The sequence below is a fragment of the Morus notabilis genome, unplaced genomic scaffold (genome assembly GCF_000414095.1).
Source record: "Morus notabilis unplaced genomic scaffold, ASM41409v2 Scaffold985, whole genome shotgun sequence".
NCBI lineage: Eukaryota > Viridiplantae > Streptophyta > Magnoliopsida > Rosales > Moraceae > Morus > Morus notabilis.
Window position 1 is genome coordinate 1 of NW_010356679.1, and position 69184 is coordinate 69184.

Consider the following 69184-nt stretch of genomic DNA (forward strand, 5'->3'; position numbering starts at 1 on the left):
TTATTTTTGTTCCGTTTCCCTGAGAAATAGTTCAAGTCTTATTGTTAATATAGGGCCCGTTTAGATAAGGAAAAAAGAGAAAAATAGATCAAGATTTGAGATGAATTAAAATTAATAGGCCAATAGTTTACATAAGTTAATAAATAGGCTAAATTACTATTTTCGTCCATAACTTGTTTGGTTATGAACCATAACTTGACAAGTTATTGTCCATAACTGTCCATAACTTATCTGGTTATGAACTATAACTTGATAAGTTTGTCCATAACTTATCTGATTATGAACCATAACTTGACAAGTTATGACTTATTAATCTCTATAATTAAAAATTGGCCTATATATTTTCTTAAGCTTTTCATATTGACATATTTTCTACTATTTTCCTTTAAATTATGATTTGGGTTTTGAGTTAAATTCTTTGTGAGAGAATTATTGATGAGAAATGTTTGATTCAAATTTTTTATGAGAGAAAAATATGATAATAACATCATAGTTTGAGTTTTGAGTATATGTACAACTCCTTAGTTTTACTTTATTTTGTCCCTTAGATTCACTTTATTTTGTCCCTACATTTGAAATATTTATAAATTACTATCAGAGTTGTGGAAGGAACTGAGAAGAATCAACTAACAAACGAACCAAAGAATTGGATCTAGACGGACATATGACAGAAAATTAGGGCCTGTTTGGGCACGACTTAAAAACAGTTTTCTATTTATTATTTAAATAAAAAATGAGATAATAAAATTCACGTGTTAAATAGTAAATATAAAAAATGAAAAAAAGAGTGATAAAAAAGTGACGTTAGCATTTCTCTTTGTCAAAATACTATTCAATATAATTATTGTGATTCAAATATTAATTTTTATATTCAAACAAACAATAAAACTAACAATATATTCATATTATCATTCCATTATATTCCAACAACTTATTACATTTCATCAAACTAAAAACTAAGCATAGCTTAAAAAACCATTTTAAAAACGTGATATACGTTTATTTTCGAGACTTTTTCTAGTACAGTCTCTCTAACAGAGTATTAATTTTTAACTGTTGAATTTATTTAAAATCATATCAGACTAAAAAAATACACATAATATATAATTTTTGATATAAATTTAAGGTTAAAAATAAAAAATTATTGATAATACATTTATTTGTGTCCTGTCAGACAAAGTTTTAAGTATCAGAAATGAGAAATAGAAAACTTTAACAAATGAAAGCACACATATGCACGTGTCTTCACCTCCAACTACCATTTTCTTTCTTTTATACTTTTTTTTAATATAGTGATCTAACTAATTATTACAATTAATTACAAAATATTACTTTCATATATATATCCACTCAAAGTATGACCTTTTTTGAAAGTGTCACCCCTCATTTGGATTTTTCAATATCATTCAAAATACTTTCTAATATGTAAATATCTATTTTAAAATACTCACTCAATCCACTTTCGTCTATTATAATTCTAGCAAACGATAACGACAGTAATATCTTTATGAGCATAGTTCAATGAACTCTGACTCATCAGATTATAGCTCTCACTATAACGGGTCCCCTTAGCTGAAAAGGAAGGCTCCGGCTGTCACCTTTTGCAGAAGTCACAAGATCTTATCCTGAGATCTTATCTTGTAATAAGTTTATTTGTTTTGTGTGCTTAGTCAAAAGTTTAATAGTATGTCTGTCACTTTGTCAAAAGTGATTTTGTCCTTTGTTCAAATTAGTCAAAAGTGAAATAGTGTGTGATCCACTTTATCAAAAGTCATTTTGTCCTTTGTAAAATAAATCTAAAGTTATACAATGTAAATCTTATCTTGTCGGATAAGATCAGAGTCTTAAGTGTTTAATTTGTAAAATCTTTGTAACAAAAATTAATTATTAGGAGATTCAAATTATAAACACCTATTTGAAAATGCTCAATATTAAATAAATGATAGCGGCTCATCACCACCATATCTAGGGTGCACAGGCGGGCAATTTGGTGGTTTTTGAGCAGTGTGGTTTTGCAATAAGGCAGTTTGAAAAAAACCCAAAACAAGACCGCCTATTTTAAATGGTGGGTGGGGCGGTTTGAGGCGGGTGGTTTGGGCAATTTGAACGTTATTAGATATTTGTTGAAAAATGTTAAAAATAAAAGAATAAAAATAACAAATGTAGAACAAATCTATTTTGTAAGTTTTTTACTACGTTTTAAAGACAACTATTATCAATTTACTATATTTTAAAGCTATAAAAAAGATCATCAACATTAAAACAATCATCACCATGATTAATATTTCATAATTGACGTTTAATAGTAATTATGGGGCGGTTTTAAACCGTGGTTTGGTGGGATGGTGCGGTTTTGATAACTCGCGGTTTGGAAAAACTCAAACCGGAATCGCCCGTTATTTCACGGCAGGACGTGCGGTTTAAAACTGCAGTTTGACGGTTTGATGACGTGACACATATATGGTGATGAGGGGTGGTATGAGCAGGTCAGTTTGGCGGTTTTTTTTTTTTTTTTTTGTGTGTGCGCACCCCTAAGTCTGGATCTTCAAAGCAGCCCTATTAATAATCTCGAAAAATTGCATCCAAAATGTTCTTTTTCATAGACAGCCCCAATCCAATAGGATGACAATGTCAACCCATCCCGCGACAACAACGACGACCCACTCCATGGCGACAAACAGCGCTTGGATACAATTGTTTTGAGATTTATTTAGATTGCTTGTACAATCAGAAGGTGACGAGTTGGTATCAATTGTTAAATCTGTATTTCCAAGATTTTCTATGCAAATCATCTTTCTGTTCTTCTTTAGCACCCTAAATTACATGGGAATTCAAGAGCTAATCAATGATCGTATAACCCGCATCCTCACCGTCAAGTGTACAACATTCAACTGGTCAGGCAGGGCCCTATTTTAAAGTTATACAAATCGCAAAAATCCATTTAGAAAACTCTAATGATCAGGTTTTGTTGCAATAACCCTCATCTCCGCAAGAGCAGATGCCATCTTTAAAATGGTGGAACTCTTCAACATCTCTCACCGAAATCTCCCTCCGCACAACCGTAGAGATAAATTTCACCGTGTCATGACAGCTTTGGCACATGTATAGATTCTTCGTTACCCAAATAGGTGTCCCTGGGGCGGTATTTATAAGGCCAAAAGCAATCGCCAGCCTCTCACTATGCCCACAAAAAATATCGGCTTTTGAAGCTTCGACGTTGTCAGTTGGACCTCTTTCTGCTCCTCCAAAACCCGCTCCTTTCATTCTCGCATAAAATCCCTCCAACACTGCACATATTTCCTTTACCTGAGGATGGAAACTGTCACCACTTAGGAACGCATGAACTTTTCCTTTTACTTCTACCCAACTGCATCCGGGATCTACAATTACACCTCTCTCTCTCATCTTCCGCCTTACTGTCGCAACTTCATCCCATCTGTCACTGTCAGAATATAGTTTAGACAAGAGAATGTAGTATCCCACACTCTCCTCATCCATTTCAAAAATATGTTGCGCCGCGAGTTCCCCAAGGTCAACCCGCCTGTGAAGCCTACAAGCATTCAACAAAGCGCCCCATATGGCTGCATCTGGATTTATAGGCATTTTGCGTATGAACTCATGGGCATCATCCAAGCGTCCAGCACGGCCAAGTAGATCGACAACACACGCGTAGTGCTTCAGATTAGGAGTGATATAGTAATAAGGCATCATGCTACTAAAATACTCTAAACCTTCAGTGACCATACCAGATCTACTACAAGCACATAGTAGCAAAATGAAGGTTATTTCATCTGGAGTCACCTGGGAATCTACCATTCTGTGAAATAACTCCACAGCAAGCCTTCCTTGCCTTCGCTGGGCATGTCCTGTTAGCAGAATATTCCACGCTGCAACGTCTTTTTCGTTTGAGTTGAACTGATTCCAAGCAGGACCCATCCTTCCACACCGTACATACATATCCAAGAGGGCGTTGGGTAAAAAGCCCTCAAAAGCTACACCAGTCCTTAAAACATGAGCATGAATCTCCTTTCCAGCCATCAAAGCTCCTATTCTAGCACATGCAGATAGGACAGAAACCAAAGTAACTGAATTTGGTTTTACCAACTGTTTCATTTTCCGAAAATAAATCAAAGCGTCAAAGCACCGATTGTTAATCCTAAGTCCAAGAATAATCGACGTCCATGATATGATATTCTTTTCTGGGATACGATGGAACACTTCCAAAGCCTTATCAACGCATTTACACTTGGAATACATATCAATGAGAGTATTTGCGACAATAACATATGAGATAAGCCTAGTCCTGATAGCAAGCTCGTGAAGTTTGAGACCCATGTCTAAATGGCCTAAACAAGCACAAGCGGTTAGAACACTAGCTATAGTAATTTCATCCGGTATAACACCCTGGAGCTCCATCGTTTTGTAAGTTTCAACAGCCTTATCAGGAAGCTCATTGTGATCATAACCCGAAACCATCGCTGTCCATGACATAACGTCTTTACTCTCCATTCTCGAGAAAACCTTTTCCGCTTCCTCCAAATACCCAATACTTGAGTACATCTGAACCAGACTGTTATCCACCGAAACATCGTCACCGAAATCTGTTTTGATCACATAACCATGGATTGCTTTGCCTAATCTATCGTCACCGAGTAGCTCACAAGCAGATATCAAACTCGTCATGGTCATCAAATCCGGAACTATTGAAAACCTCTGCATCATTAAGAACAACCTAAATCCTTCTAAACATTCTTCATTCTCAAAATAGCCGGCTATCATAGCATTCCACGAGATCCTATCTCTCCTTGGCATTCTATCAAACACCAACCGGGCATTACCAATATCACCACATTTCGTGTACATTGTGATCAAAGCATTGAGAACATCGACATCCGACTCGAACCCAAATCTTACAACATGAACGTGAATCTCCCTACCCCTTGCCAGGTCAGGTACACCCCCACAAGTCCTCAAAACACAAGGAAAAGTATAAACATCAGGCCTAATTCCAACCCACAACATTCTATGGTACAAATTTAAAGCCTCGTCAAAGAAGCCGGCTTTTGCATACCCGCCAAGCAACACATTCCAAGAAAACACATTCCTTTCCTCCATTCTCCCAAACACATACCAAGCATCAACCAAGTTTCCAAACCTCACAAACATACTCAAAAGTGCGTTTCCGAGCCGAACGCTCAAATGGGTTATGGACTTGGAAACGTAAGAATGCACGCGAGCCCCTTCTTCGCGCGCTCTCTTCCACTCACAGAGCCTCAACAGAGCAATATACGAGTCTTCTTCCACGGAAATATCAAGTTCCTCTATAGATTCCAAGAGCTTCAAAGCCTTTTCTAGATTCCCGTGAAGGCAAAGCTTTTGCAAATCATCATTCGGGTTCTTCTGGGTGTTGATGGATGAACAAGTGGCGAGGAGTGATGATGATGTTTCTTGAGTTTTTGTGAAGGAGAGCTGGCGAGTTTGGAGATTGGAAGACAAGTTAAGGTTTTTGGGCTTGTGGGTTTTTGGGGATTGAGAGTCGGGAAGGTCTGAGGAGTTGGGAGGAATTTGAGAGGCTTTAGCAGCTGAAAGTGAAACCGCCATTTTCATTTTTGGAGGTACAGAGCATTGTTATTGTTGTGTTTTAATTTTTCAGAGGGTTTTGGGGGTGAGGTTTAACCAACGGCTATAGAAATGGATAAAATGGTCTTGGAAAAACACGGGCGTGTTAAAAAAAATTTTGAACTCATATTACAATTTTATTTAGACACCGTTCATTTCGCTGATTTGAGTTTAGAATTCGAGTTTTTCTACAGTAAAAAGCTCTTACAAACAATCACGTCTAACTTTTTTGCTACAGTAAAAAGCTCTCACATAAAATCACATCTTAACTCGAATTCTAAACTCGAATCAGCGAAGTGAACGAGGAAGTTATATTTATTTGTAAAATTTGAGTTTGAATTTAAATTTTAACTCGAGTTTTAACTTGAGTTTATGACTAAAATTAGAATTTGTTTTTTTACAATAAAACTAAGAATAAGTTTGAACTCGAGTTATAACTTTATTTAGGCCCCGTTCACTTCGCTGATTCGAGTTTAGAATTCGAGTTTTTCTACATTAAAAAGCTCTCACAAACAATCACATCTAACTTTTTTGCTACAGTAAAAAGCTCTCACATAAAATCACATCTCAACTCGAATTCTAAACTCGAATCAGCGAAGTGAACGAGGCCTTAAGTTTATGTTTCTTTATAAAATTTGAGTTTGAACTCGAGTTTGAGGTTAAACTTGAGTCTAAGTTTTTCCTTCAACTCAAATTCATAAACTTAAGCTTAAGTTAATGAATAATATTTTTTCTATTATTAAAAATGAAATAACTTTTTCGTTTTAATTCTGATTGAGATGATTTTTTTTTCTATGTATTCACAATGAAAAAACGAATAAAACATCACCTATATACCCTATTAAAATTTTTCATCACCATTGAGTTTTTATTAAAATACTATCTAAATACAAATTTAAGTTTTAACCCACCCAAACACAAACTCAAAAAGATTCTCAATTCAAATCATAACTCAAATGTGCACATCCAAACACAAACTCAAGTTACAACTTCAACTCAAGTTATAACTCAAACTCAACTCAAGATCATCACTCAAGTCACCCTAACTCAAAAATGCAAAAGAATAACCCCTAAGTTTAAGTTTCCCCTTCAACTCAATTTAATGAACATTATTTTTTTTATTCTTAAAAATGTCATAATTTTTTCGTTTTAATTCCGATTGAAATGATTTTTTCTATGCATTCACAGTGAAGAGACAAATAAAACTTCACCCATATACCCTATTAAAACTTCACTCAAATGTGCACATCCAAACACAAACTCAAGTTACAACTGCAACTCAAATTATAACTTAAATTCAACTTAAGATCTATACTAAAGTCACAATAACTCAAAAATACAACCGAACAAGCCTCACATCTTTCCCAAGATGAGTTGTTTATATATAATATTATCTTTATTTTTACATCGCCACCAACTAACAGTTAGCTTATCTTTAATTTTACCACCTAATCCAAATTACTTGTTTTTTTAATTAACTAGTTGAGGGGATAATTCTCTAGATTTCATCCTTGTATTAAAATTTAATTATTGTGTTATTATTATTATTTTTAAATAATAGAGATCTTATTTAGTTGTTGAATATCTTTTAAAATAATAAGAATTACACAAAAATAAGGTACTAAAGAGACAAATAAAAAAAAGGAAGGGGCCTAAAAACGAATAAAAGGAAGAGGAACAAGAAAAATAAAAATAAAAACAAAAACGAGGGACTAAAATGATAAGATAAAATAAGAGTAAGAGGTAAAAAAAAAAAAGACTAAAAAACAAGTAAATAAGGAAGGAGGACAAAAAAAAAAACAAATGAAAGAAAGAGAGGCAAAAAAAAAGTTAGGGAAATAAAGGTATAAAAGAGACTACAATGATAATAAAATAAAATAAGGGGGAGGGTGACGAAACGTTTCATCACCATCCCCTCACATTAAAAAGGGAACGAAACTACGGAAAGCGGCTTCATTTGATTTGTATTGGGTCGTTTCTTTTAACACTCCTACTTATACGAGTCTCTCCCTCGTTAGATTTCTAAACTATGAAGATTGATGGAGAAAATCTCATGAAAGCTCTTGAATCATGAATAGAATTTCAAGATATTATATTTGGAGCTTGAAAATGGAAATCTACAAAAAAAAAATGTCTATATAGGTTAAAATCATATAATAATCTTGTATTAATATTTTGCAAAAAAGCAAAAAAAAAAAAAAAACAAAGGTTTACAAAAGGTTTTCTAAAGTTCTGACGAGTACTTTTGACACAAAATGTGATCTTACATTTTATTAAAACAATATATTGAAAATAGATTTTGAAAGTGTCAAAAATTGGACAAAAATTGTGCTAACAACGTCTGGTAATCCAGTGGGATACTTCAGTCAATTCAATGGGCTATTGTTTCATGGCTAGTATAGAGGCGTTCGGGTAATCTACAAAACGGATAGTTAAAACTAGACATTAGAAGAGACAAAATGGCTCTGTTTCGAAGGTATTGACTATTTAAGAGGCTTTTCAGTTCATTAAATGGTTAAGAAACATATCTAAGAATTCCCAACTTGTATCCAACCTCTTTTGATGTTTAATTCCACATATTTATCGTAAAAAGACCTTTGAGTACACATCTTCGGCAGCCTGACTTGTATTTAACAAAGTTGAGGGATATTAAGTGATTAAACTTTCATGTCCTTCACTAAATAAGAGTGATTGGTAGCCAATCCCTTTGTTAATTTGTTGCGGAAAGATAGTCAATATTTTAAGTTAAGAAGAATTGCATTTTATAAGATATTGAGTTTCTATCTTAAAAGGTTGGCATATTTAAGTAAGGTGGTCTAATATCCTTAAATGGTTGTACTTCGTAAATCCCAGCATACTCCTAGTTGTGATGGGTAAGCCCACCACTTCACTTTCACTTAGGCTCGAGCCATGATTCTTATTCAACCAAGTTGAAGCTTGCAACATGTCGATTACACACCGGAAGTTGGTAAGAAATGAGAGACAAGTGATTTTAGGGAAACTTATTCTAGAGCATAGTCCTCCTGAAATCAATAGCATTTCATCATAATGCATCCTGTCTTTTCACCTTAATATATAGTTATAGCTAGTCTCGTATTTTTACCCATACCCTGTAAGATGGTATTCTATTATGAGTTACTAATCTTATATATTAATAGATTGATCCAGTTCGTTTGAACTGATACCATATTAGAGTTGAGAAGAAAAGTGAGAAAGAATTTTTTTTTTTTTTTTTTTTTTTTTTTAAGGAAAAGAGGGAAAGTTGAGTAAACTGGGCCCCGTTCATTTCGCTGATTCGAGTTTAGAATTCGAGTTTTTCTACAGTAAAAAACTCTCACAAACAATCACATCTAACTTTTTTACTACAGTAAAAAGCTCTCACATAAAGTCACATCTCAACTCAAATTAAAAACTCGAATCAGCGAACTAAACATGCCCTATTAATTACTCTTGATCTGCTGAGAAAACTGTGACAGTCAGCAATATTGCCAAGTGTTTACTAAAAGACATTTGAGTTTTTGCAGGAACCCTAAATGCCTATTAGTTGTAGCACCATATAATATACGTACCTATCTATCTAGTTTTCACATATTGCTAATGTAGGCTAGAAACCTAGCTACTCTCTTGAAGAAGAAATGCTACTTTGCCTCTGCTCTCCAACAATAAGAAAGAAAGAATGCAAAAAATCACGTCCAACAACAAGACAACCTACTTTCAACCACATTAATATTGCACGTCACGTATAATGCATGCAATAATATTATATCAACTTTCTAACATATCAAACCCTACCCAAAAAACTAAGCTCTTCTCTTGCCATTATTAACACCTCAATTAAACGACATACAACTTTTATGATTAAACTTCATTTTCACCTTGGCCTCTTTCTCTGATCTCCAATTACCCTCGCAATGGAGAAGAAAATCCCACTCAAAGATGAAGCCTTTTTGCAGCATCCAATTCTGTTTGTCCTAGTTCTGGTTTCGGCCTTGGTTATAATGGATCCTTTAAAGATGGGTCCTCTCGGAGGCCGCGAGTATAGGCCGGTGAAGCACAGCATTGCACCGTACAAGCAAGTCATGGAGAGTTGGCCAAGAGACAACCAAAGCAGGCTCGGACGTCTTGGGAAGTTGGAGTTTGTAGGAGAAGTTTTTGGCCCTGAATCTTTGGAGTTTGATAATCGCGGCTGCGGACCCTACACCGGGTTGGCCGACGGCCGCATTGTCCGGTGGATGGGAAAAGATGTGGGATGGGAGACATTTGCTCTTGTCACAAAAAATTGGTGTGTTTTTTATTTTTTATTTTTTTTAATTTTTTTCTTTTAAATTTGGATATGGTTTCATCAATGCCTAAAAGGTTGTTTTTAGTACAAGGGAGAAAAAATAGTTAGGAAGAAAAATTATGGGTGCGTTTGGAACTCGTTCTAAAATGAAAATGAAAACGTTTTCAATTTCAGACATAAATTATTTTTCTTGAAAAACGTGAAAATAAAAACGGGATCAATTCCAAGCACAGATATAACCTAAGTGTGAAAAATGGAGAGGAAAGGAAGGAGTGTTCTTTTATTGTGTTCGGTATGAATTTCCTTCTATGACGCTTCTATATCTTTCATATGGAGAGAGATTAAAGTTAGGCTTTTTTTTTAATTTTACTTTTATTTTTATTTTTAAAGGAATCCTCCCATACTTCCTCTTTTCTGTTCTCTCAAACAACCATGGGTCCTAAAATCCCTCCACTAATCCCCTCACCTTTCTCTGGCCTTCCACTTTTTATGATACCAAACAACTCTAAGAGTCATTTTATGGGTTCATCTCAAGGTCTGCAACTCAATTAATTCAAAATATTTGCGAGGAAAGAAAATTATGACTTAATTTGCACTAGGATTGTACTATTTTTCAGGACCAACATGGCAGTTTTAGCCCTTTTCCTAGTATAATTCTTCATGTGTTACACAATGATGTGAGGTTTTCAAATGCCCTTAAATTATTTTAAAGGCTTAAGAATATTTTAGATTTTCTATGTTCACAATGTGAATTTATATGATATCTCAATTTAGTGAACGTTTGGTTCATAGATTTAGAATCATGATTCAGAACCATTATCGTTTTACGTGTGTTTTTTATGAGAGAAAAACACTGTAGAGAATCATAAATTATGATTCATAATCAAGAATGAATATAGGAAACAAACATCCTCTTAAAGATTTTACCTAAGTTGATTCATATATAATGTATTGAAGGAAAAAAAAATGATGACTCTGCGCTAGGATTTTTTCTCTTTCCATTAATAACATGGGAATGCCCAACTAGTCATTAATTAGGTAGTTAAACAAATTATGTGGATAAAATAATGAAAGTTTAACAGAAAATTGAAGGTAATATTAAGAAGAAGAAGAAGAAGATGCTTTCTAAGCTTATTTCATTAATATTCTTAATTTATATATGCTAATTATACTGAATGTGGTATAAAAGGTCAGAGAAGCTTTGTGCTAAAGGCACTGACTCAACTACAACCAAGCAATGGAAAGTTGAGATGAAATGTGGTCGTCCTCTGGGCCTAAGGTTTGACAAAGAGAGTGGAGATTTGTACATTGCTGATGCATATTATGGGCTTCTGGTCGTTGGGCCTGAAGGAGGAATTGCCAATCCCTTGGCAGCCCATGTGGATGGGAAGCCCATACTCTTTGCAAATGACCTTGACATTCACTCCAATGGGTCCATTTTCTTCACTGACACTAGCCAGAGATACAACAGAGTGTAAGTACATGATATATATTTTTTTATTTCACACTTATTTGTGAAATGACTTTTTAAAAATTTGTAAGGACTCTCTAGTAAGCCGTCTAATCGGTAAGATCAATTTTTTGACCGTTAAATCTGTTTAAAATTAAATGAGATTAAAAAAATATGCATAACATACAGGGTGTGTTTGGAACTCGTTCTAAAATAATTTTATTTTTTATATGAAAATGAAAATGAAAATAAAAATGTTTTCAATCTCAAACAGAAATCATTTTTGAAAATGCATTTGATAGTTTTATCAAGAGATTATTTTCAGTATAAAAAAATTCATTAATGTCTCTCTCTCTTTCTCTGTACTTGAGAGAGGAGAAAACAGAAACAAAAAATGAAAAACGACTAAAAGTCATTTTTCATTTCTCTTTCAATTTACACTAAACAAAAAAAATCGTTTTCATTTCCGTTTTTTGTCTTTAATTGTGCCAAACGCCGTTTCTTTCCATTTTCGTTTTTTCTTTCTCAAAAAACGTGAAAAATAGAAACAAAAATAACTCCAAACAAAATTACAGTTTTTGATACAGATATGATGGTTGAAAATGACTGAAAAAAATACAACTATCAGTAATTTTATTTTTCTGATCTTACAGGAGTAACTCCTAAATTTTAATTTGTAAAATGACTACCCCTTGTACGTGTTCTACTTTTCACATCGCTTTATTAAGGTCCTCGGTATAAAAATGAAAGATTATTTTGGTAATTTTATTTTTTAGAGTTGTCATCGTAGCAAAATTTCTCTTAGGAACTTAGGCTATGTTCACTTCACTGATTCGAGTTTAAAATTTGAATTTTGCTACAGTAAAAAGTTCTTAGAAACAATCACATCTAATTTTTTTGTTACAATAAAAAGTTTTCACATAAAATCACATCTCAACTCGAATTATAAACTCAAATCAGCAAAGTGAACATGCCTTTAGAATTTAGAAGTAATGCTTTATAATGGAAAACCTAATTTGCAGGGATCATTTTTTTATACTATTGGAAGGAGAAGCCACAGGGAGGCTTCTTAGATATGATCCTCCAACTAAGACAACCCATGTTGTACTCGATGGTTTGGCTTTTCCAAATGGGGTACAGATATCGAGAGACCAGACTTTCCTCCTTTTCACCGAGACCACCAACTGCAGGTAATCATCCTCTCTCTTTCACGGTTTCGTTCATTTTACCGATTTGAGTTTAGAATTTTGAGTTTTGCTATAATAAAAAGTTCTCAGAAACAGTTACATTTAACTTTTTTTACTACAGTAAAAAGCTCTCACATAAAGTTACATCTCAACTCGAATTAAAAACTCGAATCAACGAACTATATGAGCCCTTAGTTCACTGGTTCGAGTTTTTAATTCGAGTTGAGATGTGACCTTATGTAAGAGTTTTTTACTCTAATAAAAAGGTTAAATGTGACTGTTTCTGAGAGCTTTTTTCCGTAATAAAACTTAAATTTTAAACTCAAATCGGTAAAATGAACATAGCCTAACAAAATAATCTATGAAGAACGGCCACCATATCGTTTTTTTATAAAAAGTGGTTGTCTTAATTATTCTGTAGATATTTTGTAAATAAAAATTTTTCAAAAATATTTCACACATAAAACTTTCTTATTAAGTCATTTTTGCAGAAGGTTCGAGTGATATTAGTTTGTCAAAGCCCATGGATTAGAATTAACCTAATATTTGTCCACTTGTCATTATATTGTAGTAAAAACTAAGTTTAACTACTAAATTTCATTCCGCGTCTCTAATATAATACCAAATTTCGATACTAATGCCAAAATTTGACATCTGATTAAGAAAATCATTTTCGAAGTGCTATATTTAGTGTTTAATTTGATAAATGCTATATTTAGTGTCAAATTTGAAACCAAATAATGCCAAACTTTGTCTTTAAGTCGCTATGAGTTTGATGCATCGGACTTTTCACTTAATAAATACATAAATGTAAGAAAGCTTAAAAATTTATGATAAAAAATAAAGATAACAATTGATTATCATTATGTGTTGGCGCTTTAAATAGAACAAAAATTAAATATATCATTTTTCAATACTTTTTGTGTTTAAGTATGACATTGTACCTTCTATTGCAGCTAGACTAAGTTAACTCTATTATCAATAATCTAATCCACAAGTATCTTTCAAATTTACAGAACTAGTTTAAGTTAACTTTTTTGCTACAGTAAAAAGCTCCCATATAAAGTCACATCTAAACTCGAATTAAAAATTCGAATCAGCGAACTAAACGGGTCTTTAGTCTTCAAGTCATTATAAGACTTTGTGGCATCATTGCAGGTTAATGAAATATTGGCTAGAGGGTCCAAAAACAGGACTTGTGGAAGCAGTTGCAAACCTGCCAGGATTCCCAGACAATGTAAGAATAAATGAAAAAGGACAATTCTGGGTTGCTATAGACTGTTGCCGGACTCCGGCACAAGAGATCTTTAGTCACAATCCATGGATAAGGAGTGTCTACTTCCGCTTGCCGGTTCGGATGAGCTTCCTGGCACGACTTATGGGGATGAAAATGTACACCGTCATCTCGCTCTTCAACGACAAGGGAGAGATTCTTGAAGTTCTTGAGGATCGAAACGGTACGGTTATGAAACTGGTGAGTGAAGTTAGAGAAGTGAATGGGAAATTGTGGATTGGAACTGTGGCTCATAACCACATTGCCACTCTTCCTTACCCTTAAAAATTCTCATTTTGGTGTTGGTAGGACCTATTTGTTAGTTTTTATTTATTTGTTTACCATGGTATTGCAAAAATTAAGGATGGCTTGACTTATGATCTGATCTGTAATGATAATTGGGAATTAGATGATTTCTAGTTGTAGCTTCTATCCTTTTGTGATCAATAAGTGGTTTTAGAACTGCATTTGCTAATCCTACGCTGCAAAGTTCGTGAAAGTATATAATTGAGTTGCAATATCTAGCCAAAAGAATAAAATAAAAATAAATAGGTAAGAGATTTTAGAATTAAAAAAATACCCTCATAATCTGATAGATTATCATATTATGAAACATAATCCGTCAGATTATGCTTGATATTTTGGCAGATTATGAAGCATAACCTGTTAGATTATAGATTATAATATGACATATTATGACCGGCGGTCGGCGTAATCTATCAGATTATGAACCATAAGCTGATAGACTATGTCTGGTGCTGAAGTAATCTATCAAATTATAGATTATAACATGATAGACTATGACCGGTGCTGCCGGTCAGTGATGGAAGACTGTTGATATCTTGTAATTTACTAATAGACCATTGAGCGTAACTTTGAGATTGTCAAATTATAGATTATAACATGATAGACTATGACCGGTGCTGCCGGTCAGTGATGGAAGACTGTTGATGTAATGACTGAGAAAATTCCAGACTTTAAATAATACAATTTATTTATTTAAAAATGATTAATGTAACTATTTTCATAATTTTAATTGTAAAAAAAGTAGAAGTTATGGAGCTAATCTTTGGGATTAAAAATTGGTTGGGGAAGGGTCATTTTTTTTCTCCCTTTGTTTTCAATATTGTGAACCTATTTTGGACAGTATTTTGGTTCAAAAAATTTAGACCCCCTTTGCTTTAATAATTTCTAACTCATCTTTTCACTACACAACCAAACGATTTTAATTTTATCCCCTTTTAAACTTATGATCAACTGCATATTTAAACACTATTTCAAACTACAAGCAAACCACACTTTCCACGCTTCGATCAAATAGTTCTACATGTTTCAAAATTTCCATTTCAAACAACAAACATTTAGGGTGTGTTTGGTAGATGGATTCAGAATTATGAATTTAGATTCTGATTCAGAATCAATATTTGTTTACAATGATTTTGAATCATGATTCAGAATCAGTGTTTAGTTTGGATGATTCTGAATCATGATTCAAAATTTGATGTGATGTTTTAAACTAGCTCAAATCATGATTCTAAAACTATCCTCCTCTTGATTTAAGGTGATTCAAACTCCTGATTTTGAATCATGATTTTAAAATCATGATTTGAACTCAAAATTATAAATAATAATTTTAATTTTAAAATCACGATTAGAATCACTTTGATTTAAATCTTCGTAATATGTTTCGAACCTATTAATCGAATGGGCCCTAAATTTTCTAATATAATATAATATATAATCTAATCTATACTATGGGAGAAAAAAAAAACACGTAGCACTCAATTAGTTAATGCAAAAATCCCAAAATATTATTGTTTTTTTTTTATAAGCAAAAATCCGAAAATATTATTGTTAATTGGATGATAGATAGACATTGACACCACTCCCACGTCAGTTGGTTGTCAAAGGAGCATATCGCATTTTGCCGCTTTTCCGACTCTTCGTTCGTTCTAAATTCTAATCTTCCTAAACTGAACAAACTCATTTGTACTCTCACTCATTTCCTAGCTTAGCTTGTTTCTCATTTCCCAATCAATCATGCGTAGATTTCTATCAAAATCTAACTCTTTCAGAAATCCCAGCTTCACATCCATCTATTCCCAGAATTCCCCAGAAACCCATCTCTGCAACAATCCAACTCTTTCAAATGGGTCCTCCCAAATTCTCCATTCGGGTCGTAATTCGAGCTCTTTAGTTCGTTTCGGACGAGTTTTCTCATCTGGGCACGGGCGAAACTTTTCCGGCTTGAGGAATTTTTCGGCTCAATCGAGGAGTTTCAATGGTGATCAGCCGGAGAGGGAATCCATCGAATATGATGTTGTTATTGTTGGGGCTGGACCTGCTGGTTTATCAGCCGCCATAAAACTGAAGCAGTTGTGTTGTGAAAAGGGTGTGGATTTATCAGTTTGTGTTGTCGAGAAAGGCGCAGAAGTTGGTATTTTTCTTTTTCTTTACTACGTTAGTGGATCGCTTATTTATTTATTTATTATGCTCCTTTTGGTTAAATTATGATTTTATGTTGTTCAACTCTAGCATTACATGTTACTTTTTTCCCCACCACTTAATTCTAACAATATGTCTTATTGGTTCCTTTTTATTTATTATTAGTTTTGTTGTGAAGATGGCATGATCATTGTTGGTGTAACAGGAAATTTTTTCTTTAAATGTCACTTTCAATATTTCAACTTGGATTGTGGATTAGGTGATTTGATTTGTATCTAACAGACTGAAGTTTCTTGGCAATATGAAAAAAAAAGAAAAAGAAAAAAGAAAACTAACCAAAGGAGTGGTACAATGAGTCATTATCACTGAATCTGAGAATGTTTGATGCATTTCTATTTTTTGCATTCTATTAAGGGATTCCACGTAGAGAAGTTATGGATAGGAATATGGGAGGATATTTGAAGATGAGGCTACTTGAAAGAGCTAAATAACTAGTTTTTGCTTGTAGGCTTCTACTGATAAAGCTTTCAAAATTTTTTCTGTTTCTTTACCCAGTGTTGGTTGGAATGGTCATGCCTTGGTTTGCTTGTTAAAGTATAAAACTATTGTTAGTCCGCCTCCTAACAGCTTAAGCTTTTGGGATGGATTGGTAAACTAACATGGTATTAGAGCGGGAGGTACTGAGTTCAACTCCCGTAATTACACTCTTTATCCCCATTTAAATTGTCATCATGTGTTGGGTCTTCAATATATCTCGGGCTTAAATATTAACGTGTTGGGCTTTCCAATTAATTTACCCACACGATTGCTCATTGTTTAGCCCACACGTGAGGGGGAGTGTTAAATTATAAAACTATTGTTAGCCCACCTCCTAACAGCTTAAGTTTTTGGGCTGGATTGGTAAACTAACAGACCTCAGAAACTCCCATAGATCCATTCAACAGAATTGGAACTAAAGGAGACTCAGGTCCAGTAGATAAAGGAAGACATTAAAGATTAGTGGGAAAATTGATCTACTTGTCTCACACAAGACCAGACATTAGCTTTGCTGTCAGCACAGTTAGTCAGTTCATGAATAGTCCGAAAGAAGAACATCAAGAAGCAGTGTACAGGATTTTGAGGTACTTAAAGACGTCTCTCGGCAAAGGTCTATCCTTCAAAAAAGGAACCAACAGGGGCATAGAGATTTTGTCAGACGCAGATTTGGTAGGGTCTTTGACTGATAGACGATTGACATCCGGGTATTGTTCCGTTGTGTGGGGAAATTTGGTCAGCTGGAGGAGTAAAAAGCAATCAGTAGTTGCACGGAGTAGTGCTGAAGCTGAGTTCCGGGCCCTAGCTCACGGAATTTGTGAAGAAATGTGGCTAAGAAGACTCCTAGAGGAACTACAACTTCCAATTAAGACTCCTATAGAACTGTTGTGTGACAATCAGGCATCCATCAGCATTTCGAAAAATCCAGTCCTTCATGATCGCACCAAGCATGTGGAAATAGACCGTCATTTTATTAAAGAAAAGATAGAGGATGGAATTGTTGAAGTTGTCTACACGCCCACACGACAGGCAGACATATTCACCAAAGCCATTACAAGAACACAATTTCACATTCTTCTATCCAAGCTGGGAATGATTGACTTACATTCTCCAGCTTGAGGGGGAGTGTGGAAATACGGTGTAAATAGAAAAGATTGTATAGCTGTTAGTTTCCTTATTTATAGGAGATTTGATTAGTTTCCCGATTTTTCTGATTTACTAGATAAATAGTTTCCTGATTTTGTTACCTTGGCTGCTAGAATCAAGGGATACAACCGGATGTGGTTATCCCCTAGGCTGTGTATAAATATTTGGCTGTATAGTACGATTTTTATGAGAATAAATAATATTATTCCTCAAAATCCTATTCCAGTTCTCTGAAAACCTTCATTGCTCCCACAAGGTCCGGGATACGAACCACCTCATGCGCACCTACACGACAAAAGTCATAGTTTCCTGCCTTCTAAAGATTGTAGGATTTGACGAGGGGGCTCCAGTTTCTAACTCGAGTTCTAGGGATTTCTAGGTATTAAAAAAAAAAAAAAAGTTTTTCTGTTTTTTGGATTGTTTTGAATTGGAAAGATGTTTTGGGTTGTTAATTTTCACTTGTTTGGTTCCTGTTTCTCTAGAGGATTCCTTTTGTTGATGATGGTATGAGAGAGAGGTTTTTGGAGATAGATTAATAGATAGGTACCATGCTTTTCCAATTCAAATCTGTCTCTATTAAGATATTTCAACTAGGAAGTACTGCAAAGTTGAGAGGAAGAGTAAAGAATTGCTGCTTCATGGCATACTCATTTGTCCTATGCATTTCAATAAATCTCTCAACTCTTTTGTAGCTATGTGTTCTTGATGAAAATGAGATAAAGTTATTTCTTTTTTTCTGTACAGTTCTTTTGTTTTTGTTTCTTTTTTGATGCTGGTTCTTGTGGTTCTACTAAGTTCTATAATTGGATGGTATAGCTTATTTTATTCTAACAGTTGTAGCTCACTGATTTCATCATGATTCCCAATAGGTGCACACATCCTTTCTGGGAATGTTTTTGAACCTCGGGCCCTAAATGAACTTCTTCCTCAGTGGAAACAGGAAGAGGTATTTGTTTTGCCCTTCATGGTTTCCCTATCAGCTTACTTTGGCTCTTAAATTATGCATGTAAAATGCTTTAACCTTTCAGAGAGATGATCATCTTCAATTGTATGTGTCCAAATTTCAATGTTTGGAAGTAACAAATCTACCGTATTGCTGATGTTGCATATATTTTCCACCTAAATAACTTCAAACTTCTTATGTGATGTTACCAAATAGGACCCTCTCTCTCTCTCTCTCTAAGTCTTGTTTGTTTAGATGTTTCTGGTTAGCTGAATATTAGGGATCACTAGGAGAGGTTGCCCTGTGAAGAAAGCTGCACTTACGAAAGTAAGCAACCTCTTTTAGGTAGAATTGTGATAGTTCCAATGTGTGCTCCATTTTTCTGGACACCAGAATGCAAGGAACTTCAGTGCTTTATTTACTCACATAGTCTAGTAAATGCAAAATAATATGAAAAAGGAAAGTCACTGTTTTGTCTGCTAATAAGGTGAGATCTATCACCTACTGTGTTACACATGGTTGTTTTGTATTTTTATCTATTTGCTGTTTATTATAACATGTATTGTTTGTTGAACTCTGTTTGCAGTCACCAATCTCTGTCCCTGTTTCATCTGACAAATTTTGGTTTCTGACAAAGGAGCGTGCGTTCTCTCTGCCATTACCTTTTGATAATAAAGGAAATTATGTCATAAGGTAAGCACGATTCATGACACAGAGAGAGAGAGAGATGTAAATACACACAATATAGCATCAAGATTGTGCATTAACTTTTTGTTATTTTATTTTTAACCATGGATGGTTCACCCTTAATTGTTCTCTTAGCTCTCCAGTTCCAAAACCTTAATGCACTATGTAGGTTCCAATTTCTTATTTGGTTTTCATTTTACCCAGAAATGCTTTTAGGTGGTTTCTTTCTTTAAGCCCATCAGTGGTAGAAATTATCATGATTCTGTTTTCTTTTGACAACCTTTTCATATTGAAAAATAACCCATTTTAGATTAATTAGAGCTTAGCTCTTGTACAGGCAGAGAGAAGTCTGAAATTAGATTTTCTGACTGTCTCTGTCTTTTATGTCAAATGCTGGTAGTTTTTACGTCTTTGGTAACCATCATCTTCTGTTGGCTTGGATGACTACTGGTGGTTTGTGTTAGTATCCCAAATACAAAAATGAAACAAAAGAATAATGAGGTCATGCACAGTATGACCTTATTAGATCCCTACACATCAAAAAGAGAGAGAGAGAGACCTCCGGCTAGTTCTATAGTTGGAAAATTATGTTGCTTCTTCTAGTTTGTGATCTAGTAATGCTTTACGCTTATTTGAATGAAAAAACTTATCATTGAACCTTGTGATATGTAGTCTGAGTCAGTTAGTACGCTGGATGGGAGCCAAGGCTGAAGAACTAGGGGTAGAAATATACCCAGGTTTTGCTGCTAGCGAGGTACTCTTGCCTATGCGTCCTGCTCATGTTTAATATATTGTTGAATATTTTATGTTTATAAGTTATATAATTAGCAGATATTGTATGACGCAAATGACGTTGTTGTTGGCATTGGAACTAATGACATGGGAATTGCAAAAGATGGTTCGAAGAAGGAAAATTTTCAGCGTGGTGTAGCACTTAAAGGCAATCTCTCTCTCTCTCTCTCTCTCTCTCTCTCTCTAATTTGCAAGTATTGACAAGCATGCTAATTGTTTATATAGGAAGGAGACATACATGCTCATATCTTCATTCTAATTATGCTTGAGAGCATGTAGGCATTTTATAATATGTTTACGGCTTAAAGTTGATCCCACTTTGAGTGTTGAACGCTTATGCTTTTGTTATATGATGTTCTTCCCTTTTGTAATCTTGTCAAGTTACTTGATACCAAGCTTCATATTACTCCGATGGCATTACTATCTTCTTTAATTTTGATCTGATTATTCCATCAGTGTAATATTTTGTGGGTACTATCAAAACTTTACCTTTGATTTTGAAACTGTCTTTATAATTCGTACTTCCACTGTTTGAATTTTTTTTAGAGAGAAAGAGACTGTTGTATTCATTGCAAATATGTGAAAATGAGATGCCATATGCTTTCCTTGTTTATATGTGATTATATGTATTCAACAGGTTGTACAAATGGATGATGGATAGTGGCTACTATGAACCTTCTTGCTAAATTATACCTAGTTAAGCTTGATGCTTTGACCACTTTAGCCTCCACATTCTAATAAAAATATGAAACGCCAATGCAGGACGAATAACTCTTCTATCTGAGGGATGTCGAGGGTCATTATCGGAGGTTTGATAGGGAAAAAGAATTGCTGCAACAAGCTGCTCAATGTTCTAAACTTCCAGTTTTCTTTAGGCACCTCTTGATATATTGTTTCCTATACTTTTTTTTTTTTTTTTTTTTGTGTGTGGCTATTACAGGAACTAATAAAGAAGTTCAACTTGAGAGAAAAGGGTCATGGTCACCATCAGACTTATGCTTTGGGAATTAAAGAGGTTATATGCTTTTATATATTTTTACTCTAGGTTAGGTAAACTCAAAAACCATTTTTTGTTCTAAAAAATTACTTCAAGCTTCAGTGTTAATGACACAATTTATTGTAAATGCTAATAAGTATAGCACGCATTCCTAACTTGTGCTGATATTTGTGGCATATCTTGTCGGTTTTTCTATAATAAAATCTTGCAGCTTGAGCTGGAAGAAGACAAAACCTTGAAGTAAAATTTTATATGTGAAGATTGAGATCCTGATACTTTTTGTTTGTTATTGTTTAGGCATATTTATAGGACTTTTTTGTTCTCTGTTCTATTGCTGCCACATTCCTTCGAAATATTTTATGGTGTTTCTTACTTCAAGAAATCTATTAGAATGATAGCGCATAACTAAAGTATTGTTTAATTGCAAAAGACTTTTGCATTAGGATATCATTCTAAGAAAGTTTGATCAACCTCACCATAAAATTGAATGCTGAGGAATCCAATTTTGGTTCTTTAATATATTGAAACCACTGTTGTTTCTATAAGATTGAGATATTAACCTACTGAATTTCACTTGTTTGAAGATACCAAAAGGTTTATGCAGCTTTCCCTAAATTCTGCTGCTCTTTGTATTTAGGTATGGGAAATTGATGAGGGAAAACATAATCCCGGGGCCGTGCTTCACACTTTGGGTTGGCCTTTGGATCAAAAGACATATGGGGGATCATTTCTCTACCACATGAAAGATAGACAGGTCCTCTACCTTAATTTATTCTTAATTTTGTGGTGTTCAGGCAAATAGCATTGAATTTTGCTGCAATAATAATGGTATCATGGTATCATTTTACATGTTTTCCAGATAGGGTTACACTCTTCTCTTACTTGATCTTTCAGGTTTCTATTGGTCTTGTGGTTGCTTTAAATTATCGCAACCCATTTTTGAACCCTTATGAGGAGTTCCAGGTAAAGTAAATTTGTAATTATATGATTTAAATGTGTCTTCCGTTTGTTGTTTGTAATGCATTTATGGATCTAGGGCCTTACATATTATTGCCCAAAAAACCTAATAGGAACAAAAAGTGATTTTTCGAACGTATCAACTATATTGGACATTTTTACCGGAGGAGGAAAGTCTGTTGAACCTATCAACTATATTGGAGATTTTTTGCTTAATTTCAAGGTTGAGAACTAACTTGGAAAAGAGTATTATTTTGGGGATAAATTTGGAGGAAAATAGGCTGTCTAGGCTGGCTCGTGTTGTTGGCTGTTCAGTTGGCTTGTGGCCTGTTAAATATTTGGGATTGCCCCTAGGCGGTAAGCCATTGCAAACAGCTTTTTGGGATCCGGTCATTACTAGAGTGGCAAAGAGGTTGGATGGATGGAAGAAAGTCTTTTTATGAAGAGGGGGAAGACTAACTCTTATCTTAGCTTCGCTGCCTATTTATTACATGTCGGTGTTTAGAATCCTCGTGGGTGTGGTTGGGATAATTGAAAAGCTTATGAGAGACTTTTTTTGGGAGGGTTTCTCGGACGACAGTTCAACAGATTTGGTTGCCTGGGAGCAAGTTTGCAAACCGAAGGAACTAGGTGGTCTGGGTATCGGGAACATAAGAAAGAGGAATGAGGCTCTGCTTGCCAAATGGCTTTGGAGATTTCCGTTGGAAAGAGATGCTTTATGGAGCAGAGTCATTGTAGGAAAATATGGCTTGGCTTCAAATGATTGGGATTCAGGGGCAGCTATGAGGGTGACATTCAGATGCCCTTGGAAATCAGTCCAATCTGTGGCTGGTAGTTTCTTCTAAAGGGTAAAATGGAAGATAGGGTCGGGCGAGATCATTCGTTTTTGGGAGGATTCGTGGAGTGAAGGAGGACCCTTGAGTTCAAGATTCCCCTCCTTGTATTGAATTTCATCAATCCAAAATCAGCCAATTGCTAGTCTTGTTTTGGAACATGATATCTGAGACGGAATGTTGGCTTGTGGGATTTTGGTTTTTCGAGGGATCTATCGGATAGAGAAGATGAGGGAGTTTATTCAAGACAGGAGATTGGGTGCCCGATCACAGTGGTTTGTTTTCAGTTAAATCCCTATTCTCCTCGTTGATAGGTGATACTTCATCTCCGCGGTTCACTTATCATGATAACATATGGAAATCTCATACCCCTAAGAAGGTCCAAGTTTTCTGCTGGCTTGTTGCTCTTAATAAGCTGAATGCGCATAGTTGTGGAGATACTAGAAAGAATGATGAGGAATTTTCTTTGGGAAAATCAGGAGGGGGATAAATCAAGGAGTTTGGTGGCTTGGGATGTAGTGTGAAGAAGCAAGGAGAAGGCGGGTTGAGAACCGGGAATTTGAAGAAGAAAAATTTGGCTTTGTTGGGTAAATGGCTTTGGTGGTTTCCTTTGGAGCAAAATTCTTTTTGGGCCAAAGTCATCAGGAGTAAATATGGGTTAAAACCAAATGGGTGGGACTCAAACCTAGTTACTAGGGGTTTTGTTTTGAAATCCATGGAAGTTCATCTCTCAAGGGTTGGTTGCGTTCCTTAAAAACACAAAATTGAGAGTTGGGGATGGGTCTAAAATTTTGTTATGGAAAGATGTTTGCTGTGAGAATGAGCCTTTGGAATCTTTATTTCATCGTCTTTTCAGAATTTCAGATTTTCCTAATGCCTCTATTTCACAAGTTTGTTTGTATTCTGAGATTGGAGATCCAAATTGGAATCTTGGTTTTAGAAGAGGTCTTAATGACAGGGAAGCAGAGGATTTGTATTCTCTTCTTCATCTAATCAATTCTCTTCCTATTCAGCCTACAATTCCTGATCAAAAAGTTTGGTTGTGTGATCCTAAGGGTTTTTTGTGCAGGTCCTTCTTTTCCTCTTTAGTTAATGGTCCTGAAATTCTGAATTTTGAATCCTTTCAATTCATTTGGAAATCTTGTGTCCCCCTTAGAATTAAAGTTTTCGCTTTGTTGGTTGCGCTTGGGAAATTAAATAATTGTGATATGGTGCAGAAGAGGATCCCCCATAGGGTTTTGTCCCCTTCGTGGTGTGTTTTGTGCAGGGCTAGTGATGAATCCATTGATAACCTTTTGTTGAATAGTCCAGTGGCAAGATTGGTCTGGCAGAAATTACTATTAGATTTTGGTTTCTCATGGGTTTTTCCTGCCCACTGCAGTTCGGTATTGAAGGAGGATTTGGCAGGTTTGGCTTTGAATTAGATGGCTAAAGTACTGTGGAAGAGCTCGGTGCTATCGGTTTTGTGGAATCTATGGTCGGAAAGGAATGCTAGGATCTTTGAGGATAGAGGAGCTTGATATTATTGACCTCTTTGAGAAAGCAAAGTTTACAGCTTCCCCTTGGGCGTAGTCTGATAAAGCTTTTAAGGGCTATCGTTTCTCTTTGGTTGTGTTGAGCTGGAAGGACGTGATTGGTTTCTAATTTTGACCATGTTTTGGCCTTTTTCCTGTTTTCTCTTTTTTTTTGTGCGTTTGGTGTGAGGATACCTTATCCTCCTCTTTTGTATTTAATATGGTATGGTATTATAGCTGAATTGCCCAAATATTGAAACCAAAAGATGCAAAACTAGGATCTCAACCTATTGAGATCCCACACACACGTTTATTCTCTGATAGATGTCCTTAGAATTTTCTCTCAGTAGCTTTGAAGTCGTCGTTTTTGTTCCCATTTTTTTTTTTTTACTATTTGAAATTAGCTACTACTCAACCTATGTTCATTGGGTTTCCTGGTGATAGAGACTTAAACATCATCCTGCAATTAAACCAGTACTGGAGGGTGGCACTGTTCTCCAATATGGAGCTCGCACTTTAAATGAAGGCGGTTTTCAGGTATGTTATACATGCAGGAACTCAAAATCAATTTAATGGAACAATTATGATGTTATCATCCCAAAGTTTCCTGTACATGCTTGCATAACTTTATGGACCTTCAGATTTAAGAGTGTGACTATAAAATTCAATTGATTGGATTATTGGAATGAAGTTTAGGGTGGTAAAACTTGTTGATGTAAATCTTCCGAAAAGAAGGAACATTGTATTCTTAATACTTCTGGATAGTAAAATCTTGAAGGATTTGAGAACAATGGTTTCACTATAGAATGCTAGGAGTTGTTAATTGTAATGCTTTTCATGAAATTGCAGCTACAAGTGGCAGAAAGACGAAGAGTAATTGTTTTTCTTTCTTTCTCTTAGTTTCTAATTGTAAACTGCATATGACAAATGACATTTTGCGGCTGGTTTTGTTGTACAAATACAAATATGATGCTAGTTAAATTTCAGTCTATCCCATATCCAGTTTTTCCGGGAGGAGCACTTATTGGATGTTCAGCCGGCTTCTTAAACGTTCCTAAAATAAAAGGAACTCATACTGCAATGAAATCAGGTACTTCTTATTTAATCTTTGTTGAAGTATAAAACTGTTGTTGGCCTTCCGTCTTTGGGCTTCAACGGACGTAGCTTTCAAGCATTTTTCATTATCTTTAATTTTGTTAAGTTGGGAGGATGTGTTGAGATCAACTGTACTTTTTTCCCCTATACTTTGCCTTTTGTTTTACGTTTGCTCTTTGTGTTGTTCTAATTGAAGATGGATCCCTCATCCATCTTTAAACTTCATTTGTATTGCAATTTTCTTTATAAATGAAGTTTTTGTTCTTACAAAAAAAAAAAAAAAAAAAAAAAAATTTGCCTGTTATAATAATTTTTCTCAAATTTGTCCTTTTTTTTGGGTGTTTTTTATTTTTTTTGGCTAAATGATATATTTTTTTAAATGGTTAGTACTTCACCTTGGTTGCTTATTGCAATCTTCTATTTTTTTTTAATGTTTCCCCAAATGTATGATTTTTTCAAACTCTTATGATTGCTATTTAAGTGTTCATCCAAAATATTACAGATTCTACTCATACTGTCTTTATTAGGCAAGTTAAGAGCTTACTCAATAACAAAAGCAAAGTAAAACCTCAAGCACAAAAATGCGTATGGCACTTTCCCCATGGTAGTCATTTTTAGTGAGGTTAATAGGTTTGTCCTCATCCCTGAGGAAAATTTCTACAACAACAACAACAAATACAAGCCTTAATCCCAAATTAATTAGGGTCAGCCATATGGATTTCTCGTTTCCAGTTTTTTCGTATTAAATACGAGACCCTCCTAAAGCCATAGATCTTGAAAGTCGTGCCTAACTACGTTAGCCCAAGTAATTCTTGGTCTACCCCTCGCTCTCCTAGTACTAGGTATTTGGATGTTCTCCCAAGCACGAACAGGTGCATCTAACGATCTACGTTGTACATGCCCATACCACCTCAGACGGTTTTCCCGTACCTTATCTTCTATTGGTGCTACACCTACTTTACTACGAATAACTTCATTCCGTATGCGATCCATCCTCGTATGGCCACTCATCCATCTTAACATACGCATCTCCGCCACACTCATCTTGTATATTTGTTCTCTTGATGGTCCAACATTCACTACCGTATAACATAGCTGGGTAAAATTGTTGTCCTATAGAATTTTTCTTTCAACTTAATAGGCATCTTATCATCACATAAAACTCCCGTGGCATTCTTCCACTTAACCCACTCCGCCTTAATCCTATGTCCAATATCCTCATCTATATCCCCTTCACACTGCACTATAGACCCAAGGTACCTAAATTTCCTAGAAGCCCCAATCACCACACCATCTAAAGAAATTCTATCACTCTGATCTCTCAAATTACTAAACCTACAATGCATGTACTCAGTCTTCGTTCTACTTAACTTAAATCCCTTCGTCTCAAGAGTCTGTCTCCATAGTTCTAAATTACGGTTAATTCCCTCCCGATGTTCATCAACTAGAACTATATCGTCTGCAAAAAGCATACACTAAGGAATTCCATCTTGAATTTCTCTTGTCAGCTTGTCCATCACGATAGTGAAAAGATAAGGACTAAGAGCAGAACCTTGATGAAGGCCAATCCAAATGGGAAACTCTTCGGAAAATTTCTAACAAAAAATTAAAAAAAAAATCTACCAAAAAATCAATTTGACATGAATTTTATCTCCTCGATATTCTGACAAACCATTCACATGTTCTAGTTTGAACATAATCGAACCATACAGTACATAGAGAGTACTACTATGTATGATGCTGGTAAACTTAGTTTGGCTTTTGTTTTTCACACGTTGTGTAGCTAACTGCTTCATTCTGAAATCTCTGAATTCTAGACTAATGAAATAGGATACGCTTTGGGAAAATGCCTTCTGAATTATAATTATAGAAAAAAAGGAATCAAGAATGTTTTCATCTGTGTTCTAAGTAGAAATAATTTCTTGGAGATATTGCAATCTAATGTACATAGCTTACAGTACTAAATATTACTTATAGGAATTCTGGCAGCAGAAGCTGCATTTCATGCTCTTCATGAAGGCTTGAGCATGGAAGCATACTGGGATAATCTACAGAATTCATGGATATGGGAAGAACTATACAGAGCCCGGAACTATCGACCAGTGAGTAAATCAGCAGCTTCTTTTTTTGTTTTTTGTTTTTGGGTCTTTGAGACTTTAAATAATTATTAGTTGGTTTCCAAAATTGAAATTGTCATTCTAATTGGGCTTTCACTTCTTTTAAGCTGTAAAATTACTCTTTGACCATTGCCAGTGTGGAGCATGTTCGATAACCATAACTGCGTGATAAAGCAGTTACCTAGCCTTTATTGCAAAACATTTTAGTCTTTCACATTCTTCTATTTCACAATTTTACAATCTGCATAAGTTGTCATTTGCTTTTCTAACAAGATATACGGACACTAATAACGTGTTTGCTTGCAAGAAGAAGGTATATACATGGTGAAAAGGCATGCAACTCTTAAGAGTAGAAATGCAAATTTTACGTAGTCAGAAACAGCACATTCACACGAAGAACATTTTGATCCAAAAAGCATCACCTATAATTTCTCTGCTAATCATATATTTTGTGCTTGGATTTTGTTATTGTGCCTGTGAGCCATAGGTCTTATTTCGTCGATAACTGTATTTTTGCGTGGTAGAATCTGAAAGGGCTTTTGACCTATGGATTCTTAGAGCATAGATTTGTTGTCCTTTTGAGAGAGAGGTAAAGCTTACGACTCGATAAGTACTTTTGACCCCGTTCATTTCACCGATTCGAGTTTTGCTACAGTAAAAATCTCTCAGAAACAGTCATATTTAACTTTTTTGGTACAGTAAAACGCTCTTACATAAAGTCACATTTCAACTCGAATTAAAAACTCAAATTAGCGAACTAAATGGGCCCTTTGTAAATCTTATATGTGTTGAGAGGTCAATGTATGAACTTTACATAGTTCAGTCTGCTGAAGACTTGCATGTTTTTTTTTTTTTACCCCCCTCGAACTCTATATCTTCTTATTTTCCGCATTTTGTTGTTTGAACTATTCATGATCCCGAATTCTTGTTTTCTCCACACACTTTTGCTGTCAATATCCCCTTAAAACCATCTTGGAATCCTCATGTGATCTGCTATCCCGAATTTCCAGGTAGCTTTTGTCTTCAAAAGAAATATTTGTATAGATATATATACACACACATATGCACACACACACACACACACACATAAATATATTTTATGAGAAAAACTATATTGATTAAATGAATCAATTACAAAAAAGAGGATAAGGTATCCTCGCCGAAAAGAAGAAAAACAAAACAAGATACAAGTATAAAAAATCAAGAAGCTTATGAAAGCATTTTTGTTTCCTTTCAAGAATTTCTTTTGATCGTAAAATAACCCCAAAACTGTTTGTGCCTTCCTAATCTCCACAAACTGTTTGTTCCTCACCAGAGTCACCACAACGTGCATTTTTGAGAGAAGTTTCTGTTTTCTATTTATTTCTTTTTTATCTGCTAAATTCTTAACTGACCAATTCACAATGTTTGAGGTTTTGTGATGTCACTAATCCTTCGTTATTTAAATTTGCAGGCATTTGAATATGGACTCTTTCCTGGTCTGGCCATCAGTGCTCTTGAACAGTAAGATTACTATGTTGTAAACATATTTTCTGTATGAGATTTTATTTTATCTGATCTTCTTTCTTGGTATACACCATGCTAACAGCTTTTTTTTTTGCCTATCAGCTATATACTGAAAGGGAAGTTTCCGTTCACACTGAAGCATGGAAAACCCGATCATGAGGCAACAGATGTAAGATGCCATTTGGAACAACATTAATTCATGACACAACTCACACTAACGTGCATTGTAAAATATTTCTTGTTCGGCACTGGGATCATCAGACCATGGGAAATAGTTTTCTAAACGAGCTAATGATTGTGAATTGTTGTTGTAACATTTATGAATGTTGAAGTTTTCATCACTTCGGCAGCAATTTACAAAATATGAAACTGTGTCCATCAAAGATACATAACTGGATAGAAAACTGTATGTATGGTTTACCCCAAAACTGAATTATTTCAGGTCAACAAAGATTGATTTTTCACTTTCATGCATGCAGGTTGCAAAACTACACCGTCCAATTCATTATCCAAAACCAGATGGGGTTGTGTCTTTCGATGTTCCCACCTCTCTACACAGGTTACAAATACAGTTTTTAACTTTTAATTCATGTTTATCTTTATTAGGGAAGCAATGGAACTGTTGAAATAGATAAGTGACCCACCTTGTCTCTTGTTAAGTAGCATATCCTACAACCTTGTTGGAGGAACAGCTGAACGGCCATGAGTGTTATTTGTCAAGTTGTGTAAAGATCTGAAAATCAGTGTCTTTTCTTTTGATTTTCAGTGCGACAGCGTGACTCCTATCGTCTGACCATGAAAAGCTGGGGTTCGCCCTGGATAATTGTACTAATTCTGTCATTGTGATCATAATAATCACTATCTCCTTGACACAATAGAAAGTATTTGCATTGGTGGTTAATTTAAATTGAACAGTATCAATATTCACATATTTAATCTTTCCTGGAAAGTATTATATCTAACCTGCATACGAGCAGAGTAGTTTGACATAGAGACCTCACAGTATTCTTGTTATATCTAGTTGCGGATAGCTGAACTCATTTCCTCATAATTCTTTCAATTGGATAATATTCTTGTTTAAAGAAGTGAAAGAAGGCATCTTTAAGAAGCCCAAAGTTTCTAGAGATTGCTTCTTGTATTCCATTCTCTCTTTCTCCACCTTTTTTTTTTGGAGCAACTGACGTGTATTTTCACCATCCTTTTAGGAGCAACACTAATCATGAACACGACCAACCAGCTCACCTGCGCCTAAGGGACCCGAAAATTCCTGAATTTGTAAATCTGCCAGAGTACGCTGGACCTGAGTCACGCTATTGTCCCGCACGCGTATACGAGTAATGTGTTACTTATTTAGCTCTGTCTTTTGATTAATCTCCTGTTCTGTGAATTACATCTTATTCAACTTAATTGAGAATGTAGGTACAACCCAGACGAAGAGGGTCGGCTTAGGTTGCAGATCAATGCTCAAAATTGTCTGCACTGCAAGGTGAGTTATTCAGCAAAGCCTCTTTTCCCATCCTCCATTAAATATTTGATTTTATTCCTCTTGTTCGGTATATGGCTTACCAGGACGATTTCATTTTTTATACCTTCAAAGAAAATTGAGGATGCTAAATAGCCCGATTGTACTGTTTTCTTGTCATTTTAAAGCCTAGAGTTATTTTTATATGTATGTCTGTCTTGTCATGAACCGTCACGAATTTAACTAGAGCTAGAACTCCGCGAGTGAACGCAATGAAGCAAACCAGGGTCTCACTTAACACACAGCACTTAAGGATGAACACCGGTTGGTGATCGAAACCAGCCAGAAGTGAAACTAAACCGACCATAAGGAAAAAAATAACTAAACACCGACCGAAACTATTTAGTCAGTCGATTACAGTCGGTTCTGTTTGGTTTTTGCAGAGAATTCTTCTTTTTTTTTTAATTTTTAATTGGAATTCGTTTAATGGAGTGGTTAAGGTAAATAATTCTCCTTACTTTCCAATGCGAGAAACTTAAGTTTTCGACGCATGCTGACCATCAAATGCTAAAACCACAACGGTTCATTGACCGACAATGGTGGTTTTCGACACATGCTCGAGATAGCTCACGTTGCTGCTATGTCATGTTTCAGGCATGTGATGTCAAAGACCCGAAGCAAAACATAGAGTGGACCGTGCCTGAAGGAGCCGGTGGCCCCAAATACTCTGTTATGTAGAAATAAGCAATGCTCTTGTTTTTGCCAGCTGAGGAATAAGGATATAGAACTATGTATATATACTTGATATTGATGCTCAGTACTACAAAATAAAAAGTAAATCACATGCAACATCTCCGGGTTAGTCTACTATGACGACTAAAAAATCAGTGCTTTTCTATTTTATTATTACTTCTCCCATTTTGTCCCCAAATTTTTAAAACTCTCACTTGCCCCTTAAATTTGAATTAGTCCCACTTAATCATTTACATTATAACTCTTGTTAAAAATAGACAAAAATAATAATAATAATGGGTCAAGCGAGATTAATTCAAAATTTGAAGGGCATTGACAGTTTTTAAAGTTAGAGGATAAGGTAAGAATAACCTAAAATCCGGGGGCACAGATGAGATTGATCCTCCTCTTTTTTTTTTCTTTTTTTTTTTTTGAACTTCCTAACCATAGTTAATGAAAGATTTACAATAATATCTTGCAATACTATTAGATAAATTTTAAGAAATTTTTTTAACAAGATTTTAGAATTAATACGATGGTATTACTACAGTGAATATTTACTTATTTTATAAAGAGTAGAGGGAAGCGTTCAATTTTCATATTAAAAACAAAAGTATCCATGCATCTCTTCTTTTTTTTAAACGGGATGCAGAGCTAAATGACTTTTTTTAGTGGATTTTCTAGTAAATGGTCAAAGTTCATGAAATTAGAAAAATGACTGATTTTTGTATTAACTTTGATCCCTGATTAACCATGGTTTATCACTTATTAATTACTGTAAAAAAACGATCATTTTCCTAAAGAATAAAAAGTTTTGTTATTTGGTAAAATTTAAAAGTTTGGTCATTTAGTAAAAAGGTGGTAAAAAAAAGTCATCTAATTTTCCCTCTTTAAACCTATTTGGGCAATGTAGCTCGGCGTTGTCGCAAGAACTTCACAACCATGGCGAGGTTGTATTCTATTACTGGTGGCGATTAGTGTTGGAACTTTAGACGGGCCGTCTGCAACTGCCCGAAAAAACCAATTTTGTGTCTGATGCCCAACCTGACCTGCCTAAAATTTTTGGACCGCCCACCCGAGCCCGAGATAATATACTATTATTTAGTAATTATATTTGTATATAAATAATTATTAAGTTATTTTGTGTTAAAATTATATAAAAACTAAAATCAATATTCAACACACATTATTAACACAATTTAATAAATTAATTTTGTATATTAATTTTTAAATTCGTAATTCATGATTGCCTTATTAAAAACCTTACCAAGAAAAACCCAATTGGGATAAAAACTTGGTAAGGAAAAGGAGTACAATCATTTTGTGACGAATTATAAATTTTACAAACTTACAAAGTCTAAATATACAATTACAATGTCGAAAGTAAATACATATTTACAAATTACAACTTAATTTGAAGCTGAAGGATCATCTTCAAAATTAAATGTTAATCTATTAAATTCATCGATCCATTCTTAACTTGCTGGCGAAATTGTATCCTGTAAACGTTGATCGGCACGATCCCAATCCTTAATGCAGACCAAAGCTTCAACAATGTCTCTTAGCAATGCGTTTCGGCGTTCCTCAAGTATTCGTCTGGTCGTACTGAAGGCTTGTCCGGATGAAACAATGGAGACTGAGATCTAAAAAATATCCATTGCCAATCGAGTTAGGATTGACCAAGTTAATGCTCGTGCCCTCCACCATTGAACTAAGTCAAACGATTCTCTAGTACCGTCGACTACTAAGCTCTCATTGAGGTACGCCATAAGCTCGTTGAAGCTGCTGCCACCTGTGATGCAGCTTCTGTTTGAATCGTCTTCTTCTTCTTCTTCAACCCGAAAACATTCAAGAATGAATGCGGGTTTTCATCTCGTTGTTGTGGTTCCTGTACTCCAGAGTTTGTGTTTCTAAACCTATTCTCATATTTACTATAGATCGAAAATATTTTTACCTTTATTGTTAGAAATTGGTCAGAACAAGGATATGGCCTTGCTCGCATGTTGAGGAGAGGCATGGCCTTGCACTTATGTTGAGGAGGGACATGACATTGCTCTCATTTGTGGGGCTTGGCTTGGTTGCGAGCTCATCATGACACAAGCTTGGCCAACTAGTTAGGCTGCGAGCTCGCTAGGCCGCGAGCTCTTTAGGATGCGAGCTTGGCCAACTACCTAGATTCCAAGCTTGCTAGGCCCTGAGCTCTTTAGAGTGCAAGCTCATCATGATGCGAGCTTGACCAACTAGCTAGGTAAGAAGGTCACAAGTGTAACGATATGTACCTCCACTTGATATGATATTGTCCACTCTAAGCTTAAGCCCACATGGTTTTGCTTTTGAGCTTCACCCAAAAGACCTCACGGTGGTGTCCTTCCTTATAGACCACCACCTTTTTACCTCAAGGGATTGATTGCTGTCACAATCACCCCTTCGTATAGGGGCCCCCGCAGTTTTGCTTTTGAACTTGTTATGATATTGTCCATTTTAAGCCTAGGCCTGCACAATTTTACTCTTGGATTCACCTCAAAAGGCTTCATACCATACGAAGGTGGTGGCCTTATATACCATCGCCTATGTCCTTCCTTAGGCGACGTGGGACTCCACAACTTACCCTATTTTGGCCTTTTTACCTCAAGAGATTGATAGTTGTTACAATATTTGTAACGACCCACACCTCTACTTAGTATGATATTGTACACTTTGGGCTTAAGCCTGCACGGTTTTGCTTTTGGGCATCACCTCAGGCCTTATACCATTGGGAGGCGGGGTCCTTCCTTATAAACCATTACTTATAACCATCTTCAGGTGATGCGGGACTGCATGGTTTACCCTATCTTGGCCCTTTCGCCTTAAAAGAGTGATGACTGTCCTAGTCACCCCACTTTTTTGGGCGGGGGGGCAAACGTCCTCATTGAGACACTTCTAGCTGAGTAAAGGCTCTGATACCATCTGTCAAGACACACATCTTTACTTGGTATGATATAGTCTGCTTTGAGCCTCGACTCGTACGGTTTTATTTTCGGACGTCACCCAAAAGGCCTCATATAATGGTATGGTATCCTTTCTTATAAACCATCACCTATATCCTTTCTCAGGCGACGTGACAGTCATCAATCTCTTGAGGTGAAAGGGTCAAGAAGAGTAAGTTGTACAGTCCCATATCACTTGATAATGGTTATGGTGATGGCTTATAAGGAATGACACCGCCTCCCAATGGTATAAGGCTTTTTAGGGCGACAGTAAAAAGCAAAATTGTGCAGACTTAGGCCTAAATCAGATAATATCATACCAAGTGGAGGTGTGGATCGTTACAGCAAGATTGCGAGCTCGTCATGATCCAGTGAGTTCGCTAGGCCATAAGCTCTTCCAGATGCGAACTAGCTAGATTGTGAGCTTTTCCAACTAGTTGGGCTACAACTTCACTAGATTGTGAGCTTGCCCAACTAGCTGTGCTGCGAGCCCGTCAAGATAGCAAGCTTGTTGGATTAGCGGAAATCCGTAAAAACTTGGAGTCCGTTTGGAAGGGAGATTCGTGTCATGGTTCGTGGCTCGTTACAGTATTCTCTCATAAAAAACACAAGTAAAATGAGAATAGTTATGAATCATAGTTCTGAATCCATGAACCAAACGTTCACTTTCTCTACTGAACAAGCATAGAATTCACATAGTGTTTGAGTATGATAGGGTCATTTTGACTAAGAATGAATGTATGTGGGGCATGGGTATGTTATTGATGTGCTTTTTAAGCTCAATGTAGTAAATGTGAGGCCCCACTATGAATGAAATGGAGAATTCTTCTGCTTACTTCGCTGGGTCTTCTATCAAATTGCCAAAGAGGTATCCTCCTCTATTCGGTGAGTAACTTTCCTGTCTCCGAACTTTGAGATTGAACTAGTAGTTGTAGGATCGAACTAGATGCTCTAGTGGTGGCCTTTTGAGCTGCAGGTGTTCTATCTATTGAGTCATTTATAGGATATTTGGTCAATGAATTCAGAACTATGATTAATAATTTTAATTTTTTAAATTTAAATTTTTTGTGAGAGAAAAACACTGTACAGAACCAAAAACCATGATTTAGAATGGAACGAACTCTTGAAACAAATATCTCATTAATGCTTCTTAAATGACTTAAGCTAGAACTAATTTGAACTTTGAGCTTTGGTTTTATGGACGTCGAATGTTGACTTTGACTTGTGAAAAATTTGGTATAACAAATTTGTTTTGTGAATTACATGAACTAGAGAGGGGATCCAATGTACATCCACAGAATTCAAGCTTCATTAACAAATAAAATTAATTAACCCAAATCAATTTATCTATTTATTACTTTGTTGCTACTCTGTAAGTCTAAAGCTGAACACTTGAATTAAGTAGGAATTACGAAAATATTCATAATCGGCTTATTGGAAAATTTTACCTTCATGCTTATTTTAATATTAAAGCTGCCCGTTATTACACCTTATACGATAATATTCATAATCAACTTGTTAGAAAACTTTCATTATATTTTCGTGATGATTTTAATCCTAAAGCTTCTTGTTATTTCACCTTAGATAATCCTATGTATAAGTTTCTTTATGAACAAAAATAATTCAGTAATATATCATAAAAACAGAACACACGTTCCCAAATTAAGAAACACCATTTGATGGTTAGAGTTTTCTCTCTCTCTATGTGCGCCTCCCTATTAGGGTCAGATACCAACGCTGCCGCTTAGCTAATCGTCAGAATCTCGGCCTTACAGATGGAGATCTGGCCTCCACAGCAGCACTGTAGGTGTTGCAGCATTGTGTTCCCTGGTGCTTCTGCTCACAGCAGTCGGATTCACTCTGGCGCTTCTATGCTCAAGTTTTGTCTCTGTTTAGTGGTAGTTGTTCCGTTAAAATAAAGGTGTTAGCCCCGCCTTGTAGGTGTTGTTTTATTGTGTTTTTGTTTTCCGTTTGTAACGACGGAGATGGATTTCCCACCTTCCAATTTTATTTTTGTGTCCCCCCATTTGAGTTATGCCTCGATGATGTGTGATGATATTTGGCTTACAGGTGTCTTTGACTCAATCGGTCATAGTTTTTCATTAATTGTAGAGGTATGTTTTTAAAGAGCCATATATGTGCTCGATTGTTCTGTCAGTTTCTTGCAGTGAACTTCGTGCATGTTTTCTTCTCTCTCGCATTTTCACTCTAAATGGTGGAATCGGTTTCTGAGTCGAGATTAAGTTCTACTTGAATTGATTTATAATTTGTTGCGATATTAGTGTTTGTATCTCATTGTTTTGGATTATAATTATTCTTCAAAAAAATTAATAATTACTTCAAAAATGACCAAGGTGTCCAATTTTTCTTAAAAGGATATCATTCGACTCTTTTATTAATATATTAATATGGGAGAATGTAGTGAATAAAAAAATTTTGAAACTAAATTAAGTAAATAATATATTTTAAAATTATTTAAAATAAATAACAGTTTACATAGTAAATGAATTATTTACCGCATAAGTGGTTCATTTACTACTAGTAAAAATATTTTTTCATATAAATTTTCTTTTTACAACCAGTAAACATAACTTTTTCTATATAAATAAAGATTTTTTTAAGATTTTAGGGCAACACTAAAAAGCAAAATTGTGCAGACTTAAGCCTAAATCAGATAATATCATACCAAGTGGAGGTGTGGATCGTTACAGCAAGATTGCGAGCTCGTCATGATCCAGTGAGTTCGCTAGGCCATAAGCTCTTCCAGATGCGAACTAGCTAGATTGTGAGCTTTTCCAATTAGCTGGGCTACGACTTCACTAGATTGTGAGCTTGCCCAACTAGCTGTGCTGCGAGCCCGTCAAGATAGCAAACTTGTTGGATTAGCGGAAATCCGTAAAAACTTGGAGTCCGTTTGGAAGGGAGATTCGTGTCATGGTTCGAATTATGGTTCGTGGCTCGTTACAATATTCTCTCATAAAAAACACACGTAAAATGAGAATAGTTCTGAATCATAGTTCTGAATCCATGAACCAAACGTTCACTTTCTCTACTGAGCAAGCATAGAATTCGCATAGTGTTTGAGTATGATAGGGTCATTTTGACTAAGAATGAATGTATGTGGGGCATGGGTATGTTATTGATGTGCTTTTTAAGCTCAATGTAGTAAATGTGAGGCCCCACTGTGAATGAAATGGAGAATTCTTCTGCTTACTTCGCTGGGTCTTCTATCTAATTGCCAAAGACGTATCCTCCTCTATTCGGTGAGTAACTTTCCTGTCTCCGAACTTTGAGATTGAACTAGTAGTTGTAGGATCGAACTAGATGCTCTAGTGGTGGCCTTTTGAGCTGCAGGTGTTCTATCTATTGAGTCATTTATAGGATATTTGGTCAATAAATTCAGAACTATGATTAATAATTTTGATTTTTTAAATTTAAATTTTTTGTGAGAGAAAAACACTGTACAGAACCAAAAATCATGATTTAGAATGGAACGAACTCTTGAAACAAATATCTCATTAATGCTTCTTAAATGACTTAAGCTAGAACTAATTTGAACTTTGAGCTTTGGTTTTATGGACGTCGAATGTTGACTTTGACTTGTGAAAAATTTGGTATAACAAATTTGTTTTGTGAATTACATGAACTAGAGAGGGGATCCAATGTACATCCACAGAATTCAAGCTTCATTAACAAATAAAATTAATTAACCCAAATCAATTTATCTATTTATTACTTTGTTGCTACTCTGTGAGTCTAAAGCTGAACACTTGAATTAAGTAGGAATTACGAAAATATTCATAATCGGCTTATTGGAAAATTTTACCTTCATGCTTATTTTAATATTAAAGCTGCCCGTTATTACACCTTATACGATAATATTCATAATCAACTTGTTAGAAAACTTTCATTATATTTTCGTGATGATTTTAATCCTAAAGCTTCTTGTTATTTCACCTTAGATAATCCTATGTATAAGTTTCTTTATGAACAAAAATAATTCAGTAATATATCATAAAAACAGAACACACGTTCCCAAATTAAGAAACACCATTTGATGGTTAGAGTTTTCTCTCTCTCTATGTGCGCCTCCCTATTAGGGTCAGATACCAACGCTGCCGCTTAGCTAATCGTCAGAATCTCGGCCTTACAGATGGAGATCTGGCCTCCACAGCAGCACTGTAGGTGTTGCAGCATTGTGTTCCCTGGTGCTTCTGCTCACAGCAGTCGGATTCACTCTGGCGCTTCTATGCTCAAGTTTTGTCTCTGTTTAGTGGTAGTTGTTCCGTTAAAATAAAGGTGTTAGCCCCGCCTTGTAGGTGTTGTTTTATTGTGTTTTTGTTTTCCGTTTGTAACGACGGAGATGGATTTCCCACCTTCCAATTTTATTTTTGTGTCCCCCCATTTGAGTTATGCCTCGATGATGTGTGATGATATTTGGCTTACAGGTGTCTTTGACTCAATCGGTCATAGTTTTTCATTAATTGTAGAGGTATGTTTTTAAAGAGCCATATATGTGCTCGATTGTTCTGTCAGTTTCTTGCAGTGAACTTCGTGCATGTTTTCTTCTCTCTCGCATTTTCACTCTAAATGGTGGAATCGGTTTCTGAGTCGAGATTAAGTTCTACTTGAATTGATTTATAATTTGTTGCGATATTAGTGTTTGTATCTCATTGTTTTGGATTATAATTATTCTTCAAAAAAATTAATAATTACTTCAAAAATGACCAAGGTGTCCAATTTTTCTTAAAAGGATATCATTCGACTCTTTTATTAATATATTAATATGGGAGAATGTAGTGAATAAAAAAATTTTGAAACTAAATTAAGTAAATAATATATTTTAAAATTATTTAAAATAAATAACAGTTTACATAGTAAATGAATTATTTACCGCATAAGTGGTTCATTTACTACTAGTAAAAATATTTTTTCATATAAATTTTCTTTTTACAACCAGTAAACATAACTTTTTCTATATAAATAAAGATTTTTTTAAGATTTTTTTTGCACAAATTATTTTTTAACAATCATAAATGTAAATGAGTCATTTATCTCATAAATTTTTATTTACTTTAAATTGTTTTAAAATACGTTATTTACTTAATTTAACTTTACAAATCTACTATTTACTACAATTTCCTTTCTATTATCCACTATGAAAAATAAATCTTCAAAATTTAGAGGTGATTGAACACAACATAGAATCTGTGAGTCTTTGATATCTCAAAAGACATAATCCATAAATTTGAAAATATCCATCAAGGATTAAGATTATGACATGTTATCTATTTGGCCAAGACGAGACACATATTGATGGCCATGTAGATTGTAATTTTTCGAACCAGTGGTACATGTGGTGTCGACATTGGAAGGAGTCGATTTACTTGTACAAATCGATGTAGGACTAGAGTAAATGAAACAGAAAGAGTGCGGTAAAAAAATGTAATGAGAAACGTAATAAGATTAAAAAGCAAAGTAATATGATTAAAAATCATATGGTGTAATGGGAATAATTCCATTCATTTTCTTATGTCTACTAAATTAGGAATAACAATATTGTGAATGTAATCACTAAAATATCCTTTATATAATTTGATAATCATTGACTATATAATAATTCATTAAAGATAGATATATAAAATTTAACATTCATTTACTTTGACAAGCGATCAATGAAAGGTGGTACAAAAATTGACATTCCCTTTCCTCATTCTCTATATTGCGTAGGGCCCACTAAATCTCCATTACTAAGAGAATGTTTATTTCCTGTATTCGTCTCTGATTCTGAATCATGATTCTTTACAGTATTTTTCTTTAACAAAAAATACACGTAAAATGAGAATAGTTCTGAATCATAATTCTAATTATGAATCATAATTCTGAATCTATGAATCAAACGTCTACTAATTTTATAAGTAAACATATTATTAGATGTGAAAGTGCCTTTGATGCAAAGTAAACATGCCTTGTATAGAAATACTCTTATTAATTGAAATTACAACCACTATATAGAAATGAAAATAATAAGATAGACTTCAAATAAACATTCTAAATATTCTAAATAAGAGATGAACATAATCTTAAATAAAATTATAAACGATAAACCCAACTTTAAATTCAAAATTACGCAGCTTTCCTCGTCACAGCTTGTCTCTTAAAATTAACTAAATCACAACCTCCATGGAAAGGAGACTCGGACATGTGAACCGACATTTTTCCATACATGAGTGCAGAGTGCGAGAATGAAAGAGCAAAGTAACAGCTTAAAACAAATCCGCAACATCTAAATGTTAACAGAACTACCGACCAGAAGGTGCTAGCTACAACTATGCCAAATAAAACATGTGTAACAAAACAATTCAATCCTGAGCTCCGAGAATGTGTGGAGCAACCTACAAATAATGTAGTTTATATTGACGTACCTGCTAAACGATCAAAACGGGGAAACGAAAACGATGTGTTCCTAAATGGTGATAGAACTACTAATTTGAACTATGACTGGCAAGATCACAAAGTTTCTGGTGAGTTGATGTCTGATGCGGTTTCTTTATGACTCGGAGAAGGCATGGTTCCTCTGATTTTCAGGTCCCCGCTTTGCTGCGGCTGCTGCTGTTCCTGTTGCATCTGTTGCTGCTGAAGTTGATGCAGTTGATGCTGCTGAAATTGATGCAGTTGCTGCTGCTGCTTCTGAGAATGAATCTGGAGCTGTTGAAACTGCTGCTGAGCAGTTAAAAGAGTATGCATGGCATGATTGTTCGGATAATACTGCTGACCAGCTCCAAAAGAGGAAAAATTCATCATAGGTCCCCCATTCGGGAGCCCCGGCCCAGTCATTACTTTCAAATGCTGAATTTCCTCTTTCAGTGCATCATTCAATGCTGCCAGAAAAATAAGAAGCAACGTCATCATGAGCTGGAAAGTAGACATTACTCCATTTGGGTTGTGAATGCTATGTTCCTCTGTGGAACTTGACATTTAAGCACCAACTATTGCTTCACAATTTCCTCTGTGGATTTTTATTTCATATTACAGTCAGGCAGGGCACCATAGGCACTTTTGCAGACCCGTGCATAACCAAATAAGTCACAAGCACATTTGTGTATTGACATATGAATCATAATGCACAGAAAAAGAGGATACGATATCCTCAAAACGAGGATATTTTCCAAGGCAAAGTAAACACTAAACAAAAAGCATAATGAAAATGACATCTAGGAGAAGCCTCGCTTTACAAATTATTCGTGTCAGGTGATTGAAACTGTGCTAAATAGCTACCTTAGGCAAATATCCTACATCCTAACAACATACTAGATACAGATCGTATTTTCTTTTCTTGATATATGAAAAAGGAAACAAGAAAAAAAAAAAAAAACAGAGAGAATCATGGAGTAAATAAAGGACGCAATCAGAAACAGGCAATAGTAATTGGCCCGAGAAAAAAAAAACAAAAAAAAAAAGGGAAGGGGCGCTCACCATCTTGCAAGTGAACTTGTTGCTCCATCGTTTGCAAGCGCAACTTCAATTCACTATTCTCTGCTGTCAGACCATTTGTATCTCTCTGCTCACATAACACACACAAGTAGATAACAGTCATTAATCAATCTTTTGTAGATGTGAGCAAACCCAAATAAAATAAAATCAACCACTTGTAGATAAGACTACTAAGATAATTGTAGGCTAGCATCTATCCAATAAGCACCCCCCAATTTACAGAAACTATTATACTTTCCACCATAAAGAATCTCTTCCGAGTCAATATACTTTACCTGCAAGAGAGTCAACTGAGCAGACAACGAAGTTGCTTCTGTTTGCAGGGTCTGAACTTTTCTTTCAAGCTCAGCAATGTACCGCATCTTCCTTTCCTTTGACCTAGCAGCAGACTGCCTATTTGCCCAAATCCTATTACATAACATACAGGTATCAACATAATGTTTAAGAGGGAAATAACAGCAACCCATTTTCCTTTTCAAGTTGGGAAAGGAAAAATTAAGGAATAAGGGGAATCCTTAAGGTGTGTGGAGGGAGAGAGGAACAAAGAACAATTCTTGCAAAAGCAAAAGACTTTTGAACAAACCATCATGCCACAGATAATAACTGAACCAAATTTCTTCCAAGCAAGTTATCATGACACAGAACTAACTAAACATGATTTCTTCAGAGAACAAAACTTATCAAAATCTTTAACTAAAAAAAGAAAAAAAAAAAAGAAGAAAACAACAGCAACAGCAACAATAACAAGAACAACAACCCTGCATATTATCTGGATGGAGGGGCGACCAGAGATGTGAGGTATCCCTCGCAACAAAATGCATCTGTCAGGGACTGAGTTCAATTTACTTATTTCGATATAATTTGAGGAAAACATCAGTAAACATCAACTTCTTAAGTCATTCCTGCGGATCTAGTAATACAAACAGGACAAAAGAAAAACACAGGCACTGAAAACTCTTTCAGCCCACTGAAAATGAAGCCACTGGGTACAACCAAAATGCCCACGTGCAAGTTACATATGCATAGAATCCTTGAAGTAATTATGAAGCAAATTATTCAAACACAATGACCTCAAGTGTCCATCTCTAGTAAATTTTGTATTGCAAAACACTTTTATTCCAATAGATGAGATTAGGTGTACCACAAATAATTGTTGAGATTAATATTTATCCATATATACTATATATATTAGATTACAGTTTCCAATGTTCAAAAAAGAGAACTAAGAAGCCGACATATTCCTCTATTACAGAAGGAAATTTCAAAACGGCTGCAACACAGCACCTGCGGCTAATTAAAATTATAATTGATTATTTTCTAGAAACGTTAAATCAACTACCACAAGTTCCTGAAGAAACCCCTACAAATTTGGGTAGATTGGAATCAAATAAAATATACACAAAAGAATGTCTTGTCAATCATTTAAACATTTCAAATATCGCTAGACCAAAAATTGTATATACATGTAACATAACACAGAACCACGACTATGATCTACTTGTTTTTAATGAAAATATAATAAGGCTATTAACTATTCTCTTTTCACCCTTTGTTCTAAAACAAACAAGCCTACAAATATTTGAGCCCGTGATCTCCTCCAATCTTGATTTTAAAGGGGGAAGGAGGTGCCATTTAGCCCCTAAACTTTATATGACAAAAGCTATAACCAACAAACCAAGGATTCTTTCAAAAGCACTGAAATCAGGAAAATAGAGACCCAGAACTTTGCAGATACCAACAAAAATTACCAAGTCTCCCGCAACATTTATTTTGGGTATACTACGCTTAAAATGAAGGAAAACTAACACAAATCAATAATACAACAATGAAAATCAGAACTATGCTTGAAATAAAGAGAGAACTGTATGAACACTAGCAGGCAAAAAATTACCTTAGATTAACTTTTTTCTTCAACATATCACAGCAAAAATTAACTTAGAAGCAATCAAGGGTGCAAGAAAGAAAGATTGAGAACATCTACTGAACCAGTTCAATACCACTCCTTTAGTTTTGGTTTAAGAAGACAAACAAATTCCATTAAGGCCTTCTGTTTGGCAAATCGAAATGTCTATCTTAATCGAATATACCATGAAATATTCCATGTGAAATATTAACATGTATACTTAAACACGCCTTTTTTTCAATTTTTTCCTTTTACGTACACCTTCTGGCTGAAAACTTCGCTGTCCACTGGCCCACCCTCTCCGAAAATCCAGCTTTCTAAAGCCACCTTCTTGATTTCTACCCTCCTCCCTTAAGTTCCTCTGCACACTTCAATTCATTATTTTATTTCTCTTTTTCGCTGCTCATTTACAATACGAATTGACTCTTTAACCTTACCCCATTTATTATCCCAACCCATTTCTCTCACTCCATTTATTATTCTTTCCTAGTATTCTTTTATCTTAGAAAATCCTCCTCCTCGAGAACTTGAACCTTAAACTACTATACTTTCAAGCATCCATCAAGGTCACCTGAAAACATGCTAACATTTATATATACTGCTCAACTAGAACAATAGAATGAAATGTTTTTCAATCTGGATAGTTCGTAGTTTCCATTTCAATCAGTCAGATGCAGACTGGACTTTTTTCAGGGCGGGGAGGGGGGGGGCATCCATCAAGGTCACCTGAAAACATGCTAACATTTATATATACTGCTCAACTAGAACAATAGAATGAAATGTTTTTCAATCTGGATAGTTCGTAGTTTCCATTTCAATCAGTCAGATGCAGACTGGACTTTTTTCAGGGCGGGGAGGGGGGGGGGGGGGGGGAGGCACGCGTAGTACACGTTTAAATACAGATGTACATCACAAAAATGTATATGTATGTGTGGATTATGTAGAAAATTATCTGTGGAGCCTCTCAATCACTTGGGAATCTTCCAGTAAGAATGGTATGAGCAGAAAGCCAATAGTTTCTATGGAAAAGATAAATTAAATGTGAATAAATAAGTATACAACAAAAAAACAAGCCAATATCAGTCGGTGACGGTTAGACCTATATTAGCAGCTGAAAGTAGAGTACGTATAAAAAAAGCGGACCCCAGTGCCAAAGAGGCTCCCGTACTATGACAGGCTCCGGGAAAAGCTCAATCCCATATGTATGCGGCCCTACCCCAAAAGAGAGACCGTTTCCGGGATTCAAACCTTAGACCCCGGGTGCAAACACAAGCACTCCCACCATGGTGCCAAGGCCCGCCTTCAGAGTACGTATAAAAATGAGGATAAAATTAAATCCATTGATTTGCAGAACTTCCTTACAAAGCTAGTCGAATAAGGATAAAACCGCTGAAGGAAAAAAGCTATACCTTTTTGCACGCTTGGGATCAATTAGAGCAAGCTCGGCAAGCTTAGCAGCCGACATGGCTTTCTTGGAATCTGCTGAAGAAATCTCCTCTGAACCTGAAACAAGCATTTCCGGTTTGATGGTTGTCGATCCGTCCATGGACTGGCTATGTTGGTGCCTAACTCTAGGCCTCTCATTAGAACCACTGCCTGCAACCTCTGCAGAGGAAGTTGCTGCACCCAAAGCTGGTGCTGCGATCATAGCTGCAGTTGCTGCAGAAGAAGACGACTCACCCACTTGGAAGGCCGATGTAGCAGAGGAAGAATTGAACTTATCCATATCAAGGTACATAGAAAAAAAGTCTTCCTCGGTCTCATCAGAAAACGAAGGACCATCCGCACCACCCACTACACCGAGATCACTATCAAAGCTGATATCATCAGGAAGGGTTAGGATTTCAGAATGTGCTCGTCTGTGACCCAATTTCCTCGGCGGGTTATCCGGCATTCTGCTAATATCATGGCTAAACCGACCGGAATCAGCAGACAATCCATGCCCAAAATGACCCACGTCTGAGCTACCACCGGGGGCCAAAGGAGGAAACGACGAGCTGGATGGCTCAGATTTCACATTGAAACCACTACCACCAGGCGAAAACCCCGAATATCGACCCGAAGGGGGCGGTAAACCGCCACCATGACCAGGGGACTTGTCCTTATCCATTCAGATGAAATGCTAAACCCTAATAATATATCCTAGAAACGGTAATTTCTTCCTGAACAAACAAAAACCCTATTCTTAAAAAACTCGAAATCGGATTTCCCTCGGAACACGAAGCGAGTTCACAAATTCTACTGACAAACAAAAAACAGAGACCTTGAAGATTATGAAATTTCAAGAGACCTTGACTTTAAAACATCAGAAAACAAAATAGGGAAAATCTATCGTCCGTCAAGCTCCGAATAAGAGACTATTAACTATTAAGAACAACAGATAAAACCCTAGAATCTCAAGCAAACCTTTGGGAATTTAGATAACTTAAGAAACAACAACAAAACGATTGATAATTTAGGACTGAAATATATAGAGAAAACCTATTAAGATCTGAATTCTGATCATTGCGTTAAGTAAACAAAACACGAAATTACATCCAAGAAGTCAGCTCCAGAGAAGCTCAAAAAACCATCAGATTGGTGAGTTAAGCGCAGCTGCAGGGGGAATCCGAGGGAAAATGAAAGTTTCCGGGAAAATACATAATAGGGATTATGATTTTTCCGGGAAAATGAACATTCCTTCTTACAGAGAGCTCAGGGGCAGATCATGGAATGCGGGGGAGGTGTAAAATGGAGAGAATCCAACGGCTTTTAGTGCAATAGAGCGAATTTCAATAACTGCGTTACATGGAGAGAGAATGTAAGAGAGAGAGAGAGAGAGATCTGAGAGACAAGGATAGCACGGAAGCTTCTAAGCGACGATATATACACACACACATATATAATATACCTACTCGTAATATCTACGCGTACGCGGTCTTATATACACTAGACTAGACTTAACTAGATAACGTACGCTACAAGTATCTCTAATACAATACTATATAATTAATGTGTTAATACTTATAGGTCTCGTTTATTTCGCTGATTCGAGTTTAGAATTCGAGTTTTGTTACAGTAAAAAGCTCTCACAAACAATCACATCTAACTTTTTTGCTACAGTAAAAAGCTCTCACATAAAATCACATCTCAATTCGAATTAAAAACTTGAATCAGCGATATATACACTAGACTAGACTTAACTAGATAACGTACGCTATAAGTATCTCTAATACAATACTATATAATTAATGTGTTAATATTTATATGGTCTCGTTCATTTCGCTGATTCGAGTTTAAAATTCGAGTTTTATTACAGTAAAAAGCTCTCACAAACAATCACATCTAACTTTTTTGCTACAGTAAAAAGCTCTCACATAAAATCACATCTCAATTCGAATTAAAAACTTGAATCAGCGAATGAAACGGGCCCATAGTCCGTTTATTTCACTTATTCGAGTTAAGATATAATTTTATGTGAGAATTTTTTACTGTAGTAAAAAAATTAAATGTGACTGTTTATGAGAGCTTTTTACTATAGCAAAATTCGAATTCTAAACTCAAATCGGTGAAATGAACGAGGTCTTAATATTTGAGTATAAAAAATATTATACAATATAATACTATTTGTTGTGTTAAATTTCTCATATATTATATTTTGTTATAAATTTCTCACTAAATATAGTATATGAGAAATTTAGCATTTGATTATTATTGGTTGAAATGTTTATTTTTTCATGCTATCATTGTAACTTTTATATTTTTAATTAATTTAAAAATAAAAGTTTATTTTTATAACTTTCAAAGTTTAATAATTACGAGAAAAAATATATTTAACATTTAAAATAATATTATGTATTAGAATAAAAATGAAAATAACATATCACATCATATTTTTTAATGTTAAATATACAATTGATATTAACATTTGTATTGGAGATTGTCTAAAATTTAAGGATACAAAATACCAAACAAAATTTAACATAATATAATTGTGAGAGAATTTTCAACTATGAAAATAATTCACTGTGGTTTTTTTTTTTTTTTTTTGTGCTAGAAATAATTCACCATGATTGCAAACATATACTAAAGAAGAATAAAAGAAGAGAAGCATTTAGATAGACAAATTAAACATGTCGTATGAGATAGTTTGCGATTTTATTTTAAATAGTAGAATAAGTGAAACACAAATCAGGGCTTTTTAATTAGTGTTTAGATAGTAAAAAATATATATTTTTTATTTTTTAAGAGCTTTTGAACCTCAAAAGTACTTATTGTTACAAAACGCAATGTAATAAAAAGATTTTAATGGATTTTTTAGTTTTTATTTTTCTAAAAGGAATTTTTAACAAGCAAAAGGTTAATAATATAAATAAAAAAGATTTTCATAAGTTTATTTTAAGCACTAAAAGGGTGACTTGTTTTAAGAGAGTTAGGCCTCGTTCATTTCACCGATTCGAGTTTTTAGTTTTAGGTTTCTACAGTAAAAAGTTCTCAGAAAATGTCATATCTATTTTTTTTTTTTTGCTACAGTGAAAACTTTTTAAAAAAATTCACATCTCAACTCGAATTGAAAACTCAAATTCGCGAAGTGAAGGAGGCTTTAATATTTATAAAAGTCAAAAGTACTTTACAGGTATCCATCCAAATATGCTTTAAAAAAATAGGAAAAAAAAAAAAACAACAAAGGCATGATTCAGAATTTAGAAAGAAACACGCGGTTTTGGGTCTTCTCTAATTTAAATAATCTCCTTAAGATATTTCCATGATTTGGTTTGAACTTTGAATGGTAAAATTTGGAATATAGGCAGATTAAGAAAAACATGAAATATAGGTATCGTATCTTCTTGTTTAATGAGGAGAATTTAGTCAAATATTGAAAGAGAATAAAATGAACAATAATCTTGTTCTTACGGAATTTAATTAATGACATCTTAATCTAAGAATGACAGGATTTCTCTTATTTATTGTAAGATAATAATCGGTTTGAGTTTTAAACCTGTATCATGCAACCCCAGTTTAATTTCTCTGATAGAACATGCCCTTTTTAACTATCTGTTCTTATTGTTATTTAATTCGTTGGATTATATTTTTAATGACTTGATTTTTTATTACAGTAATTTTATGTCGCACGCTATAAATTTTTTAATATAGACACTTACAAATTAAACTATTAAACTCTTAAGGTAACGGTTAAGCAGCAATAACTACGGGTAGTTAATGATGGATACTACCACAGAAGTTCTCTTATTTTTTATGGATTTTGTCACCGTAATGATTTTCTCTTTTTTATATAACTAGTTGAAGATCACGTGTTATGCATGTAGAGAGTAATTGTTAAAAAATTTTCAAAAAATGTCATATCTATTTTTTTTTTTTGCTACAGTGAAAACTTTTTAAAAAAATTCACATCTCAGCTCGAATTAAAAACTCAAATTCGCGAAGTGAAGGAGGCTTTAATATTTATTAAAGTCAAAAGTACTTTACAGGTATCCATCCAAATATGCTTTAAAAAAATAGGAAAAAAAAACAACAAAGGCATGATTCAGAATTTAGAAAGAAACACGCGGTTTTGGGTCTTCTCTAATTTAAATAATCTCCATAAGATATTTCCATGATTTGGTTTGAACTTTGAACGGTAAAATTTGGAATATAGGCAGATTAAGAAAAACCTGAAATATAGGTATCGTATCTTCTTGTTTAATGAGGAGAATTTAGTCAAATATTGAAAGAGAATAAAATGAACAATAATCTTGTTCTTACGGAATTTAATTAATGACATCTTAATCTAAGAATGACAGGATTTCTCTTATTTATTGTAAGATAATAATCGGTTTGAGTTTTAAACCTGTATCATGCAACCCCAGTTTAATTTCTCTGATAGAACATGCCCTTTTTAACTATCTGTTCTTATTGTTATTTAATTCGTTGGATTATATTTTTAATGACTTGATTTTTTATTACAGTAATTTTATGTCGCACGCTATAAATTTTTTAATATGGACACTTACAAATTAAACTATTAAACTCTTAAGGTAACAGATAAGCAGCAATAACTACGGGTAGTTAATGATGGATACTACCACAGAAGTTCTCTTGTTTTTTATGGATTTTGTCACCGTAATGATTTTCTCTTTTTTATATAACTAGTTGAAGATCACGTGTTATGCATGTAGAGAGTAATTGTGTATTAAGTTTTAATTACCGTGTTATTATTAAAAATATAACATCTAATTATATAATCTCAAAAGGCAGACAAAATTGGAAAAAAAAAAATAAAGTTTTAGAGCAAGTAGCCAAAGAAAAGATAAAAAAATAAAATAAAGAAATAAATAAGTTTTAGGATAAAATGGACCAAACGAAAAGAAAAGAAAATTTTAAGGCAAAAATTAAAAAGGAGGTCAAAAGGGGTAAAAATGAAGAAATAAATAAGTTATAGGATAAAAGAGACAAAAATAGAAAAAAATAATGTTTGGACTAAAATAAAAAAAATATACAAAAGACTAAAATAAATAAATTTTAGGACAAAAAGAACTAAAATGAAAAAAAGATAAAGTTCTAGTGGAAAACATTAAAAGAATAGTAAATAACATCTGCAAAAATAAATAAATCATTTAGGTAAATAAAAGAAAAAAGTTAAAAATACAACGAAAAAATATAAAATTATGGAAAAAAGGCAAAACAAAAAGAGAGATGAAAAGAGAAAAATAAAAATAAAAAGAACAGTGGAAACACTGTTGAATGAACAGTTTTTAGACCAAAGTTGTACGTATTCACAGAAAAACTGTTCATTTGAACAGTTTTTATTGATCTTTATATATATACGTCTAGATAAGGCAGTGGTAAAATTAGACATTGACTCATTTGTCCAAAAGATAACAAAAATTGAATAAAGCCTTTCCATTCATTCAAAATTTATCAATTGCATATGTTGTAATTTCTGGATAACTTTTTTCTAATAAATATTTGTTTCTTTTTTATTTTGTGTTTTTAAGGATAGTTTAAAATCTAAACCCAAATAAGTCAATTGAGACTTTTTTAGGTCCCGATTTGAGTTTAGAATTTGAGTTTTGTTACAGTAAAAAGCTCTTAGAAACAGTCACATTTAACTTTTTTGCTACAATAAAAAGCTCACACATAAAATCACATCTTAACTCGAATTAAAAACTCAAATCAGCAAACTAAATGACTCTCGATGTTCAATGAGTGTGTGGGTTATTATAGTTTAAGGTTCTAAAGAATAGTAAACTTAAGGATTAGTTTGCTAATGTTTTTAAAATGGAAATTTTGAGTATAAAATGAAAAGAATAAAGTTAAGAAGGTAATGATGGTGCCCCTCACCAGACTAGAGATCAATTCTCCCACTATGTTGTCTCATTTCTGGGTTGTTTAGTTGGGGGATTCGTACCCCAATTCGAATTATAGTTCTGATTCGTTACAGTGTTTTTTCTCACAAAAAATACACGTAAATTGAAAATGATTCTAATATCATGATTCTAATATATGAACCAATCGTCTCCATCCACTCACCACAATAAGCAACAGGTAACCACCTATTGAGCTGTGTTTGGAGAATGAAAAACTACTTATATTCATGAACTACCAAATTAAGAAAACTGTCACCTCTTTCCTACAACTAACATCGGCAAAATTCTTCAATTCCTTAAGATAATGACGTTTCTCAAAACTTATTGTACTGATTTTCTATTTCCTACCCAAGATGATATTGTTTTTTTAAGATAATGGCACTTAGTTCAAAAGCTAAGGATGTTCGCCTTCCTTAAGTTAATGATACCTTTTAAAATTTAGTGCAAAATTAATGCGTGTAGTTGATAGATTTGTACTATGATTTGAATCACGGTTCGTGATTCGCTATAGTATTTTCTCTCACAAAAAACACACGTAAATCTAAAATGATTCTGAATCATAAATCTGAATCCATGAACCAAACGTCGACATAAATGTTTGTCTTATTTATCGGCCAATGGAATGAATTTGCAAATGAATATTAGTAACGAGCACAGTACTTGGCCCATCACAATTGTAAACTACAATCTTACTCCAAACTTGTGCATGAAGTGGAAGTTCTTAGTGTTGATCTTGTTGATCTCTAGACTTAATCAACTATGAAATGACATTGATGTCTATTTGGCATCATTGATCGATGATTTGAGGAGATTGTGGGAAATTGAGATTGAAGTTGATGATGTGTTATGTATAATGAGATTATGCAGAACTGGGATAGAGACAGAATTTGATTTTTTGATAATTTCTCTTAAATATAGAAAATCAAATTTGAGTCTACTGATGGTCATATATAGAATGGTCTCAATCTTGAGTTGTTAGTAGGCTCCTATTTGTGGATTCGTGTTCTTTGATTTACTCGGTACGAATTTTGAGATACTAAATCATATTCCTTGTATCTTGGGAATATGATGAAATTGATAGCCGAGAATGTTAATATACAAGATGGAATCCATTCATTCTTCTTTGAAGAAGCATATAAATAATTTCCTTGAGGGTTGATTCGATACTTGAATAAGTAACGAGCTCGTATTCATAAATATATTTTATGAATATACTATTTATTGAAGAATCAATTGTACTCAAGGATAAAAAAGTAATTAGAGAGGTTAGTGGTTTTTTACCTAGCTCTAATTATGAATTATTTATGGAGGATCAATCTATATATAGTGGTTATATTAAATGGACACTTCAAGTTCTTAGAAGTAAATTATATCTATAATTTCGAGAGTGCAATTCTAAATTTTTAGTAGAGTAACTTTTATAATTAATATAATTAATTAATTAATTAAAGAGTTTAATTAATTATTAATTTTATTGGAGCTCAGAATTATAGGTCCATAAGTCCTCCCGTCATCCTTGTATTATTTGCAAGACAACATGAGATTATGTATAATGAGATTATGTAGAACTGGGACAGAGACAGAATTTGATTTTCTGATAATTTCTGTTAAATATAGAAAATGAAATTTGAGTCTACCGATAGTCATATATAGAATGATCTCAATCATGAGTTGTTAGCAGATTCCTATTTGTGAATTCGTGTTCTTTGATTTGCTCAGTACAGATTTCGAGATACTAAATCCTATTTCTTGTATCTTGGGAACATGATAAAATGGATAGCCGGGAATGCTGATATACAAGATGGAATCCATTCATTCTTCTTTGAAGAAGTATATAAATAATTCCTTGAGGGTTGATTCGATACTTGAATAAGTAACGAGCTCGTATTCATAAATGTATTTTATGAATATACTATTTATTGAAGAATCAATTGCACTCAAGGATAAAGAAGTAATTAGAGAGGTTAGCGGTTTTTTACCTAGCTCTAATTATGAATTATTTATGGATGATCAATCTATATGTAGTGGTTATATTAAATGGACACTTCAAGTTCTTAGAAGTAAATTATGTCTATAATTTTGAGAATGCAATTCCAAATTTTTAGTGGAGTAACTTTTAGAATTAATTAATTTATTAAAGAGTTTAATTAATTATTAATTTTATTAGAGCTCAGAATTATAGGTCCATAAGTGCCCCCGTCATCCTTGTATTATTTGCAAGACAACATGAATTATCGGGATTTTATATCACTCGCGAATAATTAATTATTTTGTCACACACTGTGGTGGGACCACATGCCGGCGTGTGACATAGGGAAAATACACACTGGGATTTAGTTGCTTGTTCTCTAAGTAATCCGGTTTACTTGTTTGACAAGTAAAATGTTAACTTGTTTGACAAGGTTCCTTGTTGGACAAGGTTTACTTGTATGACAAGTAATTTCAAAGGAGAAGTAAACCTTTACTTATTTGACAAGCTTTGGTTTAACTTGTTTGACAAGTTTTTCCAAAGGAAGAAGAAAAAGCTTCTCCTAAATTGTCTATAAATAGGAGACAATAGTAAATTGGAATAAAAAAATAAGTATTGGTAGAAAAGTTTTTCTCTCCCTAATTCACAAGAGTTGGCCGAATTTTAAGAGAGAAAAGAGAAGAAAAGTTTTTTTAATTTTTCCAATTATTTCACATACATGCGTTGACAGTGAAAGAGTACAAATTATTGAACGATCCAATAATTACATTGAGCCCACACTCTACGTCTTGCAAGTTTCAAGGAATAGACGAGGAAGACTTGCGTTTTCTAAGAAAGCTTTGGAGTAAAGATGGTTCGTTGGCCAAAGACTCCAAGTTATCATCCTAATTGTCGGCAAGGTATCCATTGTTATAAATTAATGAGATTAATTTATTATTAGATAAATTAATATAATCTATAGCGTCCGTAAAAGTTTTGTGAAAATTTTTATTCGGACCCGATCCGCATTACCATGCTTCCGCACCCGAAATTGATTCGGAAATCAACAAATGGAATATTTATACATAAGTAAAGAGAATCCTAATCTTACTCAACTAATTTAAGCTAAGGACTTATCTTCTAATAACTGATAAATTCAAAATTTAAACTAAAAAATAATCACTAATCTAATCTCTAAATCTTAGAGATAAACAAATACAAACTATTTAAATTTAAATTAACAAAACATCCTTATCATAAACAGAACTTTGTCACTATAGTTCTACATCGTCGGTTTGGTGCTGATCGGCAGCGAGCGTTATGAGGTAGAAGGGAGGGTTAGAGGTCATAGACTTCTTCATGTACCAAGAGTTGTGCGAGCAGAGGATCGGTTCCATGAAGGTGTTGTTGAATTTTCTATTTAATGAAATTTTCTTTAAAGTTTGATAATGTTGAAAGCATTTTCTAAACTCTAATGAGTAAATGGATATGGTATAGAGATAGTTCCCCAGTGGGAGTTCCCCGGTAGGAATTCTTCGACTCCCAACCTCATCTTAAATTAGGTAGGCATTGAGGTTAGAATGAGGGATAAAATGGGGACAAGGGTATGGAGGTGAGGGAGGCGTATCCCCGGCCGCCCCGTTACCTTTCTACTAATTGATCGAATTTGATTGATCAGCTGATCAACAATTTCAACTGCCACCAGTTATTTTCCTACAACAACAACAACAAATAAGCCTTCATCCCAACTTAATTGAGATCGACTATATGAATTTCACTTTTCTACACGGCTCTGTTCGAAATTAAACTTTCCTAAAAAAAAAGAAATTTCAACATAAAAATAAATAAGTAATGATGTTTATCGAAAGAGGTGGCCAAAATGGGACACTTAAACTGATTTCTCTTATATATGGAGTCTTCTAATACCAGGGTTGCCAAATAGAGCTGCTCATGGCATTACACAGTATTTGCACCATTGCCAAGTTCATAGAAATTACTAGTATAAGACCATATACAACTAGGTCGAGGACTATACTTCAACATTTTATTGTTTCAGTTTTTGCTTTTTGCTCGAGGAAACTCTGTATCTGTCAAGACTATAAAACATCTGCTAAACTTCACCAGGAATTAGTGAAGAACTTTTAACACGCAAATTATAAAAAACAGCGCAGGATATTCAGAAAATGTAGTCTGGTAGCTGGAGAGGAAATGGTGCCACTGTTACTTTGAATGGATCGTCTTTTGGCTCGCTACGCCTGAGAAAGAAGGAGCAAATTTTTAATATAATTTGACATTATGACATGAAACAATAGCATCACCTTGTAGTTAAGAAAACACAAAAAAAATGAAAAAGAGAAAATAAAATAAAAGCACACCCTTGTATTCCTATGTATATTTCATTGCCAAAGTCTGGTAGTAAGGAATAAGTAGCCTTCATGAGAATTAGAGGTTCAAGAGAAAGAGGACAGCTGATGGGTAAATAGAAAGGATACCGGTTCTCTCCATCTATGAAACTTACTTGAACTTTACTCCAATGACAGTGAAGGAAGATTCTCTCCCTCCCTCTGTAGTTGGGCTCACATTTGATCCCCTAAAATCTCTCGATTCCAACTTGGCCTTATGACAGGTGAAGACCAATTTTTGACAAGACTTAGGTTGTTCTTTTGCATTTTTTAGTTAGGGTGACTTGAGTGATGATCTTGAGTTGAGTTTGAGTTATAACTTGAGTTGAAGTTGTAACTTGAGTTTGTGTTTGGATGTGCACATTTGAGTTATGATTTGAATTGAAAATCATTTTGAGTTTGTGTTTGAGTGAGTCAAAACTTAAATTTGTATATAGATAGTATTTTAATAAAAACTCAATGGTGATAAAAAATTTTAATAAGGTATCTGGGTGGGGTTTTATTCGTCTTTTCGTTGTGAATGCATAGAAAAAAAATCATCTCAATCAGAATTAAAACGAAAAAATTATGACATTTTTAAGAATAGAAAAACTATTATTCATTAACTTGAGTTCGAGTTTATGAACTGGAGTTGAAGGGAAAACTTGAACTTGAGTTTAACCCAAAACTCGAGTTCAAATTCGAATTTCAAACTCAAATTTTACAAAAGAATATGAACTTAAATAAAGTTGTAACTCGAGTTCAAACTTTTTCTGAGTTTTGTTGCAAAAGAACAACCAAAGAGTTTGCTAAACTGTATAGAAGTCCTTTTGATGACTTGGCATGGACGAAATACACAACATCCAGCACACACACGCACAGAAAAATCAGATTAATGAAGAGTAAACAAAACACACGTCTACAAATAACGTCCCTTTCTTATCTTTTCTGTCAAATATAGCTGATTAATCATCATAAAAACTAACATCTTTCAAAATACTACAGCACACGCGAAGCAACATACCCACAAAACACCTTAAAACCAAACCATGCACTCTCAAGGCCAAACTGTCAACAACCTCTTTTTTTATCTAAGCAATAGATAATTATCCATTAAAGGGGGGGAAAAAAAAAATCAGCGGAGTACCTGCCAGGAATGAACGTAAAAAAACCTTCAACAGACCCTTGAGAAGATGGTAGAGGTGTGCAACTCTCATAAACAAATTCCTTCTGGCCTGGTCGCAAAAGTGGAAACTACAAAAATAAAATAAAATAAAAATCTTATCATTTTAAAAATACTTCTAGTGAGAATTCAGGGATCTAGAAACGATTGAAAAGTTCAATAAGGAGTTCAAGCTCATCTCATTGTTGAGCTATTTAAATCACATTGTACGTCCTTCCAGCAGTTAAAGGGAGAACATGAGAAGTCCTCAGGATCACAAATAACTAAATAAATACAGAACTGTCGATGTCGAAAAAGCTGCACTAACCATACCTTTCCAATTACAGCTTCTCCGTTAACATCAGATATTACTTGGTCATCAGCACGGATGATCCAGTGTCTCCAATGCAGTTGGCAAGAGCTGAATGTCATTCCATTGATAGTGCATCCTTCGGGAAGAAGCGACATGCGGATTGAATAAGTATACAAATATTTTTCCTCGTCATCTTCAAGGTCAGAAAACTCTGGAATAAGCACAGCAGAAGCACGAACCTAAGATCAATAGGAAACTTGTATTAGTCACCATATTCAATAGTATGGATGATGGAAGTTGTGTGCCACCAGAAAGTCTGTTTATACTGTTAATAAGATCAACAAGAATAATTAAACAGAAAATTGTTATATTCATCGTGGAAATTCTCTTCTTTCACTAAAATTGCTTCTAATACAACATAAGCCAATGAAGTAACTCATCAAAGTAAGAAATTTCTATTCTTAGAAGATTATTTAATAGAAATAAATGCAAAACAATAAGAGGACAGAAACGAATCAACTCATCAAAATAATACAAAAATGTTCTGCATAATGTGCAGATTGCAGGTGCAACCCGTACCAAAAAAAAACATGTTCATGGAGTTGCACCGCAATTCCCAATTCTTTTTTCACTTATTCCTTGAACAAAATCGTCCAATTGCCAAACAAATTCTTTGGCAATTGGAAGACTTGAAAAATAGAAATAGAGAGAGAGAGAGAGAGAGAGAGAGAGAGAGAAGAAGGAGAAGAAGAAGAAGAAGAAGGAGAAGAAGAAGAAGAAGAAGGAGAAGAAGAAGAAGAAGAAGAAGGAGAAGGAGAAGAAGAAGGAGGAGGAGGAGGAGGAGGAGGAGAATTCCCAATTCTTTTTTCACTTATTCAATTGGAAGACGCAAAAAATAGAAATAGAGAGAAAGAGAGAGAGAGAGAGGAAGAACTCCAGAACAATAAATTGTCATTGCTATCCTATTAACCTAAGTTTTTGCCCTTGTTGGGGATGATGATTAATTGCTGTAAAATCATCATGGTGAAGAAGACTTTGTACAATTAATAACAGGTCTACAACAGACAGAGAGTATAAGTTAAAACAAAACGATGTAACAAACCCTTATCCATCACCAGAAAAACGAATCCAGAGAATTGTCAAATTGCGTACATTGGTATGTCCAAAAATCATTTCTAACAAACAGGATTACAAGGAGGTTTTGATTCTAGCCCTTGGAAGAATAAAATGCCGACATAAACACCTCTCAAAGAAGAACATGACTGAAACATGGTTTCTGAAAACCAGGCGTCATGTTTGAGACACTAATAGGCAGGTAATCCCCACTACACTGGCCGGTGTAAACCAAAAATTGAATTTACATTCTAATGATCCCCCTGCAAAATTTGTGTTCCTTACCGTGTTAAATATAGAGGAGCAAAAAGAATATTATATATGTACACACATCATTGTTGTGCAGCTACTTACTTTTACGCCAGAGGTTATAGCAGTCGTACACAAGGGAGGTTCCTCTGGAAACAAACTGATAGTACGAATTTTTTTTTCTTCGCGAAGTTTGATAATGCCATTTTCCAAGCGACGGGCATGTTCTTCTAACCACAGCAACATTGCATCCTGCTGCTGGTCACCATTAAGACTGTGCACTGACCTTATCAATTCATTTGGTACACATGGAAGCATTTCTCCAGTGGTTGAAAGATGCTTGGTACCAACATACAGTCTACCACTGTTACAGTTTAGCAAAAACGACTTGTTAATCAATGTAGACGAAGTAGCCACAACAATATACTTCGATCTGCTGGATAAACCTGGATGACGTCTCATCTCCTCCGTTCGCGAGATTACTTCACTTAAAGGCAACAAATACACATTTACACAGCGGTTATAGAAAGCATAACCACCTATGAGGCCCAACGGACTGCCATAAAGACTCTTTGCAAAATGTTCGTCCTTAAATTGCTGACCATCATAAAATCGATAGAGGACCCTCGTAGGGAGTGGCAATTTGACCTTCAAGATGGTCTCCAATTCTTCAATATTTGCCTCCGATGCACCCTTTTTAAGTGTAGCCTCAGCCTCTGGAAAATTTAGTGCCAACCAGTTTCTAAGTCTTCCCCAACACCTTTTTACTCGCTGTACAAGTGACCAGGGATACATACTGAACGATTCGCGCCATGATTGATAACATTCCTGCGAAGGAGAAGTGAAAGAGGACAGAAACAGATAAAGAAGTCAAGAGATGACCTTCCACTAATATCAAAATGAGTAAACGAAAAATCATCCTCTAACCAAGCCAATTTGGAAATGGCTACATGAATTATTGTCATTTTCATCTATCTAGTCCCTGAAATCATAGTATTTTCTCATAAGCGTAACCTGGCTTCTGATGAAAACTGTGAACTTGACAGAAGTGATGACACAAAATAACACTGATAATCACTCAAATCTTGCCTTAAAAACCACCGTCAAAAGCCCATTTCTTTTGCAAGTTGAGGAAAAGTCGTGAAGGAAATTAGCTCAATAAATAAGAATGCAAAGCATCTTGACTTTTTTGACTCCCCACAATTGGTGTTAACGAGTAAAGCAAAAATTCAAATCAACTTTTACGTGTACCGTGCCAAAGACTCAAAGACCCAGAAGTAAAAATCAAATTTCCAGCTTTCCCATCAACAAGAATCGACAAATTTCGGATTTTTTCCATGTAATTAAGCCTAAAATATGTCAAAATAATACTAGAAAGAAGAATAAGAATAAAAAAAAAAAAAAAAAAAAAAAAAAAAAAAAAGGGTTTTGTTAGTAGATAAGGAATACCTTGAAAGAAGCGACGGGATTGCCGAGAGGATCGAGGGGTTGAGAGAGATTGAGCTCTTGAGAGCAGATGTGGGACCAGAGAGAGTCATCGGAGGCTGATGAACGGAGTTTCTTGTTGACGCAAGAGGCTCTCGCAGCATCTTCGGCTCCTAATTTGTTTAGGATTATGTGATACTCTAGATCACCCAACGAATCCAATCCCATATTTTTCTCTGATCAGAATTTGTCTTTCCTTTCTCTTTCTGTTTCCGTAGAGAACAGGAAGTTTCTCAATTCCAAAGTGCTCTACTCCTTTCACAAGCTATCTTTCTAGATGGATGTCTGAAAATTTCGGAGAATTGGCTAAAATAACCCAGTAAAAAGGTGAAATTACTTTCCAATTTCATATTTATTTATTTTATTTCAATAAACTCTTAATAATATAATTAATGGGTATTTATCTATTAATTGAGTACTATTAACGAAAATCAAGATTAAAATTTAATTGAAAAAAGGAAAACAGAGGAGGCCTTTCTTCTTCCAATTTCCCCTCACGAACTCGCTAAAAAAAAAAAAAAAAAAAAGCCCCTAAAAGGAATGAACGACCAAGCAGGTAAGAGACCGACCCAAAATTCTCATCTTCCTCTCTCCCTCCTTTTAGAATCTCCGAAATCTCTTTTTCCCCTACAATGTTAGTGCGGAGTTTGGCTTGCGCGGCAACCCCTGCTTTCCCTTCATGGCTGCCGAAGAAGAAAACACAACCATGCCGGAGGAAAGAGCTTTTTGCACAACCTCACCCCCACATTTGTCGTCGCCTTTATCGGCCCATTCATTGCAGCCATCGCTGTCTTCCCCACAGCCTCCACCTTGGACTTCATCACTGCCATCACCTCAAGCCCAAGAACAAGTAAGGTTTTTTTTTTTTAAAGTGAACCCTTATATTTTGTGGTGCAATATGCAAGACATTAGAAATTTTGTGGTGCAATATGTAAAGCATTTGAGAATATGTCAGTATTCTTATTTTGCATTTAGATGAAAGCTGTTAATATCTCAGTGAAGAATGTACTACTATATTGTAGATGAAAGTTACAGAAGATTAGTACTACATATTTACAGTATCAGTATATAATTGAGTCATATGCTAATTATATCCTCAATTATCCAAGTCACTAGTAGAAAATTTTGGCACAGACTTGTTTCTTATTGATACATGTTGTAATACTTGATGTTATCCAGTCAGAAGTTCTTAGTCTATGTGTACAAGAATTATCCACTTAGTGAATGTAAATCCATTCATGTCGTATTTCTTTGCTTTCCTTTTCTTCTTTTGGTTGGTAACATAATAAATATCATAATTTATACTGAAAAACTTGAGAAGTTATTTAATAAATAGATATATAATACAAAATCAAGAACATATGACACTCACGTCATCTTGTATTCTCTTATGTCAAGTTGAATGAAATCTCTGTTTTCTCTTCCTTAGCCAGCTTTCAGAAAATCTGCCACGGGATTTATGAGAGAAAATTTAGGTAGAGTATTAAAGGGTGATAACAATAAGCTAGACAAATGAGAGAATGAGTACATTTATGATTAGATAAATCTAACTAGAAGTGCCCTCCAAGAAATTCAGTCTTTTGAGACTTGAACAACTAAACCAGTTGGTGTCTGAACAGTTTTTAGGTGACTTGTACCAACCAGATCACGAAGATGAAATCTCATATCAAGTGGAGATAATCGAAGATGCTTCTTCTCTAACGATGTTGTCTGAGCGACCCCGGATGACCAATCAATATCAGATGGTCATTCAAGGTTGTCTTGTTCCTTTCTCACTAGGCGCGCAACCCACATTAAGCTCTGGTCGTGCGCTAAACACAATGGTCGTTCTATCTGAATGACGGTCGTGCGACATTACACAACATAGTAACTAAAATTCATTGATTTGATTGATATTTATAATCTCCCACCAATTGTTTGTTTCTATTAATATAGATACCGATACCAATTTACATGTCAGAGCTGCCTAAACTACCTCCATGTATAGTGACCATGGAAGACTTTCTGGGTAAAATCACGATTCGGTCACAACTGAATGTCATAAACAATATTTGAAATTGGCTAACAAAGAAAGAACAAGCTAAGTTTCGGAGGTTCCCTCAACTTGGCCGCTTATTAGACTTGCCTATTGATGGGCAATTTTCAGCAACATTAATGCATCATTTACTGTTGAGGCAAGTGGAGCCAGAAAGACCATGAGGTTTGGTTTTTAGTAGAAGGCAAACCATTAAGGTTCTCTCTCAATGAGTTTGCCTTAGTATCCGGCTTGTATACAAGTAGTGGTCCATCTAGAGAAGAAATCGAATCTCATAAGAACAAAGCAACACTAATGAATAAGTATTGGCCTGGTGCAAAAGGTGTTATCTTATATGATGTTTCTAAGAAACTTGAAAAGTTGAGCAAAGGAAAAGACATAAAAAAGGATAGAGTGCCATTGGCATTTGTCTACATGTTAGCCGGATTCTTGATGCCTGGAGACTTGAAGAAGCGGATTAATTCATCTTTGTTTAAATATGTCATTGACCTCAAATTCTTCGATCAATATCCCTGGGGAATCGAATGTTATAATTTGACACTCACAAGCCTGAAGCGGATAAACTTTGCAAAAAGGTGGGAGCATACGTGTCAAGGGAAGAAGAATGGGGCTGAACAATATAACCTTTTTGGATGCCCATGGATATTTCAGGTATGGTTTTCACTCTAGGCTTATCTTTTTTTTTAGTTAAATATAATTTACTAGGTTGTTTTAGTAATTTCGTTATATTTTTCATTTTAGGCATGGGCTTTCGAGGCTATGCCCGAGTTGGGAAAAAGCCTGGCCAAATTTGAAGATCAAGGTAAGCATATTCCATTGCTCCCTCTCCTTTTCCCCTTACACCCTCAAGATCACCCCCTCCAACCCGATCCATGGCATGACTTCTACAGCCTTTACATCTCATGTTGCCCCCCAGACGCATGGCCTAACCTTTGTAACATCAACCCCTATAGGCTCTCAGGACCACTTACACCCTCTAGATCACCCCCAGCCATCCTATGTCACCACCCAGATGCATGGTCCGACCTTAGAGATGTTTCATCTTCTTGATCATCGTTTGAGTGAACATGAGGATAGGATAAAATCATTGCATACAAACCATGATGAGAGGATACGATCATTGCATGCAAGCCATGAGGAGAGGATACGATTATTGCATGCAAACTATGAGGAGTCAATAATAGCCAACGTTCGGTTAGCTATTACCAGTGAAAATGAGGCGATTATGGCAAAGATCGGTCTAGTTATGGCTAGAATGGATACTTTATTTAACATCCTTGATCCCCATCCTTATGATGTGAAGACATTAGAGATGGTGATAATGGTGGTAGTAGTGGCGCCTATTGTGAACATCAACCCTTACAAGGCAAACAAATCAGAGATAATAGTGGTGATGTCGCCAACCAACAGGCCACACTAGGAGAAGATTGTTCTTATGTGACTCCACCTACACCTATTCATAAATGAGTGAGCTATGTGGAAAAGGATGATAAGTTTTAAAATCATGGTCGACAATTGAGGCGGAAAAAGCGATCTTAGGCCTTGCTATCACCTTATCTAGAGTGGGCAAAGAGGGTTCAATTCATGAGGTCAAAATGACCTACTTTTGAACCCTTCAGGCAGCGGTCTCAAGCCTTGCTATCACCTTATCTAGAGTGGCCAAAGAGGGTTCGATTCACGAGGTCAAAATGACCTATTTTTAATCCTTCAGGAAGCCTTACAAAAATGACAAACAAGCTTTTTGGAAATGGTTTGATAGTGATACCAAAAGCAGGTCCACAATTTGATGTAACCTTACTATGCAAAATCGACACTTTTTTGAGATTATGTTGCGCAATGGTGCTTCCTTAAATAGCGAGGTAAGTTACTCTTCTATTTTAATAATCAAATATGTTTCTTCTTTTTAAATTATTAATTATATTTGTTCATTTAGTTATCAATTGAATTAATTTGTATTTTTGCAGCATGTGGATGAGATTTTGTATTTGTTCAGAAAATGGATTGATAAGTTTCCTAACATTTTGCCTATATCTACATTCTCAGCGATTGTTTTTCCCAGACATTGTGTGCATTATACGAGTATACTGTCAATTCAAAGGATAAAGACTTTAACATTACTGACGAGGAGAAAGACTTTAACATTACTAACGAGATGAAAGACTATTACAAAGGGGCTAGGCCAAGTAGGGGAAGAGATTGGGTGGGAGTTAGTCATTTCTATGTGTCATGTAACTGTTTCAACCGCCATTGGATATTACTTGTTGATGTTTCAACATGGATCGTAACAGTTTATGACTCGGTTCCTACTTGTCTTTCACTCTCGCATTTGAATGATTCTATGAAACCATTTCTTGAGTATTTTCCCTTTTTGCTCAAGAAATCAGAGAAATTCTTAACTATGAGGAGAAATTCAAGTGTTCGATGATCTTAGCGCAACCAGTAGAAAATACAATCTCTATTAACAAAAATATGTAAGTTGCATTTACATTTTAGTTTTTTTAATAAAAAATGGTCCTTTGTTTACCACTAAGCTTATGTGTAAATTTGTTTTACATGAGTGATTGTGGAGTCTACTTAAAGACATTAGAGATGCTCTTGGCTGGAAAGTGCAATAAAAAAGCACAAGAGTACCTTAATGACCAAAACATATTAGACGTTAGAAAGTGTTACGTTGTTCAACTCTATGCTAATAATGCAGATCCATAGTTAATGATTAATATGACACCTTTCTACATTTTGACACCTTTTTTATTATGTGGAACAACTAGGAAAGACACTAAACGACCACAAGAGATATCAGGAACGACCCTAAGGTCGTTCAGGCATTTTTTCGCTAGCCACCCCACCAAAACAAGAACGACGCTTACGTCGCTTGGGTTTGCCTCTTGGTCGCTCTAAGGCTCTCCAACACTTTTTTTGTTAGCAATTGACTTGTCATTGGTTATGAGAACCCTTATATTGTCAAAATTAATTAAATTATCATTTATTAATTTTGATTTAAATGATTTAAGTAATATTTTAAAATTCCCAAAGGATAGGTAATGGAGTACATGGCCAAAGTGCGTATTACATAAATATTGTGTGTGACCAAATTTCGAGTTTGAATTGCTTGGATTAATTAGTCTAAATTAAATGGTGAAATTCTAAAGGCATATAAGAACATCATGGTAGTGTCACAACATATGTGACTATAATACTTACTATGCCATAGTACATATGATCAAGTGCACCACTTATACTTAAACGTAATGATTTGTGTGAATATGTAGAATTTTGCATTTAATCACAATCCATATGCTTGATAGATTGAGTTATGTATTGAGATTGCAAGACAAAAGTTAGGGTTGATATGGAATGCATTCTGGAACGACCGAGAAAGATACCGAGTGACCACCAAAAGAACAAGAACGACCTTAAGGTCGTTCAGGCAATTTTTCGCCAACGACCCCACCTAAACAAGAATGACGCCTAGGTCGCTCGGGTTTGCCTCTTGGCCGCTCTAAGTTTCTCCAACACTTTTTTTTTTTTTTCAAATAGCAATTGACTTGTCATTAGTTTTAGGACCCTTATATTGTCAAAATTAATTAAATTATCATTTATTAATTTTGATTTAAATAATACTTTAAATTTCCCAAAGCATAGGTAATAGAGTACGTGACCAAAGTACTCATAAATATTATGAGTTTGAATTGCTTGGATTAATTAGTTGAAATTAAATACTGAAATTCTAAATTAAATTAAATTATCATTTTAAAGGCATGATGAATTCTGAAACGACCGAGAAAGACACCGAATGGCCACCAAAAGTGCAAGAACAACTATGAGGTCGTTCAGGAATTTTTTACCAACGACGCGTAGGTCGTTCCGTCGTCCCTGTCTTTTTTTCCTACGATTTTTATGTTTTTTTATTTGATAATTGAAATGTCATATATATATATTATATTATATTATATATACTCACACATATATCCAATGCAAATAATTAATTAGAATGTTAAAATATCTTTAGTACTTAAACATATATTAAATAGTACAAAAAAGATAGTTAGAAAACTTAAAAAAAAATGAGACATTTACTAGGCAGTACTTCACACATCGGATGGATCACCTCGATTAGGACATGTCTTTGAATTGTTCCCTCTCACCAAATCTTTAGCAAATTTTTCTCGTCTCCATGCCTTCCAATAACTAACATGAACTTTTAATTCCTCGCGCATGAATCTCATGAGACTCTTTGGGTTGGGGGGCTCTTTGTTTTCCTTAAAGTGTCCCTACAACCTAGCTCCAATCACGCGACTGGATGCTTGTTTGTGGCTGATTGATCGATTCATCAAAGAGCAAGTGTGAATGCCGTTATATTGTCGAATGACAAAGAAATTTGAATCGGGCCTATTTGTTGCCCGTACTCTCCATGAGCAATTTTCATTAACACAAATAACTTCCTTCAACGTTTTTGTCGAGTTCTTTACCTTAATTCCTCGCGCATGAATCTCATGAGACTCTTTGGGTTGGGGGGCTCTTTGTTTTCCTTAAAGTGTCCCTACAACCTAGCTCCAATCACGCGACTGGATGCTTGTTTGTGGCTGATTGATCGATTCATCAAAGAGCAAGTGTGAATGCCGTTATATTGTCGAATGACAAAGAAATTTGAATCGGGCCTATTTGTTGCCCGTACTCTCCATGAGCAATTTTCATTAACACAAATAACTTCCTTCAACGTTTTTGTCGAGTTCTTTACCTTCATTTCAAACCTTCCGTTGATGGCAACAAGACTCAATTTAATATTCAATTCTTCCTTACTCTCAAAGTGTCAACCCACCCTTAAATCAGATCCATCATGCCTTCTGCTATCAAAACTTATTAATCCACCAACCGTTTTCAAGTCAAAATGTTGAAAAGGACTATCATGAATTGTTTCATCAATTACATCATCACTTCCCTCAGGTAAATCGTTACCTTTGTCTGGTACTTTCTCCCGCATTGTTTCCTCCAGAGTTAGATTGGAACTAGTGATCGGCGTTGGATTGGAACCGTGATCGACTTTGGATTGGAACCGTGATCGGCATTGGATTGATGTCGGTGTTCTGTTTATTTATCGGTAATGCATGTCTATTAGCACCAAAAATATCCTCTTGAGCACATACTGTCAGTGGCGCTGGACACCTAAAATAATCATCACGGAGATCTCCCACAAGACTGTTATCATTGTTAATATTATCATCATTAACAACACATATTGCTTTATCTTTTTCATTGTTCTCTTTCAGCATAACGTGCCGAGTAATTGCTTTTTCATTCTCATACAAAAACATAAGATCCATGACATCCAAATGACTGGAATTAAGAGTTGGCACAATCTTGCTAAACGAGTCACCAATGCGCTTATGTGTAATTTCAATTGCATACTTACTTCGATCAATACTCGTTCTTTCATAGATTGCATCTACCAATTCAACAAATGTGGTGCTTCTATCAACTAAAAAGCCCCTGGTTAAACTACTTTCAAACCATTCCCAAGATCGGCTCTCCACCTTTTCCCATTCACCATCGTTCTCTAGCCATACCTATAATGAATTTTGAAATATAATTGTTAAAAGAAAAACATAAATTCAAAAATTATATCACAAATATAAACAACATTAATATTAAAAAGAAAATTCAGCGTGACTCCGAACGACCTCAAATTACTCTAAACGAACAACAAATTTCTAAGGTCACTCAGAGTCGTTCTGGAAAGAAAAACGTGCGCCCCTCATTATGCTATGGTCGCGCGAAAAGAAATCCAGGTTGTTCCTCCTAGATGATAGTCGCGTGCGACCCACTTTGAACGACCTCTGTCATTCCCACGACCAAGTTTCAGCCAAAAAGGTCGCGTGCAATCTGTCATCTTCAACCTCTCCATCTGACATCTTCCAAACTCAAAGCCTTTTTTTTTTCTTTTACAATTAGTAAAATTTTCAGCTAAATGCACCTATAATATTCAAAATAAATGTAGTCCAAAACAAACATTCAAAGAGATTTAGGACAAAAAACTAACCTTCTAAATTTTGTTCTCCAAACAAGTTCTTCCAATAATTTCTTCTTCTTCAAAGCACTTAATCAAACAAAATATGACAAAAATTTCTTCAATCTTGCGGATCTATGATAGCTGGGGAGAATGAATGTGAAGAAAACAAAAAAAATTTACAATGACAGTACGTGAGGGAGGAGAAGGGAGCTTGAGGGACGGTTTGGGGTTCCTTTTTTTCGTTTTTCTTTCTCCAAAAAGTTAAATTTGTCATGTCATCTCATTAAATTCCATTACTTATTATTTAATTGTCATATTTTAAAAGAAAGTCATTTTGCAAATAAAAATTTTTGAATTGTCATTTTATGAATAAAGCTTTTCTATTAGACTATTTTTACAAAGTGCTCGACAATTTCTCTGTTTTGAAGGGAAAAAAAGTTGACTTGTCCGACTCTCTCGTGGGGATGGCAACAAGACGGATTTAGGGTGGGGTGGTCTTCTCACCAACCCGCTACGAATAAAAACACTAATTGTACCCGTCTTATAAATGTGTATAAATTGGTGGATTATAGGGTGGATTTTCTCATCACGGAAATGCCCCATTTATCCAATTAGTTATTTTCATTATAAAATAAATAAATAACTAGTTAAAGAATACAAAAATACAAAATATTAAGGGCATGTTTATTTTGCATTAAAGAAAAAAGAAAAGCAATGAGTGATTCCCTTTGCTATCTGATAATGTGTTTACTTATAAAAATTAAATTTAGTGAGTCCCACCTAATATAGGGAATGAGAAAAGTGAATGTCAATTCTTTTACCCATTTAGTATTGATTCCTTGTCAAAGAGAACGAATGGTAAATTTACTTGTCTACTCTTAATAAATTACTATATAATTAATAACTATCAAATTATATAAAAGGACATTTTAGTAATTATATTCATAACATTTTAGTGTTTCCCATTATACTATCTAATAGTTAAGTAAACACTTAATTACAGTTAAACTATGGGCCCGTTCACTTCGTGCATTACACTCAAATAAAGTGAACTCGAGTTTGTTTTTGGGCTGAAATAAGCGTTCGCTTACCCAAACTTGAATTTAAAATTCGAGTAATAACTCGAGTAGGTAAACTTCACCGTCCCCTCAAACTCCCATTACTCGAGTTATTTTCTACAGTGCTCTTCTGACATTTATCTTCCCGTTGGA

The 69184-nt window shown here is 34.8% G+C and overlaps 5 protein-coding genes across 5 annotated transcripts; 2 read left to right on the forward strand and 3 right to left on the reverse strand.

Annotated features, from left to right (window-relative positions):
- Positions 1–2958: 2958 nt before the first annotated feature.
- LOC21399189 (pentatricopeptide repeat-containing protein At1g15510, chloroplastic) lies at positions 2959–5647 on the reverse strand. Its single transcript, XM_010088392.2, has one exon. The coding sequence runs from the start codon at positions 5605–5607 to the stop codon at positions 2959–2961; it is 2649 nt and encodes an 882-aa protein (XP_010086694.2). The 5' UTR covers positions 5608–5647.
- A 3883-nt stretch (positions 5648–9530) lies between these two features.
- On the forward strand, positions 9531–14096 carry LOC21399190 (protein STRICTOSIDINE SYNTHASE-LIKE 13). Its single transcript, XM_010088393.1, has 4 exons — positions 9531–9901; positions 11091–11375; positions 12374–12541; positions 13697–14096. The coding sequence occupies exons 1-4, from the start codon at positions 9531–9533 to the stop codon at positions 14094–14096; spliced, it is 1224 nt and encodes a 407-aa protein (XP_010086695.1).
- Positions 14097–15713: 1617 nt separating this feature from the next.
- LOC21399191 (electron transfer flavoprotein-ubiquinone oxidoreductase, mitochondrial) lies at positions 15714–31692 on the forward strand. Its single transcript, XM_024170080.1, has 18 exons — positions 15714–16248; positions 18806–18882; positions 19466–19572; positions 20239–20320; positions 20398–20506; positions 21121–21167; positions 21299–21373; positions 21993–22109; positions 22250–22318; positions 25104–25196; positions 25647–25749; positions 27732–27856; positions 29325–29374; positions 29480–29546; positions 29857–29936; positions 30583–30711; positions 30797–30863; positions 31494–31692. Exons 1-18 carry the CDS (start codon positions 15852–15854, stop codon positions 31575–31577), a joined length of 1878 nt encoding a protein of 625 aa, XP_024025848.1. The 5' UTR covers positions 15714–15851; the 3' UTR covers positions 31578–31692.
- An 8980-nt stretch (positions 31693–40672) lies between these two features.
- LOC21399192 (probable transcription factor PosF21) lies at positions 40673–46799 on the reverse strand. The gene is made up of 4 exons (XM_010088395.2): positions 45344–46799; positions 42307–42439; positions 42014–42098; positions 40673–41418 (listed from the first exon to the last, which is right to left on the reverse strand). Exons 1-4 carry the CDS (start codon positions 46042–46044, stop codon positions 41048–41050), a joined length of 1290 nt encoding a protein of 429 aa, XP_010086697.1. The 5' UTR covers positions 46045–46799; the 3' UTR covers positions 40673–41047.
- An 8311-nt stretch (positions 46800–55110) lies between these two features.
- On the reverse strand, positions 55111–60191 carry LOC21399193 (F-box protein SKIP16). Its single transcript, XM_010088396.2, has 5 exons — positions 59896–60191; positions 58552–59274; positions 57105–57323; positions 56757–56863; positions 55111–55483 (listed from the first exon to the last, which is right to left on the reverse strand). Exons 1-5 carry the CDS (start codon positions 60097–60099, stop codon positions 55405–55407), a joined length of 1332 nt encoding a protein of 443 aa, XP_010086698.1. The 5' UTR covers positions 60100–60191; the 3' UTR covers positions 55111–55404.
- Between the last annotated feature and the right edge of the window lie 8993 nt (positions 60192–69184).

Coding starts and splice junctions, on each gene's coding strand:
- LOC21399189 (XM_010088392.2), bottom strand. CDS start 5,607: ATGAAAATGGCGGTTTCACTTTCAGCTGCTAAAGCCTCTCAAATTCCT.
- LOC21399191 (XM_024170080.1), top strand. CDS start 15,852: ATGCGTAGATTTCTATCAAAATCTAACTCTTTCAGAAATCCCAGCTTC. Junction 21,374..21,992: donor ATGCTTTGGGAATTAAAGAG/GTTATATGCTTT, acceptor CTTTGTATTTAG/GTATGGGAAATTGATGAGGG. Junction 29,547..29,856: donor CCGATCATGAGGCAACAGAT/GTAAGATGCCAT, acceptor TCATGCATGCAG/GTTGCAAAACTACACCGTCC.
- LOC21399193 (XM_010088396.2), bottom strand. CDS start 60,099: ATGGGATTGGATTCGTTGGGTGATCTAGAGTATCACATAATCCTAAAC. Junction 57,324..58,551: donor CTATAACCTCTGGCGTAAAA/GTAAGTAGCTGC, acceptor TATTGATCTTAG/GTTCGTGCTTCTGCTGTGCT. Junction 55,484..56,756: donor TTTACGTTCATTCCTGGCAG/GTACTCCGCTGA, acceptor CTTCTTTCTCAG/GCGTAGCGAGCCAAAAGACG.
- LOC21399190 (XM_010088393.1), top strand. CDS start 9,531: ATGGAGAAGAAAATCCCACTCAAAGATGAAGCCTTTTTGCAGCATCCA. Junction 11,376..12,373: donor AGCCAGAGATACAACAGAGT/GTAAGTACATGA, acceptor CCTAATTTGCAG/GGATCATTTTTTTATACTAT. Junction 12,542..13,696: donor ACCGAGACCACCAACTGCAG/GTAATCATCCTC, acceptor GCATCATTGCAG/GTTAATGAAATATTGGCTAG.
- LOC21399192 (XM_010088395.2), bottom strand. CDS start 46,044: ATGGATAAGGACAAGTCCCCTGGTCATGGTGGCGGTTTACCGCCCCCT. Junction 42,440..45,343: donor GATCCCAAGCGTGCAAAAAG/GTATAGCTTTTT, acceptor GTTATGTAATAG/GATTTGGGCAAATAGGCAGT. Junction 41,419..42,013: donor ACAAGTTCACTTGCAAGATG/GTGAGCGCCCCT, acceptor TTTTTCTGGCAG/CATTGAATGATGCACTGAAA.